Source organism: Aristolochia californica, unplaced genomic scaffold (assembly GCF_029961685.1).
Source record: "Aristolochia californica isolate CCGP_79_NKW_82.1479 unplaced genomic scaffold, dmAriCali1.0.hap1 SCAF_15, whole genome shotgun sequence".
Taxonomy (NCBI): Eukaryota; Viridiplantae; Streptophyta; class Magnoliopsida; order Piperales; family Aristolochiaceae; genus Aristolochia; species Aristolochia californica.
Genome location: NW_027181826.1, coordinates 3,998,182 through 4,070,270, shown reverse-complemented (window position 1 = coordinate 4,070,270; position 72,089 = coordinate 3,998,182). Strand labels below are relative to the sequence as shown.

The window sequence follows — 72,089 nt, the reverse complement described above, 5'->3', positions numbered from 1 at the left end:
ACAAAGGCTCCTATAGAACCCAAGTTGTAGTACCACATTACTAAACTTTTCAAATCAGGCCCGTGGACTCTGTTTCAGTCCATAAATAGCCTTCTACAACTTACACACATTTTCTGTCTCCTCCTTGAGCAACATATCCAGGAGGTTGCTCCATATACATTTCCTCATGTAGATCACCATATAAAAAGACATTCTTCACATCGAATTGAAAGAGAGACCAACCTTATTAACAACCACAAATATTAAGATACGTACCAAAGTAAGTCGGGCTACATGAGAGAATGTCTCAAAGACATCAACTTCAAAAGTCTATGTATATCCTTTAGCTACCAGCCGAGCTTTGTACCGTTCAATAGAGCCATTAGCATTATATTTGATAGTATAAACCCAACAACACCTCACAACAGTTGCTCCTACAGGTAGATCACATAGACGACGTGTTCCCCGAGACACCAAAGCACTCATCTCAACATCCATAGCTTGTTTCCATTTTGGAGAGTGCAAGGCTTCTTGCACTGAATGTGGTATATGGGAAGTAGACAATGACATAGCAAAGGACTTAAAACATGGGGACAAAAAATCAAGAGACACATATTTGGATATCAAACGAGAAGTACAAGATCGTTTACCTTTCGTAGACTAATATGCAGGTCCAAATTAGAGACAATAGGATCTGCAGGCAATGAGGAAGTTGGTGGATCATGAGAAGAGAGCTCTGTAGAGGTAACTGCTGGAGGCACTGCAATAGTAATAGAGTGACGGCTGTAAACGCAAAGAGGTAATGAAAAACTCGATGACACTAGTACATCCAAAACTGCAACAGGAACAAGACTGTCTGAAGGAGATTCATATGATACAAGAACCTCGATAGATGATGAAAAATATGGAGTATGTTCAAAGAAGGTCACATCGCTGACAAATATGTTTTCCTTCGAAAATGATCATAACATTTGTAACCTTTTTGTCGATGAAAATATCCCAAAAAAACACATTTGACTGACCGAGGTGACAATTTATCAATCGAAGTTCCAAACATATGAACAAAATAGGTACATCCAAAAATATGAGGAACCACACCAAACAATTTACAATTGGGCTTTAAAACCTGAAGAGGAACTTGACCGCTCAAAATAGATGAGGGCATACAATTAACCAAGTAGCACAAAGTTAAAACTGCATCTCCCCAAAAAGATTTAGGAACATCCATATGCAATAATAGTGTCCTTGTAACCTCAAGGAGATGTCTATTTTTACGTTCAACCACCCCATTTTGTTGTGGTGTATAAGGGCAGGATGTTTGATGGGTAATACCATGGAAATCACAAAAAGTAAAAATTTATGGTTAAGATATTCCAAATCATTTCTAGTACGAAGTATATGAACACATGCACCAAATTGATTTTTTATTTCATTGAAAAATTATATGAATATATCAAATACTTTGGACTTCTCCTGTAGGAGTTACCCCTAAGTGACTCTACTAAAATCATCAATGAACGACAAAAAATACTTAAAACCAAATGGACTAGGAGCCCAACATGGTCCTCATACATCAGAGTGGACTCATTCAAACAACTTGGTGCTTTGACTTGAACTAACTAGGAAATTGGAGTGATGATGCTTTCCCAACTGACAGGATTCACAATAAAATGAAATATCGGTTGGTAGAGAAGGAAAAGATTGACACAACTTAGATGGTGAGGGATGTCCCAAGCGCAGGTGCCACAAGTAAGAAGAATCTGTAGACGTGAGAGCTACAACTCTAGAAATGGATACATCATCGAGCATATAGAGCCGTCCCTTCTGATGTCCTGAACCAATCATCCTCTTCATTTGCAAGTCTTGGAAAAAACAAGAAGTACGATAAAAGGTTACTAAACAGTTTAAGGATTTAGTTATATGACTCACAGACAAGATTAACTGGAAACTTTGGTAAAAAAAAAAAAAAATCTAAGGATATTTGTGGAGTAGTGTGAATTATACCCCTATACCCTCCTCCTCCTCCCCCCCCTGAATGGGAGAGGTAGATCCATCAGCTAAAGTAACTCGACGATATGAATGAGATGGACTAATGGATTGAAATAGGGAGAGCATACCTGACAAGTGTGTAGAGGCTCCTGAATCAATCATCCAAGAGGGGGGAATGAGACACATTCAACACATTCACACCTATACTAGCCATCGTGGCACTCACTGAGGAAGAAGGAGAAGTCTCGTTAGTTTGAGAAGCAGTAGATGAAGCAAACAATTGACCCAGTCGTTGTAATAACTGTTGAATTTCCTCATAGGATCCAGTGTGTGAGGAGGCGTCCTTATCTGTGACAATAAAGTTGGCCTAGGTAGGTTTACCAAATTTGTCCCAACATTTCTCAAAAATATGATTAGTCCTTCCACAATAAATACATTTTTTATCCCTCTGATAATTTTGGCCACGACAACGGGTTGTGTAAGAGCAACCTCTACCTCTATTATTACCACTATGAAACTGACCATCAAGCTTACCAGTAAAAGATTGAAGGTGAAGAGCAACTGCTTCTGAGAGGGCTCCACCTTACTCATTCTTATTTACAACTGCACCTTCAGCTCGAAGAACTCTTTTAAAGGTGCCACATCCTCATTGACAAACAACTGGGCTCTAATAGCATCATACTTATGCCACAAACCATCCAAAATCGGGCTACTTGAATATGACTTTCTTTCTTATTAATATATTTAATATTCGTAGTAAAATGATGGAATGTATTAATCTCCTATATGACTCCCCTCATCTCAGTGAAATAATTTGTCACTGATCTACCTCCACTCTTCATATGAAAGAACTTCACATATAACTCATAAATCCTTGACAAATTTTTTTCTTGAGACAAAATAGAAGCCAATGTAGTCTACGTGGCCTTAGCAGTATTGCAACTTAAAATTTGATCACTAAATTTGGATTCCATATTGTTGACCAATAAGGTCATTACTATATTATCTTCTGCCACCCAATCTTTAGTAACAGGTACAGGGGATCATCATTTTTATATTTTGTCATTCTTTTGGCCTTCAAATATATCAAAATTGATCTCGACTAGTTTACATAATTTGATCCATTCAATCAGATCGTAGTTATCTTAATAGACTGAGAGAATTTCACATTTGAGCGTTCAGTAGTCATTTGGACAGCAACATGTGTACCGGAATGAGCCCTTAACTGTCAGCAAACACCACAACTCAGTATACTAGAGCGTCAATTAACCAAAGGAAAACACTTTCCCAAAATTTCAATGTTTACGTAGTCAAGTGGGCCCTAGACCAAATTCAATTAGGGCAATGCAACACCTAATCCATTCAATTTAGAACCAATAGTGAGCAATTCTAACAATTGAGACCATAAATCGATGAAAGAATGACCTAATTGCAAGAAATCAGGATGACGTAGGCATATGGAAGATGACACAAACATTAAGTTGATAACGCAGGCAGATTTGAAAAATTTCCTCAAATTGACACTTTTAAATCCCAACATTCAATCAAATAGAAGTAGTAATCATTAACCAATAGGCTAAGATAAACAGAAAAAGGGTAAAAATAGAATTTTTACCCTTCTAGTAAAAAAATCTGGGAAAAACCTTCATGGAGATTGTTGACAATGGAGAGAAGATCCACAAAATCGAAAGAAACTTGCCCAAGACTTGTGTTACTGCTCTGATACCTTGAAAAATAGGTGATTTGGGAAAAAAATAGAAAAAGAAAAAGATTTTTGGAAGAGGAGTAGCTTTGCTGCCTTGTAATCCGAACCATAAATGCCCTTCCTGCTGCTTAATAATCAGGGTTTAAGTGAAATTTTAAAAAAAGACAAAAATGCCCCTCAATACTCAAAATTATATATCTCCTAAAATACATATCTAATTGAATGAAATTTTAACTAGAGATAAAATAAGACATTCTCTATCTAATAGCCATACTATAAGATAAAATTGTAATATGAAAATATAAGAAATGACCAAAATACTCCTAAACTTGTATTTTAAAAACCATTTTAAATTTTTCGAAAAGAGAAATATGTCACTGGCTTGTTGTAATTTGAGTACAATGAGCCTCTATTTATAATAAAAGAAACCAATAGATTCCAATTACAATTAAACTACCTTTATCCTAGTTACACCCAAAGTCAAATACTAAAAGATAATTTTTAGAATAATTAAATAAATGAACATGAATAGAAGACTAAAATAGATAAAATACCTTTAAACTAAACCTTTTCAATGAGACTTCCTTCCAATTAGACTCTTCTTGGACTCCACAATATTAATTTTGGCTCTATAAGATTTGTGCATGAAGATTTGGTTATGGTATTTTTCCCAAGCTTTTCATTTACTTATTGACTATTTCTTGTACATCTCAGGTTCTGAGCTAAAATTAGTGGCAAGTGCTCAAGAGAATAACATATTGCGTTCCAAAATTGTTCAATCACCAGAAAAACTTCGGGTTCTATTCATGCTTTTTTATTTCATAATTTTCACTTGCATGCCTTACTAAGGAATATCACTATAATAGATGGGTACTTTGGCAGTTACAAGTCTCTCCACCGCATGGTTGTTTTGTGTATGTGTGATTGACTTTGATAGTGTTTTGCACCAGCCATGTGCATAACACAATTCTTTCCTTACATGGTATCTTGCATCACTACTAATTCTATTTTATTTGAATGAAGGACTATGTTTTTTCTTGATCTTTGTTCTAATTTCAGTTTGCAAGATCTAATCCATTGTTCCATGCTCTTGTAATTATTCTGTTTGCAAGTGCACTTTTTCTATATTAGTCATCAACCACAAAGATTCACATAGGTTGGTAGTTATCATTCCTGTTATGAGTGGCAAAATTGGATACGACCAAAACAACAACCCAAGTCAAATCCTAAATGGGTGAGGTTTGGTTTATGTACCTGACAAGTTTGGTTCATGTACCTGACCTGTTTAATAATTAGGCCATGTTGTGGTTTGTGGGCCCAGATAGGTGCTAGTAACGTAATTTAAAATAGCAAGAACCAAACCAACAAAACTGCCTCAATAACTGAACCTGGCTTACTTAATTAGACCAGATCAGATGTTATGCTTATATATACTGTAAAAAGGGAGAAATTGTGGAAGAAACAATGAAGAAAATAGAGAATAGAGAGATGAGGGGAGAGAGTGCAGGTGATGCACTCCTTGGAAGCTAAAAAGTTCGACCTTTTCTTTATATTTCACTTCAGTCATTACACGAATACAATTAGAGCATTGACTCTCATATCTTCTATACATATAACTTCATGTATACATACATATATATATATAAGATTTTTTAAGCAAAATGGAACCATAGGTATATAACATGATATGAAACCTACTGTTGACTCTAAATATAAATACTAGACATTGGAAATGAGTAAAATACCCTTCAATATATTTTAACTCTCATTAAGCTGGAACATATATATCGAGAAGTTCCTACTTGTTGTAAAAATGTTCAAACACTTTCTTGCAGAAAGATTTAGTGAATATGTCACCAGTTTGATCAATTGATCAACACAGTGTGTGACTATAACTCCACTCATAACTGCATCATGAATGAAGTGACAATCCACCTTTATATGTTTTGTACACTCATCACAGAATGAGAATACTAGATTACTAGCAATGAAGATTGCAACCTGCTTCACAGTGTATGGTCATGGCCTTAGTAATAGTAAAGTTCATCTCTTATAGTACTGATCTGACCCAATAAGTTCACTTACTGTATGAGCTATCGCTCTGTACTCAATTTTTGCACTTGAACGAGCCATTACAATCTGTTACTTACTCTTTCAACTAACCAAGTTTCCACCAACAAATACACAGTAGCCATATGTTGATTTCTTGTCTAGTTTTGACTCTGCAGGCAATCCAGAAGATGACACAAAAAAATTGCACAATGCTAGGCTTGCATAGTTCAAAAAAAGTGATTCTTATCACTTAGGAATCAGTCATAGACCAACCAGCAATTCAAGACCACTCAACAGACAGTAAGAACCATCAACCATAGGGTTATGGCAGGAAAGGAAGGACAAAGTTCAAAGTTTGACCAACTAGTCAGTGCAGACTCTGGAAAATCCTCTTTCTTGAAGTCCCAGGCTTTGATGAAAGGTCTAGATAGAAGTAAAGACTTAAACCAAGACCTACTGTTCTGATACCAAGTAAAAGAATGAGTTTTAGGGTTTTGGAGGAGGAGAAGGAGAGAAAAGATGTAAAAAACCCGAATCTGAAATAACTCTCCATGGGGGTCGAGCTCGATCCTTGATGCTATTTATAGGGTTCTTACTTGAACATTACAGAAATACCCCTATCACTTAAAAAACACTCAATCCCTTATATTTCCCTACATACTTGTCCAAATTACATAAAAATTGAACTAGAGATAAAACAAAGTGCATAGAGTAAAGTAGTGTAGTTGGTGGACTTTATACTGTATGAAATGATGATATTTCCCTTCAATAGATTTTCTAAAAAATTATAAATAGGGGTCATGGATAAAAAAAAAAAACCTAATCCCTCCCATTCTTTTCTTCCTACAAATTCCAACAAATATACAAGGAATTTCAAAATAGAAATATCCTAGGTCTTTTCAAGTTTTTGAGAAGGTTGATTTGCATTTAAAGAGTTTGTATGCATATTTGGCAAATCAAGACAATGAGATTAGGGTATTTTCAGTCATTTGCTTCAATTAGTCCAGTTATTTAATCACATGTGCTTTTACATCTCTCCTCATTCCAGTTGCTAAATTTTAAGTTGTTGTTTTTCCTCTCTAATCCCTAATTCTCTTTAGGTTAGATTGATCAAACCCATGAAGAATTCTTGCACTTATTCCAAGTTAGAGGCCAGTTGAAGTGTGATGTGTTAACCGTTTTTAAGAGATACGGTTTCTCATAGAGACATAATTGGTCTCAAATTTCTACCAAGCAGTTGCAACTCCCTCGGTAACACGATGCCATTAATAATCTTGATGGAAGGTTGGCAATGTCATAATCTCTACGGTTTTGGTCCCCTATCTCGTCACTCACTCACCCTTCAGTTTACACCATCTCTAAGAGTGTTCAAAGAGCAAAAATGCCATTTCTATTCTTCGGAATCTAATCGTATGGAGGGAGGTATGTTTTTGGGTTATTTTCGTTTACATTTATACTATGAATTTCATGACGTTAGAAATTTATGTTTAAGTCTTACAGTTGGTATCAGAGCAGACCTTTGATCTTCCGTTTCGATTCCAAGATTGTACTTTTTCTATGCGCTCTCTGTATGAGAATTGCGCTCACCACGTGAGATAGTTGGGGCTCTCGCATCAATGAAAAAGGTCGAAGAAAGACGCAGCGCTGACGCCGGTGACCATTCCAAAAGGTTTGCCAGTGTCGACATCGTATAAAAAAAAAGAATTGGTGCCGATTGTCTTTGTGCGCTCTCTGTGCGCTACTATCGGTGGCTCTCGCGTCGCCGTAAAGCATTAGAGACGTAGCGTCGACGCCGGCGACCATTCCGACAGGTTTGCCGACATCGACGACTTTAAGGAACGCCGACTAATCTTAGTTTCTGCGCACGACTGGAGGTTAATTAAAACCATAAGGTATTTTGGTAAATACTGGGTGAGTTGGTTCGGGCTAAGTCGTCTATGACTCGTTGTTCCAACTCAGCAACCGTGTCTAAGGCCAAGGCGAATTGGTGCAAAATAAAAAAAATAAAAAAATAACGGTAGGGGTCGACTCTGACGAGTTATTGTGAAGGGTGATAGGTTCAATTTGAATCAATGCCCGAATAATGACTTTGAAAGGGAATAAATGAAGGATATTCCATATGCTTCTGATGTCGGAAGCCTAATGTATGTTCAAGTCTGCACAAGACCTAACATTGCATTTGCTGTAGAAATGTTGGGACAATATCAGAGTAATCTAGGGTTAGACCAAGTAATGAGGTACCTTCAAGGAACCAAAGACTACATGCTGATGTATAGACGGATAGGCAATTTAGAAGTAATTGGCTACTCAGAATCTGACTTTGATGGGTGTATTGATTCATGCAAATCAACATCAAGATACATTTTCTTGTTGGCCAGTGGGCCTATATTATGGAGGAGTGTCAAACAGACTTTGACTGTCACGTCCACTATGGAAGCCGAGTTAGTTTCCTGTTTTGAGGCTACTTCACATGGTGTATGGCTTAAGAGTTTCATTTCTGGACTTAGAATTATAGATTCTATCTCTAGGCCATTGAGAATATATTGCGACAATTCAACTGCTATTTTTATGGCCAAGAACAATAATAGTAGAAGTCGAAGTAAACACATCGACATAAAGTATTTGGCCATAAGAGAACATGTTAAAAAAAAAAAAGTGGTCATTGAACATGTAAGCATTGAATTAATGATAGCTGATCTTTTGACTAAGGGCATGCCACCGTTTAAATTCAAGGATCATGTCATGAATATGGGACTTAGTTCCATTATGTAATTTTTCATTATATGGACAATGTTATTTCAGTGAAATTCTTAATTATTGTGATGTTATTCTCATATTATGTGCACCTTAATTTTTGAGAAAAGTTATTTGTGTTGGACCAAGAGTAAACATAGGGTTTATTCATAAAGTATAAGAAATAAATACGTGGAAGGTAATACTAGTCATTAGAGGACCTATCGCCATGATTCATGTATGTATTACTTAAATTCAGATTACCAATGGGTTTAAGATTATATTAGAAGTTTGGACCAAGTGGGAGAATGTTAATCGTTTTCATGGGAAACGGTTTCTCATAGAGACACGATTGGTCTCAAACATCTACGGTTGCAATTGCAACTCCTTCGGTAACACGATGCCATTAATAACCTTGATGGAAGGTTGACAATGTGATAATCTCTACAGTTTTGGTCCCCTATCTCGTCACTCACTCACCCTTCAGTTTACACCATCGTTGAGAGTGTTCAAAGAGCGGAAGTGTCATTTCTATTCTATGGAATCTGATCGTATGGAGGGAGGTATGTTTTTGGGTTATTTTCGTTTACATTTATACTATGAATTTCATGACGTTAGAAATTCGTGTTTAAGTTGCTGGGTTTTAATTCTCCCGCAAGCATGAAGTGCAAAATTGGTCTTACGTGGTCTCATTGCACCACATCTACATCATAACTAGAAAGTCTTCTTCCATCGAATAATATTGACCAACTTTTACTGCTGCCTAGGGTTTCTTATATTCTAACTTACTAATCTAATACCTTGCATACTGTACCACTTTTTCCTATTTTGAACTTATTTACCTACATATATCCATTATCTTCCTCACCCAATCACCTTGAGTTTAGTGTGTTCTTGGTGCTTCTTCCTACTTTGGTTAGGTTGATAGGAACTTCTTTTTTGGTCGGATGTGCTGGTTAGCCTAATTTAGAGAACTATGACAAATGAGCAACTGATATATCCCATCTGCATTGTGCATGATTGAAAGTCAAATATATTATGCTCTCTTTTAAGACAATCACCGGATGATTTCTCTGGTGACTTATATTTTGCTTCATTCTTATTCAAGGGAGCTTTGGAGGAGAAAAAGTCGAATCGAGCTGAAATGCAGTTCTCTGAAAGGTTGGCAATGGAATCTGTTCAAGAAAAAAGTTCTGACATTGAAGTGTACACAAAGGTTCGTTTTCTAATAACTACTTTCACTATATTTCCTTAGGAGTGTTACAGCGTTGGATTGTATTACTGAAACATAGCTTTTGAACCATATTCTTGTAGAATTACTAGTATGGTAAAACTCCATCATGTACTGATCAATTGAATAGAGAGTCTGCACGATGCCTGTAACAGGATATATAACCTCAAAATGAACTAGCGCCATGCTAATAGAGCGATTAATGTTTCCAGTTATATGAAATGTAAAGAGAACATTGGAATGGCAATGAACTAGTTGGAATGTTTTTTTACTGAATAACTCAGTAACCATTTTTCTCACTCCATTTGCTGCCAAGGATCATTTATAGGTCTCCATCATGCTGGGGAGTAAGCCTGAAAGAATATATGCTTGCAGGCATGAAAGAAGTGTCTATGAGTTGATCATAAGTTTTCCATCTTGAAACGTAAAAGTCCTACAACATTTTTAACCAAATACTTGTTATATTCTTCATTGGTCTTCTTCAGGACTTCTATTTCTCCTCTACCTGACCATCATTCATCACCAATAAAACACAACAGGAAATTTTATTGACGTTTTTTTTCACTTTTACCAGGCAATGGAGTCTCAATGCAATAGCCACCACCTATAGTAAACAAAAACACCATGTGGCTCCATTTTACTCAATGTATAACATTAAGCTAAAACTCTCCAGCATCACGATAAGGCTAGAAGATGCAAGATAGATCAATACACTATGTATGAATTCTACTTCTCAATACATAACAACCAAGTCTTTTTTTAAAAAAAAACTTATTTTAGTTTAACCTTATGAATAGCTAATTTTAAAATCCACACTAATTCATAAAATTTCACCTTAAAATTTTTATTCGATTAATAATGTAATTTCACCTTAAACATTTAAACTTGAAAATTTTCATTTGAAAATCCAATTGCTTTAAGTCTTGTTAGTGCATTTTTCAGGAAATATTGGAAATATATGTCTAGTAGAAATATGTTTCTAGAGACTATTAGTGTCTCATGTTTCCTGAAAACGTTTTCTAGTTGATTTTTTTTACTAGGAATTTTTTTTTTCTTGTAAGATCCACATTATCTATGTGGGTTAATTGAGTCAACTCACATAATTCACTTTGATACCATGTTTCATTTCTAGAAAAAAGTACTTCACTAACTTATTATAAATTGAGTACAATGAGTCTTTATTTATAATAGAAGAAACAAGTAGAGTTTGATTATAGTTAAACTATACTTGTCTCAGTTATACCCAAAGTCTAATACTTAAAGATAAGTCCTAACATAATTAAACAATTGAACATAAATAAAAAATTGAAACAACTAAAAAACCTTTTTATTGAAAACGATTCTATGAGACCTCCTTTCCATGAGACTCTTCTTAGACTCTACCATATTAATTCCTCTTTAAGGATGGGTGATGACTTTTAGGGACTGGTGAGAACTTGTTGCAACTTGACTAGGGTAGACTAGACTTGTCTAAGACTAGAAACACAAATGACTCAATAACTAAGGACTGACTCACATAGGGACTTGGGCTATAATCCAATTAGATTTTGCGTTATAGTAATGGGGATGGGAGATCAGGCTAATATGGGGGGCTAGGCTGATGATTGAATTAAAGGTATGAAATAGGAAGTGAAGACTCTTACCTTTGCCAGGGTAGTCCTCCTTGAGGGGGTGGATGACTTGGTGAGACTCATACCAATAGATACCCTATTGATTGGGGGGTTAGCCACCTCTTGAGATTTATTTTGTTGGTCTAGTGACTTAGATTAGCTGAAGCTAGATAAGAAAGTTGTATTTGGTTGATTGATTTTAGACTTAGAAGAGCTCACAACCATATCCAATCACACATCCACAATATTCATCTACACAATAAGAACTTAACAATCATGAAAACCCAAATTTTAACCATAATGACATTCATAATCTATCAATGATAAGTCTTACAATGTCATAATTAAAAAAACATCATTAAAATTCAAAACACTTGTCCCAAAGTAGATAGTGTACTTAAAACTCATTACTACATTTCTTTACTAGAACAATATTTAAGTCACTCAAGCCGCTCTTCCACTATCAGCTTCGTAAACATTTCCCTCTTAATTTTCGTATCCAACAATCGAAGAACGTGAAACTTCAAATTTTTCGACAAGTCTGGTATTTCCGTGAGGGCTTCGAACCAATTCTCTCTGACTTCACCATCTTTAGGTTTGATAGCATCACGCAATACGACAAAAAATTCCTTCATAGTATCAAGGAACATGAAAGTGTCATCAATGGACATGTTTTGTCTCTTTCTATGACGAGTTGAAGTTGATGGGTTACCACTTCAAGACTGATCAGGTGCCGACTCATTCCCGCTAAAGAATGATGATGGAGTATTTTTACCTAAATCGACATCTTCGAGCATGTCCAAGGGTGAATTTTCTTCCTCATGTTGGACATCATTACATGTCTACGTTAGTTTGACTTACTATCCCCATGGCTATTGAGTTTCCCACTATCAGAACCAATTTGTCATAAAGGGGGCAACCTTATTGTCTATACTTTTCGGCATCTTTATGTTTTTACAAGAATAAAACATCATATATACGACTTGGAATAAAGTTCTAGTAATGCGGAAAATATACAAAATATTTTAGAGTACATCATAATTTACTGACCTTGATATAGTCTTGCCATACAGAATAAGTTTTCTTCCATGATCTTGTTCGATTCTTGAGCTGCTCAACAGTTTTTTTATTAGCTGTATCTTCATTGAACCTATTGACATAGTCCAAATTCATCTTATGTTTCCAAACCTCATTGGGCATCCTGTTCCCCATATTGACTTGCTCAACCAAGAGATCGAACATTTTGCTATCATCCTCGAAGGTCCAAACGTCATATGATCGAGGAGTTTGTTGTCTTTTTTCAATCTAAATCTGAGATGGTCCTCGTGGAATTTTTTTTACCAGACAACCTTTACCTGTCATAGTATCTAGGGACACACAGAAACAAAAAAAAATATAAAAAAAAAATACCATGTGGTGGATATTTATAACACCCAATTCTCCTCACCACATGGCAAGATCATTCCATAGCATTTTAAAAATATTCAACAACATTCTAAAACATTTCAAAATTAATCAAACTAATTCCATTGCAAATGCAAAAACACACTCATCAAGTCCAAATTCAACGAACACTCTGCATAAAGTCCCATATGATTTCGCAGTCACTAATAACCATACATCGTCAGTGATGGGGGTTGGGTTTCGTTGGCTAATGGACTCCCGTGTAGGTGATTCATCCTTGTTCGAATTGGACTAAAACCCTAAACCCTAACCAAGAACCCTAAAAAACTTAAAAAGAACCAAAAACCCTAACTGCTAAACCCTAATTCCAAAACCTCAACCCTAGACCCTAGACCTTAAAACCCCTAAAAGCCCCAAACCCTAAACCCTATCACCCCAAAAATCGAGAACTCTATTTTTTTGAAAAAACCCTAAACCCTAATTCCATACCCAAAGCCTAAACCCTAGACCTTAAAAACCCTAAAAGCCCCAAACCCTAAACCCTAATCCCTATCACCCCAAAAACCGAGAACCCTAAAAAAATTTAAAAAAACCCTAAACCTTAAAAAAAACATTAAACCCTAAAAATATCATAAACCCTAATCCCTAAATCCTTAAATACCTTGAACAATACCCTAAATACATTAAACCCTAACTCTAATCCCAAAATTAAACCCTATAAAGACGAGATTGAACCCTAAATACCATAAACTCTAACCTTAAATCCCACAATTAGGCCACAATCAATATAAATTACGCACATAAATTAAAATTAAATTATATATAACACTAAATCAATTGAAAAAAAATTAGGGTTACGCTTATCTTCTGAAATTTGGGGAAAACCAAAATCAAACGGGGAAATCAAAGCCGAATTTAAGAAATCGACGCCTAAATGTCAAAAATTGAAGGAAATCGAAGCCAAAATGGGTTAAATCAAAGATGATAAGAAGGGACTGCGAAGAGAGGAGGCGAAAAAATTCGTCAGGAGAGGAGAAGGCCGAGGGAGATGGAGAACAAAGGGAAATCGGGGAAAAACATTTAGTTCGGGGGAGGGAGAAAAGCGTCCCACGTATAATTCATATAGATAATTTACAAAATAGGTATGAAACATGATTCCCCTTTTGCCCGAAAAGATTATCAAACTCAAGGTTAATCGAATGAACGAAATAATGAGTACGTAATTCATCTCTTATTCATTCTGGACTAACGCCCCCACGCATGCAACTAGCAGAGCGTTTGTATACTCGGGGTTTTATCAGGTCACTTTTACTTTTAAATTTGTTAGCTCCTAATTTTTTTTGGTTCAGTAATTATCTGATTATATACACTCTTGGTTTCACATTCCAGTTATCCACGTACAGAAAGCACAGCATACCCTGCTTTATTTGATTTCAGAGGCAGTCTAGAAGCTCAGCTTTCTGGTCCTGTTTGGGGTCATGAGGTGCAAAGTTTACTAAAAAATGGTTTTCGAAAGCCTTGAGCTGGAGTTGATGTGGGAGATCATCACCCTATGACACCAATGAGAGCCGCGACTGAGGAAATGTTAGGCAGTGATGCTTGGAGGCTGTACCAGTATAGTACTCAACATTTTCTTGGGACTATTAGCCCGGACTGCAAGTACACGAGGTTATTAAACATGACTGATTCCATTCTTCTCTGATTTGTTCTGGAAATGTTTTGGTCTTGTTTTGCTGAAGGGTAGATGTAATATCTTCGGTTGAGACCTTACTGAAATTATTGAAGGTTGATCATGAATGAGTTTGGTAAGTGAGCAGTATGAATCCTTTTATTAAAGAGATGGAATGCCTTAAAAAATGGGAGAAGTGCTGGGAGACCTGTAGAGGCACCGATATGAATCTTGGAACCGAAATCTGAACACCGATATTTACTACCTCCATAATATATATGGAGGTGCCAAGAAGTAGAGAAATTTCCACCTTCTCAGCTTATCTTGGCCATGGAACTGCCCTCACCAATCGGCAGATTGGGGAAAGAGACCCTTTAAACTGAACCATCAAAATCAAATTTCAACCAGCCATCCCCAGGATCTAGTCATGGACTTCCTCCAATTTTCTCTAATTACAGAGCTTGGCAGATGATGTAAATACGTTAATTTGCATGCCCAAAAAAGTGACACTTTTTTATTCCACTAAAATTTTGTAGGTCATGATTTACTACATGAATGAGACAATTTTTGTATTGACATGGTTTTTGTTTATTGCAGATGTTTTGAGTTGCAAAACATTTTCACAGACAGCTGATGTATATTTAATGTAACCCTTATATTAACAATCAGCAGTGATGTTAGAAAGAAAATAGAACAATCAACAGTTGTGTTCCAATATGCTGTGGATGGCCCATTCTCTTTCTCTTTTTGAGTAAGTCTAAAACACAAAGGTGTGGTTTTTTTGTTGAGTGTGATTTTGCCATTAAAAATGAAAGAAAACAGTAATGTGTCCATTAAAATAGGAAGCAAGAAAACAATGTAATGCATGGTAGAAAATTTAGAAAACTAGATTGCATATGGATAGGAATGCATTGCATTTGAGTTTTTCTTACTTGAGTTGTCTTCTTCATGTTTTTTTCACAAACTCTAATGCTACAGGTTGGTACTATTGCAATTCCAGGACCAAGGTGGAATTCTCTTCTGGAAGAGAATCTTTTTACTGCACCGGCGTGCTGGTTTTAGCTAAGGGATTTACTTATCAAGCCATGAATGGCCATGAATGAAAAAAATCTTCCTCGATTTACCAATGGGGAAGAAATAAAAATATCGAAAATCGTCCTGTATGAGGTACTGGTCTTTGCCTTATATTGTACTTGGAGCTCTATTTCTAAAATTGTTTCCTGTTGTTAGTTCATGGTTATGTGCAAAGGATGTCATTCCTAATGAGACTTTCTCATTCTGAGAGTTTTGGTCACTTGAAAACTCTATAAGTCAATTTCCAAGACCGTTACCTTAATATTGTTCCTTGTTATTTAAACTAAGGATTACACTGCATTAGGCTTTTCTAATATGCAAGTTCCTATTTGAAATTGAGAGCTTAACCTTCATATATTTGGTAGGTCTAAAATTCATAGAAGAAAGAGAAGAAAGAGAAGAGAGAGAGGAAGAAAAGAGAAGAATGTGGTAAGGGAGAGAGCAGTGAAGTGCAGCAGCCTTGTTAGGGATCTAAGCACGATCCCTAAACTCTTTTATTACTACCATTTAAGTGAGAAGTTACATAATGACCAATATCCTCTTCATGACTTAAAGTGTACAACAGCTCATTAAAAAAGGAAAAATCACTCTAATGACTCAAATATTCACTTGTGTAATAATCAAAATACCCTTGAACTCAATACTCCCTCTCAAACTGCAACATATATATCAAGTAACCCCAACTTGTTACAAAAATTGCCAAACACTTTTTTTCAAGGGGCCTTTGTGAACATGTCTCCAATCTGATTTGTGGTCTTGACATGGGGGTAACAACTTTTCCACTTGTCACAACATCACGTACAAAATAAAGATCAACTTCTATATGCTTGGTCCTCTCGTGAAAAAAGGGTTACATGCTGCTTTATTATCACACTTTAATACCATTGGATCATCAAAGGCAAAACTGAACTCTTTAAGTTGACTTCACCTGCATTATTTCATTCATTGTGTGAACCAAACACATGATAAGTTACTTCAAACAATGGACAAGTAGGCTGAAGTACTTGCATTGGTACACTGCAACCCAAAATTGAAGACGGCATTTGGTTAATCAAGTAGCAGGAAGTCAAAATAGCAGCATCCCAAAGTGATTTGGGAACATTCTTTGCAATAAGAGAGTACATGCAATCTCTAAGATATGCTTATTTTTCTTTTCTGCCACCCCCTTTGTTTAGGGGTGTAAACATATGAACATTTATGAATATGAAGAAAATTGATGATTCATGAACTCAAGGCCATTATTGAAACAAAAAATGCAAGTTGAAGCACCAAATCGATTTCTCATTATATTGAAAAGTTTGACAAATACAACCTGGAGTTACACTTGACTGTGATTATCTATGAAAGTTAAAAAATATCGTAAGCCAAACAAGTTGGAAAGCCGACAAGCTGGGATTTCTGTTAGGATTGATGCATATAGGTCATAATCCAAGATACAGTTTCCTAATGTAAACATTTGAATCATTTCAAGCTTATCTTTAGATAGTTGTTGTTAAGTGCCTACCTATATGTTGATTTACTGTGTGAGTGAGATTCTTTGATCAACCTTGGAGAGATGTCTTCCATCTGTCAGTTGGTGGACCATGGTGTGGATAACTGTTTAAGTTTCATCTTGAAATGATACTGTCCAGCAAATATTTATATTTGCAATACATGTAGTGCATTGGTCATGATTGGACTTGTCTATCTTTCTAAAAACATAAAAAAATGATTGAACTTTGTTTGATTTCAGGGGAGCACAACACCTCCAGACTACCTTCGTGAGAGTCACAACACCTCCAGACTACCTTAGTGAGAGTGAGCTAATTTCTCTTATGGAAAAGAATGGTCTTGGAACTGATGCATCAATTCCTGTGCACATCAACAACATATGCGAGCGTAACTTTGTGCGGGTCTATAAATTTATAATGAAATATGGAGTCAGGGGCATTTTGGTCATTAAACTTTTATATTCATGATCTGTTGGTTAGGAAGATAATAAGATAGCGTTACATCAATCTGGCTATGTTTGTATTTCGTTTTTGACTTTATATGGCTGTATACAACTGATATTTGTACTAAGGGCGTTTCTATCTTTTTAGTTGCATTTTCATTCAAGTGATATAATAAAGAGAGATTAGGGATCTAGTGGATCCCTGATGGCTGCTGCTTTCCACACAGTTTTCTTCTCTCTCTTCTCTTAATTTCTTTATTGCACAAATTTACAAAATTCAATAAAGATATGAATTATGTGACTTCACAAAGGACATTTTGAGACTAAATAGCAACTTTTTTTGTAATGAAGGTTCAAGCTGGGAGGAAGTTAATCCCTACAAACTTAGGAACTACTTTATATAGAGGGTATCAATCTATTGACCCGGACCTCTCTCTTCCAGAGGTCTGACGCTTCATTGAACAACAGATCACCTTGATTTCTAAGGGACAAGTGCATCATTTTCATGTTGTGCAGCATGTTTTGCAACAATTTAAACAGAAGTTCTCTTATTTTGTCAAGAAGGTGCGTCTCTTGTGTTACTCCTTTAATTACACTCTTGTTTTATTGGTGTAAAATGTAAAAAAATATGTGTCATCTTAACTGTGTATGTGTGTGCACACTTGTTTTATGTATGTACATACTGACTGCATAAATGTGAGAGCTGCGGCTATATTTCTCTTCACATGATTCTTTGTAATCTTACAGATTGAGAATATGAATGCACTGTTTGAGGCACAGTTTTCCCTATTGGCTGACTCTGGCCGGTTACTAAGCAAATGTGGTAAATGTGTTCGCTACATGAAGTATATAACAGCCAAACCATCTCGTTTGTATTGCAGTAGTTGTGAGGAGGCCTATTATCTTCCCCAAAACGGGGCAGTCAAAGTAAGATATAATCCTCATTTTTCATTCTTTGGTTTCTCTATTTTACTTATTTATTAATTTATTTATCTAACTCCATTTCTTCTGTGTGTAGCTCAAGGTAGGCCAGTGATTTTGTTACTAGGCCTTTATTTTATATGGTTTTTCAGGGATAGAGTTTTAGATTAAGATAAGAAAAACATTGAAATTATCTTATTCTAAAATTTTCCATAGATAGCTCTCGTCTCTTTTTTTTTTTTCTTGTCAATAAAATTCTATTATTTGAAGTGTTCCAAAAAATATCTACCATTCAAAAAAAAAAAAAAAAAGTTTGTTGGCAGATCTGATATCCTTTGGGAAGGCTCAGAACTTACAATCCCAACTTCAAAAATTTTGTACCATTTCATTTTGCTTTTGTTTGTCGCTGTGACAACCTTATTTAATTGCATTCCTTTGTTTTTATTTTAAAATTTGCTTTGGTGAAACGATTGCAAGTAGGGGTGGCATCGAACCGAGCCGGTTCGTGAGCAGCTTGAGCTCGGCTCAATTCGATTCGATTTACTTGAATTTTGAACTGAGTTCGAGATCCGGGATAAGACTCGTTTAAGTTAATGAGCCGAGCTCGACCGAACCATGGTTCGGTTTGAAAGCTCGTGAGCCGGCTCGTTAACTTAACGAGCGGCATGGGATTCGAGGGAGCGGGGGACTCGTGACTTGGGAGAAGAGCGTTGCGGGAGCAGGGGTCTCATCCTCTCTTCCATTTTTGTCTCTGGCACTGGTAGCACACTTTTCTCTTGGGAATCAGGGATTAGGGATCAGAAACACCATTCGTCAGGTGGCGATTCATCGGAAATGGGAGTTTTTGGTCTTCTTATCCCTCATTCTCCCTCTTCGATTCCTCACTCTCTGTCTCAGTCGTCTTCGATATCTTCATCTGCAATTTCTTCATCTCTTATTTTGTTCCTCATCAATTTCTTCATCCGTAGTTCTTCCTTGCTGATGAAAGTAACGGTCCGACTGAAAGAGGTAGGTTGTTTTATCTCAATCTTTTGAAAAAATATTTCGTCACCGACCTAACACTTGATTTATTTTTTCATTTTTCTTTTTTATTCCATTATTTATCTTCGATCGGATGAACACCTCCTGTTGATGCTGTTTTAGGAGCTCCTTCCTACTCATTTCTCAAAAGTAATGACTGATTTTTATGTTTTTAGCTACCATTCTGTTGTGTTTTCCGTTTTAATTGTTTTGTATTAATGTTTTAACTCACCACCTCTCTCTTGCTCCTTAGATTCGGCACTGTGCGTATTTCATTCGACCTTTTCCCAGCAAATTAAAAGGTTCGGAGAGCTCTTTCTCGAATTGTATTGTTTGAAGCTTAGATCCATCAAGACTTTGGTAAGAAACTATCCCTTCTGTCCGAATTTTCATTTTATTTCTATACTATGGACTCTACCTTCTCTGAAATTTTCTAAAGTCAATATCAGACCCATGAACTTTCTACATTAACCTCATGAAATCCTATTACTCTTTTTGAGAAGAGAAGAGAAAAAGTGAGATTGAGAAGAAAGAAGAGGGAAAGGAGAAGTGTGTGCGTGTGAAAGAGAGAGAGAGAGAGAGAGAGAGAGGTGGATCGAGCATAATGAGATCTCTTTCCCTAATTCACTATTAAAAGGTAGTAACTACAATGAACTAAAATACCCCAAACTTCTTAAAGGTAAAACAGTCATTGAAAAATAAATCATCTAGAAATAACAGAATAATGACTACTTGATATGATTATTTTAGAGATATAAGAATGTTAAAGGTCAGGGGTATTTGGGTAATTTTATTTTAGGATATTGTGTTTTGAAGTTATAGTTAATGTAGAAACCTCCCTAAGGAGGTACATACAAGCTCCTACTTGAACAGTTTTCATAATCTTACTTTGTCTTTTCTTGTCAATGTCATTAAAGTGTTCCCCTTAGAACTGTTAATCTTTGTAGCATTTTTCTCCTTATTGCTGATAAGTATCTTAGATTATGTGTAGGATCTTTGTTGTTTGAGTTGTTTTTTTTTTCTTTATGTTTTTAATTTATAATTTTTTTTTTTGTAGAAGTAAGAGTATTTTTTTATCTGACAATAATAAATTTTATTTTTTTGTTTTTGTCATAGGTGGAGATTTTGCTCATACGGGGACTTAGTATTTTTTTTCTAGCATGAAGAGAAAGAGTTATAGTTTATAAATTTATAATAGATTTATAATTTTTATTTGGGTGATTGTATATTGATATTGATAATTCATTTAATTTTTTTGTGTTTGATTATTGTATGGAGTTTATTCATAATATTATGCAATGTATGGAGTGTTTAGACAATTTTATGGAGTATATGGAGTGTATAGACAATTTTACGGAGTATTTATGGATTGTATAGACAATTTTACGGAGTATTTATTGAATGTATAGACAATTTTATGCAGGTATTATGTACATAGGTTCTGCCCAATTTTAAGTAGAGGTCATGCCTAATTTTATGTAGAAGTCATACTCAATTTTATGTAAGATGTATGCATAATTTTATATGCAATGTATTTGACATGTCTTTTTTGAAAAATTTAAATGTATGTTAGAACTCGAACTTGAGACATGTATTTTTTGAAAAGTTTTAAATGTATGTTGAAGTTCGAACTCGGCTCAAGCTTAAATTCGGTTAAAATTATTGGGCTCAAGTTCGATGACAATTTTAAGTTCGAGGTTCGGCTCGGCTCGGTTCGAGCTTGAGTTCAAAATATTTAAATCAAATTCGGCTCGAACATAGGCAGGTTTGTGTTCGGCTCGGCTCGGTTCGATGTCATCCCTAATTGCAAGAACTGTAGGCATATTTGGACTTTTTAAAAAATTTCAAATGGCTGCTCCTATTCAACTATTGTGGTATTCTTTTGCGCTTTAGGTATAAGTTGATGATAGAGTTTCATCCCCATCGTATCTATTTTATCTCTAATTTGACGTTGCTTGTTTACAACTGCCACATCCCTATATAGATTACTAGTTTTCGATGGTTGCGACAACATTATGGCTATCAAACTAAGACAATCCTGACACCCAGTTATTCTCTTCTGAACAAAAGAATGGATTAAAAATGGTTTTTTTATTTGTTTTTGCCTTTAAATTTTTAGTTTGCAATGCCCCATCAGCACATAGCTGAAAGTCCTGGTCATTTGTAGATATCTTCCAACGTAACACAGAAGGCTTAGAATGTTAAGTCTACTTTATAATTTAGTCCAGCATTTTTTAAAATGAAAATTCCTAAGCAAAACTGACCCTTTCTGCTCATTGCATTTGTCAATTCTTTTCATTTTGACAAATAAATTGCGCTTCTGTTTAATTGACTGTGTTGTTTTGTCCAGCTCTACAAGGAACTTGTCGCCATTCTCTGATATTCCAAGGAGTATGTGCTTGTCCGGAGTGCAGTGGGACACTTGCCCTTGACCCAGTAACTGCTCCCAAGTGGAGGCTCTATTGCAATATGTGCAACTGCCTTGTGTTCCTTCCCCAGTGATTGTGACTCAACAATCAGTGAAGTGGATTTTTTAACCAGAACACAACACCACTTTGTACTCCGGATGTATCCTCTGTGATGAATTGCTCCATTCTCTGATCGAGATGAAGTATGGAAAGTCATTCTATAAGCGTTCTGGTGGGAGAGGCCCCAGAAGAGGCAGAGGAAGAAGTGGGAGTAGGGGAAGGGGTCATCGGGGTAGGGGGAAACAGGTCGATCCTTGAATGAGTTTTAGAGATTTCTGAGGAAGGGATGCCTCTTGCATGGTGGGTATGTTGAGGTATTCACCTGTTCTTAATATTGCCTGCAATGATGTTCTGTAAAATATTGTAACAAAAGTTCCCATGTATGAATCAGCATTTTTATGTGGTTATTGGCAGCAAACTTCACTTTAAAAGTAGTCACTACCCAAAATGGAAGAAGACTCTGAACTAGGACTTCAGCCTTCTTTATTGCAAATTTACTTCCTGTTACTATTGCCATTTGTTCTTGCATTTCATTTGCAGGAATGGATTGTTATTTATGATCATGTTGTTGTTATTTTAATGAGTAAGATCCTTCATGTACCTATGTTGATAAGTTGAACCTAGTCTGGAATTTTTGTTCCTTCACCATAAAAAAATGTTAAATTTCATCCAAGGGAAATGAACTGATTTGTCAAGTAGGTGGGAAGAAATTTGAAAGGATTGAAGATCACAGCATATTGGGTTCAGTGGATAAGGAAAAAATATAACCATCCCTTGTACTTAGGCAGAGCAACAAGAATATCTTTCTTGATCTTCCTGTACATCCAACCTTGTCCCTTTGAAACCAGGTTTGAGCATCAAAGGTCTCTCTACATTGATGTCGAGACATTTCCGGGTACCTACCTTGTAAATCCGCTCCAATACTGTAAGAAAAGCCTTCTCTACATTAGTTGCATCCATGGCTGAAGTTTCCAGAAACAACAGCCCTTCTCTCTCTGCAAACTCCCGTCCTGTCTCCACTGATACAGATCTCAACCCTTCAAGATCACACTTGTTCCCAATCAACATGATGACTACACTTGGGTCTGCATGCATCCGAAGGTCCTCTAACCACTGAGGCACTCGCTCGAAGCTCGGCCACTTGGTTATATCATACACAATGAGAGCACCAAGTGCCCCCCGGTAGTAAGCACTTGTGATTGATCTGTACCTTTCTTGACCCGCAGTGTCCCATATCTGAGCCTTGATGAGCTTCTTCTCTATAAAAATCGTCTTGGTCTGGAACTCTACTCCAACTGTGGCCATCCCATCACGGCAGAACTCGTTTCTGGAGAATCTGGATAAGAGCTGGGTCTTCCCAACAGCAGAGTCGCCGATAACCACCAATTTGAACACATAATCCATTGTCGTTGAAACAGGAAAGGGAGGAATCAGATTTATGGTAAGCTGGTCACATGTGCATAGCCCTTTGTGCCTGTTGTTTATCTTTATTATATTTTTTAATCTGCTTTTTACTGTATTCTTTTCAAGGGGTCCGCAACATTTTTATTCTTTCCAGCCCCTGTTGTTTTTCTCTATGATTTTCATCCACTACCAGCCGATTGAGCCTTGTTAGTCTCTGAAAATGGCAGGTGGAGATTCATTTATTTTTCCTTTTGAAAAACTATCTTGCTTTCTGGTAGATAAATATTCTTTTCTGCGCCATTATAGGATATTGATAGCTCCCAAACGATTCTTGGAGCAGTTGCAAGTATGAAAGCTGCTTGACAACCATTTTTCTGTGAATGGGGCCTATGCAGAATTGATTGTATTGCATTCTTTTTCTCCCTCGCGTCACTGCTCGGATTGGGAACACGGGGCCCTGCAATTTACCAGTTTTTGTTTTTCCGCTATTTTTGGATTTGGCATTTTTCTTGACCTGCTTATTTAGATTCAGGAACATCTGAAAATCTGAATTGGTGAACTTGCCTCTCCCAATCCGAGTCATAGCTCAATTTGATCAGCTAAAAAAAAAAAAAAACAGGTGAAGTCACAGGGGAAATCCGAGAATTTTGATAAGTAACTAGATCTTACATGAGGATTTCGCTTAAAATGTGTTTTACTTATGTTTGTCTTCTATTTATGTTAGAACTTATCTTTTTGTGATTGTAATGGTGGCAACAGAGCCACGAGAAGAGGAATACAAATCCTAAATTAGGGTCTGAAACCACAAAATCAATAGGAAATTAAGAAGACAAGAAAAGCAAAGAGCCACTTAAAGGGAGAATTCAAACGCACAACAACAAATTTTACTCAAATTGATGCAATGTTCTAAGATTAAGAAAATTCTGGGTTTTGAGCCCATTAAGCTTATTGAAAGCCAGTTGAACCCGATAGGTTCATTGAGTTGAGGACCAATTGCTTGGTAGGTTGACAATACGTTGGGTTTGGGTTAAGTTTGGGTCGGATCAATATAAATATGTGTTAAATGGGTTGATCAAAACCAGACCCATTTATAAATGAGTGTGAAATGTAAACCCTTAATCTGAATCCTCTTGAAACTTGATCGTTTGGTTTAAGGTTAACCCACTTAGAAATTTAAAAATAAAATAAAATAATATATATATATTAATATTTAAATTAAAATGATATAAAATTTGTGAAATTTTAATGAATAAGTTATTTGAAGTAGTTAAAAAAAAATAACAAAATGTTTGATCCAATTTAACTATAGTGTACTGAACCATTTTTGTTTAGTTTTTGCTCTTTTGATCATTAAATCAAAACCTCATGGCTTGTTTGGCCTTTCCAATATTAAAGTTTTGTATTTCCCTAGAGAAAACAAAACCTACGGATTTATTTACAAATCTCTGTTGTCCATTCAAGCAATTTCTTAGTCCAAAGCTAATGGAAATTGGAGTAAGATAATAATTTTGGAATAAAATCACTCGTATTTTCATTATTTTTATCTTATTATAAAACCAAACTTGCCGGCAGTTAACACCACTCAACTACAAGATTGTCTTTACATTATTTTTATTTTTTGAAAAATTGAGAAGTGGATCCACGTCCTTCAACCGGGCTCCATTGACTCTCTAAAGTTGTCGTTAGCTAAGGATCATTCTTTATGATAAGGGATAAACATAATTCCTTCAATTATCGAATAAGATCCCATTGGATTTATCCCATATTGTATTTATCTTATCATGTAAAACTTATCTATTCTATTATAAATTGTATAAATACCAACCTTACTCAATTATAAAGTGTGATTCAATTCAACATCTAATGTGGTATCAGAGCAAATTGATTACTCTATCGTCCTCCCAATTTTTTTTTGTTTCTTCCACTACCTCTTCACCCGTAACTCACTCTCTGTCGCACTCTCCCAAGCTACACCACTTGTACGAAGCATTCTCTCCCATTCAATCCGCCCAAGCTGCTACCAGTAATACTATTTTTTCCAATAGCTACCAGAACTGCTACTCTTCCCTGTCGTTACCAGTACTGTTACTCTTCTCAGCCGCTCTCAATGTCACGACTCTTCTCAATCACTACTCTTTACAGCCACTAATAGTGTTGCTGCTTTCTGGCCGCCCTTGTGGAGATCCTCAATAGATGAAAATTCAAATCATCACAGGTGTTTCAACTACAATCCTCAGATTCCAAGTTTTGGAAGATAGGAAACAGAAGCAAGAGTTGCAATACCGTTTACAATTATCACCTCGAGATTAGACTAAAAACATATAATAGAAAGAGAAACTGTTAGGACAAAAGCGTATGAGGGGAGATATGGACAACAACAACAATTTTCATCATCAAATGACAGAGACTTGTTCCCCAAACTTCATTTATTTTATTAAGAGATTAATACAAAGAGCAACTGAGACACAAGCTTGATTGCTTCTGTTAAAAGACTACACATGGACTCTGATGAAAACCTTGTGAGTGGTCTTCTTCGAGGCATGATCATGTTCATCATCTTCGGGCTTAAGCATAATCAATTAATATAACATGGAGACTACAACTTACTATCTTATGTCAATTGACATTTGACTTGATTTCTGGTGGTGCGAATATGAAGGGTCACTCGAGCAAAAGGGAAAGTAGGATTCCTAATTTCACAAGGATTGCGTAGAAGGAAAACTCTTAGAAAACAAGAATCCAAATTAAACTAAAACAGGTAGATTCTTTACAATATAAGTTCCTATGGTGTTGCCATATCTTGATCGAAGCCTTCCATCCTTGTTGAGTTGTTCGGATTCTACTTTGTTGTTTTAATGAAGGCCAGTTTGCCTGAGGATGTACTAATTAATATTCTTTCTCGTTTGCCGAATAAATCACTGCTCAGGTGTGAAGTTGTTTCAGAATTTGATTGCAGAACTTGATTCTTTCCCTGCCAAATCAACAGACTTCGATTTCTTCTTTTTCATGTGATCCTCCTTTGGCTGCGTACTTAAAGGCTTGTTTTATCACATCGATGATAAAGGCTCTCTCACACTCGAAGACTCTCTCATCTTCTATTCTCTGCTCGGTTTTTGGAATGTGGGTTCATGCAATGACGTCATCTTCTACTGCAACAAAAACAAAAGGGATCATAAACTTGATTACCATATTTACAGCCCTGAGTTCTTCCTCGGCTTCGTCTTTTCAGATCAATGGAGTATGATCGTTACTCGACTGGTTTAGGTCTTGTGCCCAACTCAAAAGGCATTCACTACAAATTTATGGTCACTTTTCCAGTGGAGCGAACATATTAAGGATAGTCCTACATACATTAATGAATAAAAAGATCTCGCATTTATTAGTTGGAAGAAGAGGTTTTCTAAGTGGCTAGTCATTTTGGGATAAGGCCTTTTTCGACTCATCAAATTGCCAGTGGTTATGAACCTCTCGCCTGGACTGTTATGGGAATCAGAGGGCTGCCTCCACAACTGCCAAACCTGTCAAAACCATGGACTACATTTGGGTTCTGGACAAGGTTATTGGTACTGAAGGTATGTGACGAGAAATCTACCATGTCTCCAAGACAACATTAAGCTCCATGCTTATTTAGGCCGTTAATTCAGCTCAATGGTTCCTTCCATACTCCCTCTGGGTCTCGTGCTTTGAATGAGCACCTTCAAATCATCCATCTACAAATAAGTGAAAGTCTTGTTTGCTGTGACATCTCTAAGTGGACGATGCGGACGATGACCGAGGTGCCCCCTTATACCAGACATTGGAACTTCAAGTTGTCGTTCACGTACCAAAAAGTTTGAAATACCGGACGGTTGTTAGACCTTGGATTGGACAAGTGTATTTTAATTGTAATTAGATTTTACTAGTTTCCTTTATTATAAATTAGGCTTATGCACTTAGATTACATAGGAAGTGCTTTAGATTTAAGTATAAATTACATAGCAAGTGTTTTAGATTCTTCTCTTTGAATTTTCCATAAATCCCCAGGCAACTGAGTATTTATTGAGTTTACAATATTGAGAGAAAACCAAAAGGAGTTCAAAGAGAACTGAAGATTCTCTCATGGTAATTAAGAAGTCTTGATTTTTTTATTAGTATAACAAATATCACCAGTATAAATATATTTACAAGCTTTTAAATAGCCTACGTACTGCAAAGCAATAACAAAAAAGGTAGTTTATGGGATACTATTAAGTATAACCTCACAACTTGGTAAAGAAAATAATCTAAAGCTACCCTCCCTCTTGACATTCTCCTCACAGGACCTACTAAGCAAAGGTTTGGCACAAGGTTCCCCACTAGAAGAGTAAAGAGTAACATGAGTGCTTCTTTTATCCACCATTGTTTTTGGTATCAGAGATTCTCAATAAGCTATAGGAACTCTCCTACAAGAGGCACATGGTCTTGTCATCTATGTTTCTTGGCTTGCATTGCCTAGATATGCTTTATGATGGGATGACGATTAGAATGAGGGATGAATCCATTACTTGGGCATGATATAATTAGGAAGAAAAAACTTTTTAACAACCTAGACAAACCTAAAATCACCTATAGAATGTAAGATTTTATTAAAAATATTTTTATTCCCCACAAATTATGGAGTTTATACATAAAATTTATAGCTATTATCGGGTTTTTTTCTCCTCTCGGCTAACTGTCTTCTACCTCCGGTTAGATCCCATAATGTTGGTGTTGTCAAGTCAAGGGACTAAAATCCATGTCCGATTATTCTACAGAACTTGAACTTCTTCATCCATTGCAACAAGCTAAACATGATTCTTAGCAGATTTGAATCCTTTAGGCACAGCAGAGACAAGGGGATGAAGGGGGGGGGGGGGGGGGGGGGGGGGGGGGGGGGGGGGGGTTGGGGTGCCGTTGTTGTCCTAGGTCTTAGTAAAGTACTTTGCTTTATGCTACCAAACAGGTCGGTCTTTTGAGTAGTATTGACTAGGTGCTTAACATTTGGTATCAGAGCAGGCGCTACGTCGTGAGTTCGACTCCCGGCGTGGGTGATCGTGTCAACCCAGAAACGAGAAGAGAGATGGGAGTGAAAATGAAATGTCAGACCAATCTCAGTCACATGACGATGTTTGCTTTCAGCATGTCATTTTGGGCAAGAAAATTGATGAGGAATGCCCGAAAATGAGTTTGGAAGCATGAGCTAGTAAATTCACCCCCACCATCACATTGGAAAATTTTGGTCGAATATTGGTTTTCCAAAAATTCTTGAAATTGTGTAAAACATCATAAAAATTAGATTTGAATTTCAAAGGATAAAGCCAAGTGAAACGTGAAAAATCATCAATGAAGATAATATAATAAGTTAATCCTAAATAAAATTTGATAGGTGAAGGACCACATATGTAACAATGAATAAGATCTAACACATGAAACGATCTATGTTCATGACGTAGATATGGCATACGATGATTTTTTGCAAGTTGACATGGACTACATAATGATAGAGATGACAATAAAGATGTACGATAAAGATGTCCTTGTTTATGTAAAGTAGAAATAATCGAATGATTTACATATCCAAGGTGAGCATGCCATAAATCATAGTAAACAAGTAAAGATTTATTCTTAAGGACAAAACAAAAGGGCAGGGTTACCACAGTCCAACGCATCTAAGCTTCTATCTCTCTTACCAATTGCCACCACTCTGAACAGTGAAAAGATTATTTAGTAAATATAATGGATCAAGAAAAATCAAACATTAATTTATATATGGAGAGAAGATTTTTGGTGAGATATAGAACAACTAAAACATCTAACAACTGAATATGTGAAATAGCAGAGAAAATAATAATGTGTGAGATGTGTAACGAGACACCATTCCCCACAATTATAGAGTCCTTACCCATTGTACTGGGTGATGGATGAGTCATTGGACATATGAGTGAAAACACCAGTGTCCAAAAACCACTCAGAGGACGCATGTCCTTTGAGAGAGCACGATCCAGTGAAAGCCTCAACAAGATGGGCACGGGACTCATTGGACTCATTGCGGGCATAACGCTAGTTGTAGGGATCAACATAGTTACCTTCAAGAAGGCATATCTAGCAGCAATGAAGGCGGTGCCCTTGACTAGAATGAGGTTGGCCTTGGTTGACATCATGACGGCCATGGGTTTGACTAGAGTTGCGGTGGCTCGACTGTCCGAACCACGGGATTTAGCAGCGGGAAAGAAGCAACGGGAAAAACAGAGCTCTCAAGAGATTTATGGAAGAGAAGCTTTTGGTTCTGGAGATGAGGTTAATGAAATAGGGGATAAGCGTGAGGGCCATTTATGTGATGGAAAAGTGGAGAAATCGAGGCCAAGTCCACAGAGAAACTAGTGGAGTTTGTCATTGTTTTAGACAGGTCTGCCGATCGCGTAAAACTAGTCGTAGATACCCCTGAAAACGTGTAAGCTTCAACATATTGAGTGTTACGCTTCAACTGTTGGAGGTCATCTTTGAGACAGATTTCTCAAGCCCTCAACTGGTGACTGGAGACATTTTCCAATGCGAGCCACCCCTCGCGTATAGTGGAGAGGCATACGGCTTCAGCTATTACCTCCTCGTGTGTAGTGGAGAGGCATACGGCTTCAACTATTGCCTCCTCGCGTGTAGTGGAGAGGCATACGGCTGCAACTATTGCCTCCTCGCGTGTAGTAGAGAGGCATATGACTTCAACTATTGCCTCCTCAGTGAGAGAGAAAAGGAAGAGGCTAGATCCATTACTCTTCAGGCCAAATAATCGGTAGGTGGGAGATTCCACAGTTTGCAAACTGAGATAGTGGCACGAGGGTTCCGTCCACATAGTTGAGGAGATTTTGACTCTCACGAAAAATTAGTTTTTGTGAAGGAAGTAGGTTATTAAAAATAATTTAATAGTAATCATGTGGATTAGGGTATAAAAGGGAAAATGATGAAAAAATGATTTAATGGGCCATTGAAGTTTGACCCGAGAGATACTTCACATTTCGAACCTTTGAAAAGGGGAGACAAAGGAAGTTGGCCGTAAACTTTGAAAGAGGCGATTTGTTTTAAAAATCTCTGCATAGGATTGAACCATGGGTCAATGCTAACCCGGGTTCCCTTGCTTGGGTTGGACGAAGGCTCGGGAGGAATTAGCCCTCGGGCTTGAAAGAAAAAAAATCAAAAAAATAAATAACGACGAGAGAAATTGGGGAATGTCGGTGGTCTCTTAGGAGAGGAAGCGACAGAGAAAGGAGGAACACCGAGAGCCATCGCTTCGGGACGGAATCTAAGGGGTGGCGACTATGCTGGTGATGGGTCCAAGAGCCGATGCCCAGAGGGGGGGGGGGGGGGGGCGTCGTTGTTGTCCTAGGTCTTAGTAAAGTACTTTGCTTTATGCTACCAAACAGGTCGGTCTTTTGAGTAGTATTGACTAGGTGCTTAACATTTGGTATCAGAGCAGGCGCTACGTCGCGAGTTCGACTCCCGGCGTGGGTGATCGTGTCAACCCAGAAACGAGAAGAGAGATGGGAGTGAAAATGAAATGTCAGACCAATCTCAGTCACATGACGATGTTTGCTTTCAGCACGTCATTTTGGGCAAGAAAATTGATGAGGAATGCCCGAAAATGAGTTTGGAAGCATGAGCTAGTAAATTCACCCCCACCATCACATTGGAAAATTTTGGTCGAATATTGGTTTTCCAAAAATTCTTGAAATTGTGTAAAACATCATAAAAATTAGATTTGAATTTCAAAGGATAAAGCCAAGTGAAACGTGAAAAATCATCAATGAAGATAATATAATAAGTTAATCCTAAATAAAATTTGATAGGTGAAGGACCACATATGTCACAATGAATAAGATCTAACACATGAGACGATCTATGTTCATGACGTAGATATGGCATACGATGATTTTTTGCAAGTTGACATGGACTACATAATGATAGAGATGACAATAAAGATGTACGATAAAGATGTCCTTGTTTATGTAAAGTAGAAATAATCGAATGATTTGCATATCCAAGGTGAGCATGCCATAAATCATAGTAAACAAGTAAAGATTTATTCTTAAGGACAAAACAAAAGGGCAAGGTTACCACAGTCCAACGCATCTAAGCTTCTATCTCTCTTACCAATTGCCACCACTCTGAACAGTGAAAAGATTATTTAGTAAATATAATGGATCAAGAAAAATCAAACATTAATTTATATATGGAGAGAAGATTTTTGGTGAGATATAGAACAACTAAAACATCTAACAACTGAATATGTGAAATAGGAGAGAAAATAATAATGTGTGAGATGTGTAACGAGACACCATTCCCCGCAATTATAGAGTCCTTACCCATTGTACTGGGTGATGGATGAGTCATTGGACATATGAGTGAAAACACCAGTGTCCAAAAACCACTCAGAGGACGCATGTCCTTTGAGAGAGCACGATCCAGTGAAAGCCTCAACAAGATGGGCACGAGACTCATTGGACTCATTGCGGGCATAACGCTAGTTGTAGGGATCAACATAGTTACCTTCAAGAAGGCATATCTAGCAGCAATGAAGGCGGTGCCCTTGACTAGAATGAGGTTGGCCTTGGTTGACATCATGACGGCCATGGGTTTGACTAGAGTTGCGGTGGCTCGACTGTCCGAACCACGGGATTTAGCAGCGGGAAAGCAGCAACGGGAAAAACAGAGCTCTCAAGAGATTTATGGAAAAGAAGCTTTTGGTTCTGGAGATGAGGTCAATGAAATAAGGGATAAGCGTGAGGGCCATTTATGTGATGGAAAAGTGGAGAAATCGAGGCCAAGTCCACAGAGAAACTAGTGGAGTTTGTCATTGTTTTAGACAGGTCTGCCGATCGCGTAAAACTAGTCGTAGATACCCTTGAAAACGTGTAAGCTCCAACATATTGAGTGTTACACTTCAACTGTTGGAGGTCATCTTTGAGACAGATTTCTCAAGCCCTCAACTGGTGACTCAACTGGTGACTGGAGACATTTTCCAATGCGAGCCACCCCTCGCGTATAGTGGAGAGGCATACGGCTTCAGCTATTACCTCCTCGTGTGTAGTGGAGAGGCATACGGCTTCAACTATTGCCTCCTCACGTGTAGTGGAGAGGCATACGGCTGCAACTATTGCCTCCTCGCGTGTAGTAGAGAGGCATATGACTTCAACTATTGCCTCCTCAGTGAGAGAGAAAAGGAAGAGGCTAGATCCATTACTCTTCAGGCCAAATAATCGGTAGGTGGGAGATTCCACAGTTTGCAAACTGAGATAGTGGCACGAGGGTTCCGTCCACATAGCTGAGGAGATTTTGACTCTCAAGAAACATTAGTTTTTGTAAAGGAAGTAGGTTATTAAAAATAATTTAATAGTAATCATGTGGATTAGGGTATAAAAGGGAAAATGATGAAAAAATGATTTAATGGGCCATTGAAGTTTGACCCGAGAGATACTTCACATTTCGAACCTTTGAAAAGGGGAGACAAAGGAAGTTGGCCGGAAACTTTGAAAGGGGCGATTTGTTTTAAAAATCTCTGCATAGGATTGAACCATGGGTAAATGCTAACCCGGGTTCCCTTGCTTGGGTTGGACGAAGGCTCGGGAGGAATTAGCCCTCGGGCTTGAAAGAAAAAAAATCAAAAAAAATAAATAACGACGAGAGAAATTGGGGAATGTCGGTGGTCTCTTAGGAGAGGAAGCGACAGAGAAAGGAGGAACACCGAGAGCCATCGCTTCGGGACGGAATCTAAGGGGTGGCGACTATACTGGTGATGGGTCCAAGAGCCGATGCCCAGAGGTGGGCAGCAGAGCAGAGTAAATCGCACCAGCAGTGACCAAGGAATTGGGTGTTAACCGCGCAGTTCCCGTCGGTGATCAAGAAGGTGGTGTTGTACTGGTAGATCGAACAACGCTAACACAGGTTTTGGATTTCGTGCAGGGGCTCTACTTCAGATGCTTCAAAGAACGTAGCGACGAGGAGGTAATGTTTCTCGACGGACGAGACCGTGGTTCGTTCCAGCAAATCTTGCCATTCTTGCTCGGGGAATCTTATCGCCGGAAAAAAAAAATGCTATCAGATAGACAGGGGATCAACGACGATTTCTCCTATAATATTATCTTGATTATTTTGAGGAATTTACCACAAAAATAGAAATCTATTTACTAGTTTCTTAATAGATTGAATTGGGAAATAATTGCTATGATAAGTAAGATATTTTTTGAGACTAGAAATATTATTTTCAACTGTAGCAAATAGAATGCAAAAAGAATTGCTTATTATGCAATTTCTATATCACAACTGATTGATTTATTGACTGATCACAACTGCACCGTCTCTTGTTCTTGGAAAACAAACTACAAAGATCTTTTCGACAAATCAAGGTACCCCTTGTTCTTTGATCGCATCTGCAGCTCTTACCTGTCGCTCCGAGAGGCCACTGCCGGAGAGGGTGGGAGCATCAGTACCGCCCCCGCCGCGCTTATCTACCGGCTCCTTGTGCTCCGCTGTACCATATCCTTTACGATTATAGTCTTCCACGGTGCCGGAATCCACGTAGGGGCTGGTTTTTATTGGCAGATCTTCGTCATGAACGGCCTTCTCGCCCTCGCCGCCGGCTGCTTTCGCTTTCTCGTCCTGCTTTGCCTGAGACATCGCAAATTTGCCTCTCCTCTTTCTGCTTTTTTTTGTTGTTGTGGGAATCAGTCCACCTGCAAGCGTTTTGTAATGGCAATCCTCTTCCATGGGAGGGCGCCACGTTTCTTCGGTGGCTTTCCTCTTCCATGGGAGACCGCCACGTTTCTTCGGTGGCTTCAGCTTCTACAACGTTCTTTTGTTTTAAATATCAGCCAAAAGATCAGCTCAGGTGCATTATATGCATATAATTTAGTAAATAGTATCATAAAGTTTTGGTTCTTAATTAAATAAAAAAGACTTATATTTTTAGTTATTTGCCCCTTTGTTAATCTCACTGTTGTGATCCTGGGTTAAATACTTATACCTTCCGCTCGTAACAGGTCGGTCTTTTGGATAGTATTAGTTAGGTGTTCAACAGTCACACTCTGATTTGAGTTGTTGTACGGAATTTAACTGTGAACTCTCTTATTTTCCTCCTATCCATGCTTTGAATTCTCCCCTAGGTGCAAGAGTAGATAGTCCAACTTTGATTTGTCCAAAAGTTCTTTTAAGTACATGAGAAACAAATCCTATTTTTTAGGAAACTTTCTTGTTGTCTCTTATTTTTTCTCCAAGCATTAACATGAGTTGAGTTTCCTCTTAGTGTACTAATTAGTTGAAACTGTATAAATTTTTATTCCATGATTTTCCTTGTTAATTGAACTTGAATTTTGTCCAATGTCCGACTTACTAATGTCTCTTGAGGTAGTCAATAATTTTTAGTGAAAATAGAATTCTACCAAGCTAAGTACATGAGGTTTTATCTATTCCAACCTGACCAACTTATGTCCTTGGTGTTTCTTTGAGTTGTTGATTCATTTTATTTTTTTGGGTAGTATGCAATGTCATGACAATTAATTTTCAAGGTAAACAATGAGAATCTCTCTTTGGGCACAATCATGGTAGGGTGAATGGGCAACATCCAATTTTTGTTGAAGTATACGTTGTGAAACCTCTAATAGTACTTCCTTGATTGGTGATATGTGTTTTATCACTTTGGAGCAATGTTGACATGTCTTTTACTCTTGTAGTTCTTTAAGACATACCTTCTCTGAAGAATTGAAGAGGGTATGCATGTTTTTGTTCCTTGGCTTTAGTTTTTATCACGACAAGAGGTTGTATCAAGTTAAGAAATCAGAATGGGATTGATTCTTGTGTTAGTGCTTGGTAGATGTATCAAGTTGTTTGTTGGTGTATGGGATTTGTTTCTACCTAAGAGTGATGTTACTTCACTTACAAATGTTATTGGAAGATGAAGAACTTGTTTGAAAGATTGATTGCATAATAAGTAGAGGTAGAACAAACTGAAGTTGAAGAGTTGCGAGCTGTTGGAAGATTCAAGTGAAAACTTTTTATCATATATATATATATATATATATATATTGTAACAAGCTAAAATTGTAAACTCCAACTTGAGGAGGAGGGTTAGAAGATACAACTTGTGTTTACAAAGGTTTCTACGAAAATATTTTCTTATAGAATCTTATTTCTAAGGGTGTAAAGGGACCAAAGGCATTAGTATCTTTTATCAATGTTTTATGTTATAAATAGGTGAGAAGAGGGAACCTTATGTACCTTCTCTTCCACAATTCAACGTTGAGTAAAGTTTCTTATCCAACCGTCTCTCCGACATTACCTCTCTCTTTTCTTGTAAGTTCAAGAAATTTTACAAAAATAAAATAAAAAATAGATATTTTTATTTTATATTAATTTATGATATTATACTTTCATGTTGATGTGCATTTGAGTTTTTTTTAATCGATTTTTAAATGATATAATGGAAGTAATGGGCCGGTTGTATATATAAAAAAATAAAATAACATTCTTGTAAATAAAGTAACTTTACTAAGGAAGAGAAAGTTGGATGTAGCCAAAGTGGCTTTCTTTCTTTCCGTCTTTTATGCATTCTCTTCACGATGAGGATTTTTTACTATCAATTTGTGCTTTTTCACTACGCGGAACAATTGGCTTAGCCATGCTTCATTTCTAGTTTTAATGAGTTGGATGGTAGTACCTAATTGTAGTACGAGTAACAAAACTAAGCTAATGCCTTTTTTCTACTTTTTTTAAGGAATAAAAACCCACTCGAAATCATGTTTATGGATGTTTAGGAGCCTTCTTTAATGTCTTATAGTGATTACAAATATTTGTCATTTTTATTGATTCATTTACTTACTATTGTTGGCTTTATATACCCTTTAGCATCCAAATCAAATGTATTATCATGTTTTATTAAATTTAAAAACATGGTGGAGATTCAATTTGGGTTAAAGCTAAAAGTCCTCCTAATCATGATAGAGGTGATGAGTATGTTTGTACTTATTTTTCTAAATTCTCTCAAAAGTGATAGTATTGTCTCTTTTTATACAACCCACCCACCAAGAAGGCCGGCTGAGTGAATGAATTTATTCAAATCAAGCTTAACTAACTTGAAGCTTTTGCTAGAGTCACTTTTCTTTTCAATCAATTATTCATACACTCACTTAACACAACTCCTTTCTCGAAATGATTTGAACGCATCTTAATTACGATTCTTTGAGAACTTTAGATGCACATATTCTTCATATCTATGACCATATTACAAAACTAAGTTTGACTTTCACCCCTATATTGTGTGTGTGTGTTTATGATAGGGTCTAGTGATCTGCATATGGATTCAAGTGTTGTTTTATAACTATTAAAGGGTTTTTTTTTGTTAGTGGGAAAAGTCCCACACAGAAAAATATTAGTTTTTAAGGTTGAGAAATAAGCCTCCTAAGTGACTATTAATTTTGGATAGACACATGTTAATTTGATCATTGTGTGAGAGCAAGATGTCGTTGTAGAATATTAATTGCCTATTGAGTTTGTACCTCTTATATGTTGTCCTTGTCTCAGACTTGTTATTCGTATGTAAGAGCATACACCTGTGAGAGTGTTAGTGGGAATATCTCTATATAGGTAAATGTTTAGAAAAAGAATTTAGTTCATAAGGTTGAATAATACGCCTAATAATAGGCTAATCATTTTGGGTTGGAACCTGACTCAATCTTAACATTTTCATCTCTAAATGTGCTATATTTGATGGGAAAATTTTCCTTATATCTTGTCTTCTCTCTTCACCAATACCAGTTTCCTAGACCTATATTCCCTCCCCATCCACTTCCTTCTACTTAGATGGGGATCACTTTTTCTTTATTAAGATGCCTAACTTTCAAAAAAATAATTGTGAGAGAAGGAAAAGCAATCCTAGCCCAACGACAAAACTTCAATGACCAGTTTGAAAAGGCCGGTCAAATTTAAAGGCAGACCAACCCAAATTTTAGGGAAATAAAAATAGTACTCACTTTGTAAGGGTAGTTATAAAATAGCACTTAGGGAAAAAATAAAAGAATTGATTTAAGTTGGATATTAGATGCACTACTATTCTTTATATGTAGTGGGTATGTAGGCATTGCACTGAAGTGACAAAAATAAAAGATGATAAAAAAAAAAAAATACTAAAGGAATACGAAAAATATTAGAACTCTTACTTCAAATGGAAGGAGGCGATAATGCAACACTAATACTTCCAAAAAAGGACACACTCATCAAATCAACAAATTAATGAGAGTGACTAGTCTTGACACTAAAAACGATAAAAAAATTAGAAGACCAGATTTCAGTGATGTCTTTTAAAACTTTCTTAAATGAATGAAGTAAGATTAATTGTGAGCAAAACGTTTACCATAAATGACCAAAAAAATTAGAAACTTTAGGGAAAAACTCAGTGATGCATAAGGACAGTAAAGAGACTTGAATAAGAGAACTTGCTTAGTCTAAAAGTCAATGGCAACAAGTTAGTAAAATAAAATAGAAAACTCTAATAGAAAAACATGAAAATAGGCCCTTCTTCTCCCTTGTTTCTCTTTTGAGACAACCTCAAACCCTAATTTAGGTTTTCATGTGGCAGATAAATTAATTTTGTTCAATAAAAAGGTTGTAGAAGATGAAATTTTAAAGGAATTTTTATCTATGTAGGAATGAATTTAGTACATACAAACTTAAGGAAATGGCTGGAGAGAAAAGAGAAACTTTGGCATGCATGGTTGCTATATGTTATATGCAAAACAAAATTTTGATAGAGAAGAAAGGATTATGACACGTATGCTTGTAAATTGACAAAGCATGCAATTAAACATACAAACTTTGGAGCCTAGAATTCATATACTCATAGGAAGAATAACCTGAATTAAAATACATAGACTTATCTTTGAGGAAGGAGCTTAAAATTCTGATTTTCGTAAGCAACAAACTTCCACCATGACCTTTGAGCCTTTGGATATTGATATCTCTTTTTGGAGCTATCTAATTGAGAAATGAATTTTTGGGATAAAAAATTAGACTCATAGACTTTTATTTTGATAGATGATAATTCATATAAAGTCTCTTTCTTGATAGCATAAACATCTTGGTAAATGAAGGCTTATGTTGTTGATAGAACCTGACCATTGTTGTTTCAATGTCAATTTCTATTTTAAGAAAATTTTGATTGCCAAAATTCATTTTGAGTTAGAAAATAAACTGAAAGACCTTTTAGTCAATATAAATTTGCAATATGGAAAGTGTAGTATGAAGATGTGAACTCCAAGGAAAACATAGGTACCAGTAGGGGTGGCATCGAACCTAGCCAAGCCCGAACCTGCCTATGTTCGAGCCGAGCTTGATTTAAATATTTTGAACACGAGCTCGAGCCGAGCCTAGGGTCGAGCCTAAAATTTTTATCGAGCTCGAGCCTAGTAATTTTAACTGAGTTCGAGCCGAGCTCGAGCTTCAACATTCATTTAAAACTTTTTAAAAAATAAATGTCAAATAAATTGTATATAAAATTATGCATACATTTTACATAAAATTAGGAATGACCTCTACTTAAAATTGGCCATAAGGGTGGCATCGAATCCAGTTGAGTCTGAACCTTGTGCAAGCCTAGCTTTATTTAAATATTTTGAACTCGAGCTCAGCCGACCCTAGCCTCGAACCTAAAATTGTAATCAAACTCGAGCCTAATAATTTTAACTGAGTTCGAGCTCGAGCTCTAGCTGAGTTCGAGCTTAACCTACATTTAATAATCTATATAAAATATATGTCAAATAAATTATATATAAAATTACGCATACATTTTAAAAAAGAATGATAGGGGAGGTTCAGGATTGAATTTCAATAATGGATTAGAACGCACCAATATTAATCTTTTTTACTCCAAATGTTGTCTAACTTATTTTGTAATTTTTGAATCTGGCCATAAATTTACTATGGCCTCATTAGTGCCCCTAGTTGAAAATTTATATTCTAGGAAAAACTAGAAATTTTTTTCCTATGTTACATATTTCCAAAAAAAAATTTTAAATAAAATCCTATTACTATTAGTGACTTATTAGAAAATTACAAGAAATATTTTAAAATTTTCTTAGGAAAGTTAAATGGACCTCTTATTGCCTCTTTTAGGGAAATAAATAAAAATTAATAATCAATCTAATATATTACTATACTTATCGATAAAATTTTAATCAAATAAAATGTCAAACACAAAGTTGCTATGAAAATTGCCTCATGCTAAAAGAATTCCAGCATCAACTGTCAAATACTTATTCAAAAAATTTTTACACAGTTTTCTAGCCTATCTTGGTAGGAAAATCTTACTTAGAAAATTATATGATTTTTTAATAAGAATTTTCAATGTTTAAAAAGACATAAGACACTAATAGTCCCTATAAAATTATTTTTACTAAAATGTATTTTCAATTTCTTTGAGAGCCATCGGGAAGGAGAGTTTAAGAAAAAAAATTTTCCTTCACTTTATGATCTCACACATGCGAAATCACAGGAGCAAAAGTCACACATGTGAAATCATCTTCGCAGGGGGGGGGGGGGGATGGGGGTTTCTCCCCCTTCTAGTTCTGGTTTTCCGCCAAGACGAGGAACGATGCCAAGGGAAAAGCTTCTAGCGGCTCCAGCGATAATGGATGCCACGGAAACAAAGGTGAAGGCAGACAAGGGGAAATTGAGCGGTGGGGATAGAAGGTAGCTGTCGACAGCGACAGAGTTGGCAACAATGGTGGCCGGAGGGGCTCGACGGTGACAAGAGGAGGAAGATCCCCCCTCCCCCTTCCCCCTTGCCTGCTTGGTTCGAAGCCACCCCTAGGTACTAGGACAAGATAACATCAATGAGGAAGAAAAAGGTAAAAAACAAACCTAAACTAATAAAGAAGACAAATATAAAAGAATCACATTGTCACTACAGATTGGCCAAGTCGACTCATAGAAATTGCTCTCACACTATGTTAATTTTTTTAAAAAGGAATAATTTATTGACTTTTAATAATTTGAATACACTAGGCCTTTATTTATAATAAAGAAAATCCATAGAATCGTAATAAAATTAAACTACCGAAGTCCCAGTTTGTAATAAAGTTATTTTTATTTTTAAAATTTTAAATTCTAAAATTTCACTTGTTACAAATTTGTATGTATTTTTTTGTGTTAAAAAATTATTTTATCTTTTAAATTATTAAAAATTCTGATTGATCATATTGCTAATCTAATATATTGATTTGTTAACCTTAAAATGAAACACTTCGTAATCATAAAGAACTGCTAACTTTTTCCTAGAAACATTTGATATTAGTAAGTAGTAGTTTTATAGAAGTTGTGTTATAAGTATGTTTAAGAAAATTACCTAGCATATTAAAATAAATTCAGCCCTTAAAAAATCTAAGAGAAAGTGGTAATTTAGTGAAATATCAAGTTTATCATAGAGAGCTATTTGTTTTTATCAATCTTTTATTTCATGAATTTCTCCCCTTTGTAAACTTTCCAGTTCTACCTTTGACAAAGTTTTTTAAGTGTGTACTCTTAAACACAAAATAATCCACATAGAGGCTTGTATCGTATATGTTATGATCTTTCAACATGTTGTAATCCACATAGAGGCTGGTATTCACATTAAAAACTTTAGCTTGACATCTAAATACAATCTTGTTAGAAACTGGTACTACTATTGTGTTGGAGTAGTTTGACTGGTATTCTATGTAATTATGAGAGTGAGTGGCATAAGTTGTAATTAGTAGTAGGTTTAAGTGTTCTTTTTTTATTCTTATGTATTAGGGCATCCATGCCCCACCTATATAAATAAGAAAGAGAGGGGGAGGAGGTCATTCACGTGTTCTCTCTTAACCCCTGACGGTTTTCCCCTCAACTCGTGCCCTTGCCTTCTCCTTCCCATCTTCTCTTCTCTTCTTCCTTCTTTCTTCTTCTTTTTTTTTCTTCTCAAACCAAGTTATCCATGAATTAAACCCTAGAATTTAACATGGTGTCAGAGCTGGAATTCTAGGGTTTAAAGTAAAGTCAATCAAGTTATGAAAGTTTAGTGGAAAGGAAACTCAATTCAACCTTCAAGCAATAAAGGGTTCGACTAGTTTTGAAGAGGAGCAAAAGGTTGAAGTCAATTTAGCAAGTTCTCTCCTTAATCCAATAAGTTTCACCTTATGTTTCACATTATGAGGGATTCAATTAGAGTTTTTGATAGTCACAAAGTTTTTTTACTCAAGCTTAATTATCCCCCTCAAAATTTATTTTTTCTTCATATTGAATGGTTGAAATCATTTTTTTTGTCATGTGCATGAGTTTCCTTCAATCCTTGTTTTTTTTTTAATGTTTATGATGAAAATTTCACCTTAGGAATTCAAAAAGTCCTCTTGAAGCTCTCCTCAAGTTTTAGTTTGTTGAAGGAGTGGTTGCTCAATTAAGTTGTTAAAACCCTAAGTTAGGGTTTGAAGAATATTTTTGGAAAGTAATCACTGGTTCTAATTTATTTTTTATTGTTTTCTTAGCAACACCTAGTTCATTTTTTTTCCTTTTTTAATCAACATTGACTATTGAGTGATTAAAATTTTTGAAAGTAATCACTAGTTCTAGTTTTTTTATGATTGCTTTCTTACCATTACCGTGTTCATTTTTTTTCCTTTTTTAATCACCCTTGGTTATTGAGTGATTAGAATTCCTGTTTAGAATATAAAAAAAAAAAAATGGGTCATGCTCATGTGAGCTATTATTTGGTTTCCTTGCTTGTTACTTGTTGAGTTTGATCATTTAATATTACATAATTTTGCATTCCATAGCTTCAAATATTTGTTAGTTTTGATAAAGTCTTGTCCTTTTTCCTCCTAAGTTAACCTAACGATGTTGGTTTTATGGAAAAAAATTCTTTTGTAATTCATATTGTCTGAATTGTCAAATACTTCCTCTTCCTCTACTTATGATGATTTTAGCAAAGGTGATCCCTTGAGGATTACTACAATTCCACTTAAAGGCTCTAACTTGTCTTGGTCCCAATGTGTGAAATGTTTTCCGATTACTAGAGTCCTTGTTGAGTATATAACTCAGTCACCTATGCATGTGGTTCAGCCCTCTTACCATAAGTGTTTAAGGGATGACACACTAGTTATTGACTGGTTGATTAATAGTACAGAGGAACATGTGGTTAACAATGTAGTGTACCTAGGACAGCCAAAGCAATTTGGGACACATGTTTTGAAATATATTCTACTTGTGACAATCTATAAAAGATTTATGACATTTTTCAGGAGATGTGCAAATCAAAATGTACGATCTTTATGAGTACTTTGCCAGATTCAGAGGGGTGCTGCAAGAGTAGAAGATTAACCATATACACTTGATGTTGCCACACGAGAAAGGCAGAGGGAAGACCTACTCTCAGCTATTTGTCTTGCTAATCTACCACCCTACTTGGATGTTGCCAAGTCACATGTACTCAATTCTGCTGCAAAACCTTCTTTTAATGATATATGTGCAACCATGCTATAATTTCCAGTTAAGGAGTCCAATAGTCAACCAGAACAAGTGGAAAACTCAGCTATGTGCTCCCAAGATAGAGAGTACAACGGTTCTGGTAGAGGTAAAGGAAGAGGTGGAAAGACACTTGGCAGAAAAAGAGGTAGAGGTGGGAATGCTCCCACCTCTAACACTGGTAGACAACAAAGGAAGTATACCTTTTGTGGGCTCAACAACCATCTAGTTAAAAATTGTTGGAACCTACATGGCAAACCACCTTACTTCAAGGTTAAAGAAGCATCAACCTCTACTACATCTACCAACAGTGAAGCACCCTCAGAGTCCTCCAGAGAACAATTGACTCTATTAGAAGAGGATCATGAATTATTTCAAAAGTTTTAAAAGTATGATGTTTGCTCCCCGAAAGCAATACAACCACCACCGTTGATATTATTGGTACATATTCTTTCTCTCATGCTCTAGCAGTTCACCTTGGATAATTGATTTTGGAGCCTTTGAACACCTCACAGGTAAAATTGAAATTTTTTCCTCTATGACACCATGCACTTTAGATCGCTTTGTCTCTATTGCGGATGGATCACAAACTATGATTCAAGGTACTGGTACATCCACCATTTCTCCATCTTTTTCACTTTCTAATGTCTTTTTTGACCCTCAATTTCTATTGAGTCTTATGTTGGTGAGTTACCTTTCTTCCATCTAATTGTGTGTTTGAGGACATCACAACAAAACAGGTGAGTGGTGGCAGCGATGAGAGAAGGGGCCTCTACTCTATGGACCCTACTACATTGACAATAGTTGTAGGAACCACAACAGAAGAGGCTTCCAAATGGCATAAAAGGCTTGGCCATCCCTCATTAGAAAATTTAAAAAGTTTAGTTCCTTTTCTTCATTGGGTTTCACAGTTGTATATCTGAAAGAAACATCAACATCTAGTAAAAGTTGGTTGAACTATTATGTTGCCTATGAATGTTCCCTAATTTTATTGGCCTTATGTTGTCCTCACTGCTTGTTTTTTATTAACCGTTTTCCCTCCAATGTGCTCAAAGGTGCCATTCCTTCTCCAAACTGTTTCTTGATTCAGTTGTCTTCCCATTGGCACCTCTCCCCAGGGTAAATTCTTTCCTCGGGCTATTAAGTGCATTTTCTTGGGGTATTCCAAAGATAAAAAAATAGTATATGTATTACTTTTCGTCCTTGAAGAAAACATTTATCTCAAACGATGTTTCCTTTTTTGACCATCAACTCTATTTTTCTACTAGCTCTCCTCCTGGTTTCTCATCATCTACAGAGATGCCCAAGCCACTTATTCTGGTGGATTATGACTTTCAGACCGTGGATAAGCCTTTTGAAGACCATTTTTCTACACCTATTTATCAATCACCTGTGGAGTCTTCAGATGATCCTGAGGTATGTTCTCCTCCTTCACCTCCAACAATTTATGGGCTACCTTATGATACTAGTGTTAAGTTGTGGAGCCTAACTAATGCCTTACGCTAGTCGACCTTCGTAGTAAGGTTACCGTCAGGGTTGGAATGGGGCGGGGAGCTCCCGCCAGGTCCACGATATATTAACTGTTGTTTCATTAAGGGCAGTTTGGGAATTTTACTCTTGTATCGTCATTGCCCTAGTTTCCTCTTTATTTTTGGCGCGTCGCTATTATGGTTTCATTATTCAAGAAGATCATGAGTTGCGGCCGAGAGAGGTTTAAGAAAAACCACCTGTAAGTGTGTGCGATTTCTCTTGTAAACTATTTTATCTTCATAGTAGATTACTATAACGGCGAAAGACAGGACATGGTCTCACCTTGAGGCGAACCTGTATAAATCTTGTGTGTTTTTCCATGTTTATTTTTCCTTCTTTCGTGATTATTATTATTGCTCTCGTTAGTTTAGAATTAGGGCGCCTAATTCCTAACAACTAGGCCCATTTCTCTTCACAAAGAGCCTCGTTCTAGTACTGTTAGACCTTCATCCACTTCACACCAATCTCTCATTATGTCTCCACTCACCATTTATCTCTGAGTTGTCTCTTTTTTTTCCACAATGTCTTTTTCCACCATTCCTACCTTGCTCTAAGGAGGCTTTCTCTGATCCGAGGTGGAAATCTGCCATGGATTAAGAGATTCAAGCTATATATCACAATTCCACTTGGTATTTGGACACTATTTCTCCAGGAAGAAAGGCAGTCAGGTGCAAATGGGTCTTCTCCCTAAAGTGTAATCTAGATGGTTCTATTGTTAGATACAAGGCTAGATTGGTTGTTGAAGGTTATACTCAGTCCTACGGTGTTGATTATGATGAAACCTTTTCTCTTGTTGCCAAGATAAACTTGATCAAAATTCTTATTTCTCTAGCAGCCAATTTTAAATAGGAGTTACATCAGTTAGATGTGAATAATGTTTTCTTGAATGGTATACTCTCTGAGAAAGTCTACATGTGCCAATCACCTGTTTATGTTGTTGAGGAGGAGAAAGTATGTCAGTTGAATAAAACAATATATGGGTTGAAATAGTCTCCACTGGCTTAGTTTGATAAATTTACCATTGTGGTTACGAAACTTGGGTTCAAGAGGTATGAAAATGATCACTCAGTGTTTACTAGAAATTCCACTAAGGGTGACATTCTTATAGCAGCATATATGGATGACATTGTTTTTACGGGCAGTGACCTTAGTGGCATTTAGTAGGTAAAAAAGAATCTTAATAAGGAGTTTCAAACCAAGAACCTCGGGATTCTCAAGTACTTCCTTGGGATTGAAGTTCTTCAGTCAAGACATGGTATAATCCTACCACAAAAAAAGTACATAGTTGATTTGCTAAAGGAGATTGGGATGCTTGGATGCAAGGCTATAGAGACACCTATGGGACCTAATGTTAAGTTGTGTGCAGGAATTGTTAGTGATGTTGATGTTGGTTGGTTTCAACGGTTAGTCGAAAAGCTGATCTATCTCATAGTCACAAGACCATATATTTCCTATTCGGTTAGTATTATCAGTATATACATCAATCACAACAATCACATTGGGAAGTGTTGGAAAGAATCCTTTGGTATCTCAAGTAAAGTTCAGATCAAGGGCTGCTATATAAATATCATGGTCATACATAATTGAAGGTTTTATTGATTTTGATTGGGTTGGGTTCCCTAATGATAGAAAATCTACCTCTAGTTACGGCACAACTATTGGAAGAAATCTAGTCACCTGGAGAAGCAAAAGCAAAATTTAGTAGTAAGATTTAGTGTGGAAGCGGAATATTGAGTTATGACACTTGCAATAAGTGAATTGTTATAGTTAAAATCATTCATGATTGACCTTGGATTCCGAATAACCAAGCCTATACAACTTCATTGTGACAATCAGATAGCTATCCATATTGCGATCAATCCAATCTTTCATGAGAGGAGAACCAAACACATTGAGATAAACTCTCATTTCATACAGAAAAAAAAAGAAAAAACTTCAAGCCAGAATAATATATATGCAATGCATCTCTTCAAAGAATCAATTAGATGACAGATTCCTGAAAGATTTTGTGCAAAGTCACTCACAGATATTTGCTCCAAACTAGGAATATTTAATGTTTACTCCCTAGCTTGAGGGGGAATGTTAAAGTAATTTGAATAATATTTCTATGTAATTATGAGAGTGAGTGGCAAAAACTATAATTAGTAGTTAGTTTAAGCGTTATATTTTTATTCTTATATATTAGGGCATCCATGCCCCACCTATATAAATAAGAAAGAGAGGGAGGAGGTCATTTACGTGTGCTCTCTCAAACCAATTTATCCATAGATTAAACCTTAGAATTTAACAGGTTGACATAAAATGGTGACTACTTCTGGTTGAACCATAGGACGTTATATACATAACATAAAAATATATTTTCATATTATGTAACACATGTGTATATAACAGATATTTTATAATACGTAATATAATAATATATATATATATATATATATTATTATAAAGTGAAAAATGTAATAAGAATGGATGGTTCTGATTCCGAATTGTGTGAGTTATCTGGACTAGACATGAGTCCGGTGATTATGCCTCTGAAGTCGGCATCCAACTTGGGCACTACGCGACATCAGGCTCCGACTCCGAGTCCACAAAAGTGGGGCCAGTAACCGGACTAAACTCGTCAAGACAAGCATGGCCTGCTTGACTGACTCCCTTGTTGACCGTTTACTTCCCCCACCTGTTTAAAATGTCCCACTGAAACTCTCTCCTTCTCCCTCCCCCTCTCTCCCTCTCTCTTTGTTTCCCCATATCCGCCGCTGCTTCCATGGCTGCTCTGCAACTTTCTTTTCTCCTTCTCTTGTTCCTTGTCACTCCTAAGCCAACGGTTTCTACAAATTCGGAAGGTATGCTTCTGATTACCCTGCACTCGTTTTGCAAGGCACGCACAACTCTTTAGCTCTTCTCTTCATTCCTTTTGGTGTCTGCTTTGTTTTCTTTTCAGGCGCGGCTCTTTATGCGCTGAGAACGGCATTAAAGGATCCTGCAAATGTTCTTCAGAGCTGGGACCCCACACTGGTCAACCCATGCACATGGTTTCACGTCACCTGCGATGGCAAAAACCGTGTTATTCGTCTGTGGGGAAACCTGCTGAACTCTTCCTTGATATTTGCAATTAGTTTCTGCTCGAAAACTGATTTTTTTTCTTTTTCCTCTTTTTGAATTTGTAACTTGTTCTGAAACAGGGATTTGGGGAATTCCAATGTCACGGGTAGCTTGAGTCCCGAGATCGGAAAGCTCCAACATCTTAAGTATTTGTGAGTGGTTTTTATCTCTGAACAAGGGTCTCTTTTCCAAAGTTTTCTTTTGTTGTCATTTCTGTACTGCGCGAGAAATGTAGGGAATTGTACGGAAACAACCTCGATGGGAGAATTCCAGAGGAGTTGGGGAATTTGAAAAATCTCGTGAGCATGGATTTGTACGCCAATCGATTTGAAGGGAACATCCCAAAGACTTTCGGGAAACTGAAATCGCTCAAATTTTTGTAAGTTGTTTTTTCTCTCGAAATTGAAATTTAAAAGTGGACTTTCAAGGTCTTAAAAGTTAAAACTTGGGCTAACTTTCCCAAATTAATTGACTTATCGCACTGTAGGCGCTTGAACAATAATCGGCTGACCGGATCCATTCCTAGAGAACTTGCTTCTCTTTCAAACCTTAAAGTATTGTAAGGACAGAAGTGCACATCATCTTTGTTTTTTCTTTTGCTTGGTGTTTGGTTTTGTTTTTGATTCGTTTGCGAATAGCATTTGATTTCTGAGAGATACCGCAGTGATGTTTCCAACAATGATCTTTGTGGAACGATTCCAACGGAAGGGCCCTTCTCAGAATTCCCAATGCAGAGGTGATAGTTCTTATCTCAATTTTCTTATTCGGGTATCTGTTTCTTTTTGTAATTTCCTTACATTGTTGATGTATCATCTCATGATCACTGTTTTGAGGAGGCTGCTGAAGTAGGGTTATGAGCAAATAAGGTTCTAAATGACCCGACTCATAATTCTACTTGAAGCAATGATGATATTGTTAAAATTTTTACAATACCATAAAAATTGCACATGTGATGGTGAGGAAGTTGTTCGTTCTACATATCAAAGAATCAGCTTTACTTCCTAGAAATATTTTTTTTAGTATGTTTAGATGTGATCCAGCTGTGACTCATCTGTTTCTGTTTCTCCTTTAATTTGGTTTGGAGCCTGCACTATTTTTTTGGTCTACAAGGACAATTTACTCTAATTTCTGTAATCGGATTTGTAAATCAAGACATCAAACATATTTTTATTTTTATTTTTATTTTTTTTTTGTTGAGGGGGAGGGGGGAGGGGATTGGTGGATTGGGTACTGTAATGTGTAGAACTAAATCAGAGCTAGAAAAGATATGTCTGTGAAAGCAGCCAAAGCTAAAGAAAATGATCTTTTTCGTTCATTTGATGGCTGCTGTTATAAGTTTTTTTTCCTTTTCCTTAGCTGGTTGTTTTGCAAGCATTCTCTTTTTTCTTTTAAAAAAAATGGTAGCTCTGTATGCTTTTGCCTTTTTTTTATTTAAAAGAACATGCAATAGTAGAGAGAGAAATACTTCTATAACTAATAAAAAGATAATATGAAACATTTTTTTTATGACTGGGAGCTACCCTAACAATTGACTGATGAGAAAAGCTGTAAAGTATGAAAACTGACCTAGTTTTATTTTTAGTTCATTCCATCAATGTCTAAAGTGGTTCTTCAAGAAATATAGAAATCTTTGGTCACACATCATAGCGAGTTTACTGTACAACTACTTTTCATGCATATGAAAATAGAAAACCTTAATGTTGCAAGAAAATCAAAGAGCTTGGGCATATTTCTCACCCCTACATGCTATCTGCACCGGAAGGCCATGGCCAAGGTCTCTTGTGTAAATGATTCGTGATTGTCCAGGTATTAGGTATGGAACAATTACTTCGCAGTCTACATAGGAAGTAGAAACAAAAGGGGTAATATAAGATCCAGTATAGTGATTCTTGTAAGATCTGTAAAGAATGATTTGCTATTTATATTATCTATATTCTCAAATGGGGTCGAGGCTTGAGATTGTTCACTCATGGCAGAATCTGAATTCTACAATTGTTTTGTATACTTTGTAAATGCGTGAAACGCTTAACTGCCTTTTTTTAAATATGGTAGCATATATTTCAGCAATTTTTTATGTATTCCAGTAGGGGCACTTGACAGGAAAGCTTATCTAACATCTCGGTTTATTTCTATATCTATATCTCCTTCAGTCTTGAATTCACTGTTATGCCAAACCTTTGTAGACTCTGTGGCTTTCTTTCCCAATTTTAGTTAAATTCTTGGAAGTTGATGTGCTAAATCTTTAAATTGAAGCCAAGACCAGTGAGTATGTTGTTGAGATAAAGATGGACCTTTGGTTTCAACACAAAACAGCAGGAAAAATAAAAAGAAAGAAAAAGTAACTTTGATTTTTTAAAGTATTCTTTGAGCATTAGTTGCACTCACAATTACTCTTTCATCTATTCAGTTTCAACAATAATAAACGACTCAATGGACCCGAGCTACATGGACTGGTACCATATGATTTCGGCTGCTGAAAAAATCTCAACAAAGTGAGAGATGACTACTATATACCCACGCTTCGTCAATATGTCTTCTCATCTCTGGACTTACTGTTTGATTTGTATTACTAAGGTTGTCAAGTTACATACAAAATAGATACTGTTGAAAAATACTCTTACAAATGATCTTTGAGAATAAAAGGCTACCGAAGTCCACTCTGAGGCTAGCCAATTGTGACTTAAATCTTCTCAACTTGTCATCATTGATGATCCACAGATTGCTTGTGTGCCAGAGCTTAGCTGCAAAAAGCAGTGCTTTTACCGGTATACAAGCTTTGAATATACTGTTCGCCCACAACTATTTCCAGTGACCAGTTATCATGTTAGTACTTCAAATTACACTTTCAGTTCTGGGTAAGCGATCCTCTTTCACTTGCTCTGAGCTAACTAATTTACTGCCTCTTGATCATTTTGTGAATTGTGAAAAATGAATTGATGCTTTCACTTCTTTGTATAGTAGGCATACCTATTTCTTGTGTGTTGCCTCAATGCTAATTGCATCCCCAAAATACTAAAATACTATTCTAGACTTTGCATAAGTGCAAAATAATTTATTATTTTTCTTCCTCATCCACTTCAATCGTATAAATAATACCTAGACTTTTTTTTTTTTTGCAGTATTCCTTTACAAAAATGAATAGCAGCTCTTGCTTCTCTCCCTTCAAGTGATATCTGTATTTTAGAACACAAGAAATAGTATAAATCTTGGATGTAAATGCAATAGGTTTAACACTAGAAGCCTTTCAAGGTGGTACACTTAGGGGGTAAGTCCACAATGAACTTGAATTGAAGTGAAGAATTGAATTGAAGTGAAATGAATTGATTCAACTTCAACTCATATTTGGGTGTTAGTGTTGACGAGTTCAAGTGTAATGGAAAACAAATTCCAGTGTTAGTGCCCCCAAATGAAAAATATAATATAAAGAAGAGAATGAGTAACCTTTTATAATATACTTAAATAGAATATATACTTAAACATATAATTAACCAAAATAAATGTGGTTATTACACTTTATAAGTGATTTAACTTGTAGTATTAGAATATATTAATATCCTAATTAATGAAAAATTATATTAATACAAAATAAAAAAATACATAATAAATAAGTAAATATATTAATTTATCAATAACATAATATATATTTTATATATTATTAATTAATAATATATTAACAAAAACTAATGGTTTAATTAATTGGATGATTAAACCAATTATGACGATGGTTTGATTTTTCCAAACTTAGGAAAAATTAAACATCGTCTTCCCGCGCGTCGTCTTCCTCAATGGCGGGCTAGCGGGCAACGGTGACGGTACGCCAAGAGGGAGAAAAGAGGGTGACCGAGAGAGAAGAGATGTCGGGAGGCCGAGAGGTTCTGCGATAGAGGTCGGCCTCCCGTGCTCTGCGATGGAAGTCGAGAGGGAGAGAGAGGAAGGCCGACGGGGGTGGGGGGAAGAAGATGGGGCGGAAAAAATCGTCGGGAGACGAAGGCCGAGGAAGAGGGAGAGGAGAATAGCAAATGAGGAGAAATTTTTCCTTTCGGGGGAGAGAAGCAACGCGCGTCGCGTGAGGAAAGTTGATGATTCGCAAAATAAGTAGGAATCAACTTTCCCCCGTTTTTGCCTGAGCGAATGAAATGGTGTAATCTCACTTCAATTTAAATTCTTTCTACACTAACGCCAAATTTTTATGAACTAGGTAATGCGGGGGGAATTCATTCCACTTCATTGTGGACTAACCCCCCTTTACATCTTGAGTGGCTATGGGAATGATAGTATGGAGTTTTACATGGAGAAAAAGCACATGATTATCCTTATTTTGAACTTATGTAATCTCCTAAAATTCAATTCCTTGGTTTATCCTTAATTATTTTCACTAAAAATGTCTTGCAATATCGAATCTACTGAGTGCTTGGTTTGGTTTGGTTTTGTTTGGTTATCTCTTTAGAATACACTTTATGTCAAAAACCTTTTTTTTAAAATAACATGACTTTTGAAATCGTTATTCTATCTATCCTTTATAATACTTGTTGGAAGACACCTCAATGTGGCATTAATGTAATTACCTTCCCCACGTCAAGGAAGTGGCAAAGGAGGTAACTTAAAGATCATCTCATAAGGATGGCACAAGGGTATACTTAACTAAAAATATGTATGTCTATTTATGTTTTTTCCTTTTCAAAACTTGTGACCCTAAGGGCATTGTAGTCATTATAGAATTTCTTTCACAACTATAAATAGATGCTCAAGGCATGATGTAGATCATTAAGTCTCCTCTCTCCTCTCTCAAATTCATCCTTAGAATTGTCTCTTCTCCCAAGTTCTCTCTCTCCATCTCTCTAGCCAATATCTTTCTTCTCATTTTTCTCTTCCTTTTCTTCCTCTCCCCTTTTAATACCTTGGTCGAGGACTTTGTCATGGGATCTTAAATTCAACATGGTATCAGAGCAATGGATTTAGGATCCCCACATCAATATGAAATTTTGAAAGGTTGTTGATCCAGCTTCACGTAGAGTTCTTCTTGTTGATGAAGCGATTTTCTCTTGAAGTTGCGCCAAGATAAGTCTTTTTCTTATGAAACTATTGTTGATAGCTCTTTATCTCTATAAGATGGTTTATGGATGAATTTCTCATCTAATCTAAATGAGATGATGGTGGTTATATTCTTGGTTTTGAAAGTGGCTCATCCATGGCGATTATGCTCAATTTTTATTCCCCATGCAAGACCGTTTGTGTTATTGCTCTCTTACATATTATGCTAATGTTTGTGGATGAAATTATTGTATGAATCTATATTTGTTATCCGAATCCAAGTTTATTATGAGTTAAACTTGTTGTTCTACCATTTTTTGAGTTATTATATCGGTTATAGATTATATCACTCACTCTCATAATTACATAGATTACCGCTCAAACTTCTTTAACATTCTCTTTGAAAGGTAATGTCAATATAAGCTCAATGAATGTTCCCCTATAATTTTGAATTCTTATTTGTAGGTTTCCTAGGGAAACTAGCCATTTTTTACCATTTATAAAAAGTTATAAAAATGTTTCATCGATCATCTAACAAGTATCATCAATCAATCGTGCATAACGGCTATACTTTTGGAGTTCCCTAGGCTTAATGCTCAATCATGGCATCAATTAGCCATTTTGCAACATTTGGAAAAATAGGTTGATCGATCATGCCATTTCGATTGATCGATCATACTTTATAAAATGATTCGGCAATGTTTTGTATGATTCATCAATTCATTTGGGAGGATCAATCATGTCTTTGCTAGTATTCGAAAATTAAGTTCTAAACATGATATAAGCCCCATAGCTAAGGGTCTAGAAGTTTCTAAAATATTTATATGCAATCAAATACATATTTTTGAAAACACTTCATGCCCTAATATTTTTTATTGAATTCAAAGATCGATATAATTCAAAAACAAAAGATTTGAGTTTAGAGCGAAGTTTATATTGTGAAAACTTATGTTATAATTTCAAAACTTTTGTATAATATTTATATGATGATTTTTAGAAATGGTTTTGTAAATATGAATGCCCTAATGCTTCATTACATACTTTTGCTTAATAATTAGAAGTTAGTTAACTATCTACTAACATAGCTAGAGTTCTTGAGATTTTCTATTTAACTTTTGACTCTATTCTTTATTTTTTTTCTTTGTAAGTTATTCTTAACAATAATATTCAATTGGTATTGACTTAGTAACTTGATTGATCATTCTTTTATCTCGGGTTTTTATTATAAACCTTATAACATTTGTGCTAGAAAGCTTGTGTTTAAAATACACTGATATCATTGTTTGTAGCACATTTTCAAACTATTCATTTTGTTATCATCAAAATAGTAGAAAACAGTATAATTTTACAATTAGTCCAACAAAATGAGCCTCAAAGAATATGAAAAAGGAAGATAACAAGCAGAAGAAAATAGCAAATACCTTGTTAGTAAATGACATTGATGACTATGATTTTGAATTTGAAGAGTAATAGCCTTGTTTGTTGGAAAATTCTTGATGGCCTTAAAATTAATTCTAAGTTGCAATTTGTCTTGCCTAGTAAGAAAGTTCCCTAAATTCATTGGATACCGTTTCCCATCAATCATTTTGTGAGGATCAAAGGATGAATTCTTTGTGACATGCACTACAATTTCAACCCTACACCCTAAGAGATCTGAATCCGGACATATCAATTGAAAATAAATCTGCTTAAATCTTACCCTGGTTTCATTTCAATCCTGCTCAAACCCATTGTTGGCAGACTTGGTCACATTCTAAATTGCCAGAAAGAAATTTGAATCTGAATCTAAATCTAACTCATGAAAAATAAATCTTGACAAAATCTGCCTATGGGTTTGACCTAAATCCAACTTAATCTAGGCCACTTGAAATAAATAAAGCCTGGAACAGTTCACTGCTCTACACTGGAATTTTTTTTTTATTTATATTTTTTTTTTCAGAAAACTGCACTGAGTACTTGCTTTAAGCCTATAGTAACGAGATGTATAAGATTTCGCAACTGTCCTGTGAAGACCTGTAACTTGTAAGAACAGTCGCCCCAGTTATAATCTGACAAAATCATTCAGAAGCTACACTCCACATAAGTACTATGCTCCTCTTAAGACTATAAATGGCGGCCAAAAATCGTCTTGATAAGACTTTTAGATACTGGGAGAACTAAAATCGTCAAATCATTACATCTAACTTTACTGAAATTGAACACATTTTTAAGATTACAAGAAATGCAAACAAGGAGCATTGGAGAAAGCAGCATTACACAGTAGCCATTTAATCAAACCTGCTTATCTTTAACCTATGTATAATAATTGAAACATGGTCCTGTCCAGTTAAAATGAAAGACGATGCAAACCAAGTTGATGAAAAAGGCTTGGAACTCTTCGTTTCTCACTCTTCTTACTGGGTGCGCATTCTGCTATTTTCTGCAGCCCTCACTTGAAAAAAATACGGGTGTGCCTGCCGGATGGAAGAAGGTGCATTAGTGCCTCATGGGTATAAAATTTCAAAACTTCAACCACAACCTAGCATATGTGAAAGAATGGACATGAACTGTAAAATAAAATACCAAAACACTACCAACTATAGAACAAACACATCGCACTTGTTGAAGAAATTGTTAATTAAATGGAGGCATGAAAATCACATAAAAGCATGTTCTCTCAAGGGAAAGAGAAACTACAGACAGGAACCCATTTTGACCTGCCATTGGTGGAGACAACCAAACGTGTTTATATTAAATGACCTACCATTGCTTCTCTGGCTGTAAGTCTTTCTTGATGATCATAGCGGAGAAGCCTGTCTAGGAAATCAAAAGCCTGCAGGATAGTTAAATCATAAATTAAGACCATGATAGAATTGCAATGACAGATATTATTGCTAAAATGAAATCAAAATAGAGATGAATGCAGTCAAGTATTGAAGCTTACTTCAGGAGAAACTAAATGCTGATTATCATCATTAATAAATTTAGACCAGGGTTTCCTGCTGTGCCTGCAATCAAGTCTACTTGTCAACGATGTCATGAACAAAAATTGACAATACAAAGCTTGGAACCACAGATAATATTCATCTGTCATTTAAGGGAAGCTAGAATCCAGATTGAAGGAAAAAATACCACCCAACAAGATCATCAAGCTGTGGATCAATTTCAAGACGATACTTGTTCAAATATGCATTTAACTCATCTGTTCCAAGCACCTGCAAAAGAGTTAAAGAAAAAATTAGAAACCAATTTTACCAAATCATATCGAGTCTAGATACCTAAGTGTTCAATACCGAGAGAAAATTCATCATAGTTAATTTTTTTAACTTAAAAAAAAAAGATAAATTACTCAACTATGATATGAATGCGACAAGTAAATAGCTACAGAAAATTATTAAAATTGCTACTCACAAAAGAGTCAGCAGCACTTGTATTGCTAGAGGAGTCCAAGGTGTAAAGCAATAAGGATGAAGATTAAGATAAGAGAGGTCAGAAGATTTGTGGCAGTATATAAATTAACTTCACATACAAATCTTAAGTATATCCTACAAAACCTACTAAAAATTCATTATAGGTATGGTATTATAAAAATGATAAAAATTCCTCAAGATCATTTATGTTTCCAAAGAAGCACATGCCACAGTGCAACAAAGGAGAAGTTTACCAAGACAATTGAGCTACATGAGAAAAATTCATAGCAGTATGCAAAATTTAATTGTATGCATAACCCCAAAGCCTACAGTCCTAACTCTATATATGCAATTGGGCACATGGTTTGGATAGGATTATATGTCTAACCAATTACAGCATGGACCATCAATCGTTCTGTCAATAAATCCCCATGTAACGTATTAAAACTTCTCAAAGTCCATCACTGATCAATCAACTAACGTGAAACTAGAGTCCAGAAGAGAAACTGATTAAGGACAAGGATAATCTTGTCATACACCTTCAGAAGATGAACATTCCTTTTTTCAATGACAAGAATTTATGAAGGAAAGTGACAACACAAGTAGCGTGATAAAGGTTGCACATGAAAAAAGCGACCAAGTAAAAGTATCAATACAAACAAAAATAAAATGAGCGGGTGAGGGCGAGGGTGAGTCCAGAACGCACACAACAAGAATCTGTTGCCCACCACCACTTTTAGCAAAAGAATCAACTCACTGTTGGCAGACTTACGAAGAAAATATGGACATCGATATTTTGTAATCAAAATGGCAACAACATGATGACAGGAAATTTTATCTTTCCAAAGAGGTTGCTCTTGTTACTAGGAGAACTGGCTTTCGAGATATCTAGCACAAGTCATTTCTCAAGGATATCATGGAAAATGATCAAATGAAAATTTTCATTGTGTGGATACCATGGATACTGTGGCACAATAATAGAACTGCATCAATACACCAATGAGTACCTTTTCCTTTGCATTTATAAAATGGCAAGACATTATTCAAAAGAAGAGAAAAATATACAATAGAAGAAAAGGATCGAAGAAGAATGCACAACTACCTAAAAAAACAAAATATCCCCAACTATAAGGAGAAGGTTAAATCTGCACCTCACAAGACATCTGCAAATAGAATTTGGAGCAAAAGGACGTCGTGAGGGCCTCCCGGGGGTGTGAGGGCAGAGCCCCCACCCGATCCACGATATATTAACTTTTGTTTCATTAAGGGCAGTTTGGAAATTTCACTCTTGTATCGCGGTTGCCCTCATTTTCTCTTTATAATTGGGGGGCATCGCTATTAGGGTTTTCTCATCACCGAGGAGCTGGAGTTGTAGCCCGAGAGGTTAGAGAAAGACACCTGTAAGTGTACGATTTCTCTTATAAACTATTTCATCTTCATAGTGGATAACTGCAGAAGATGGGATGTAGTCTCACTTTGAGGCAAGCCTGTATAAATCTTGTTGTTTGTTTTCGTACTTGCTTTTTCCTTCTTCCGCGATTATTATTATTGTTCACGTTAGTTTAGAATTAGGGCATCTAATTCCTAAAAACGGATTCCAAAAATATTGTAAATAACAATAAAAACACATTTAATCACTAATCATACAATGTCCCTGTAATCCTTTAGCAAAAGAAATGCTAACGGTAATAAATATCCAATAAATTTCCTGGCAGAAAGAGAGACTAACTAATTTTCCATAACTAAGGGACCACATACTTTATCGAGATCAATAAAATCACAAAAAAGGGTCAGAACAGGTTACCTTAGCAATTTTCACAAGCTGATCATGGTTGTCAAGGCCATAAAAAAAAGGTTCCTTCCGAAATATCTGACAATAAAAAAATTGAACAAAATATGAATAGCCATACAGATGTAGCAAGGGCAATTGAAAAATACAAATTTAAAATGAGAAAAACAATGCAGCGAAAAGGGAATTGAAAACAGTCACCATGCCAGCAAACATGCAACCAAGGCTCCACAAGTCCAAGGAATAGTCATAATCTTGTAGATCAACAAGTAGTTCAGGCCCTTTAAAGTATCTGCATAATTAAGACATTTTAACTTTCAGTGGACAAGAAGACTATGAGCATTGCTCATTCTAGTTGTACCTGCAAGTAAAATATTATACCTACATGGTATGTCAACATCTTATTGAATGGATACCATATCATAGGGACAGAAACAAGGAACGAAGCTTTTTAAATAAGACAAAAAATTGAACAGAAACATTGAATCAGTGGCTGTATGACCATCCATTTAACTTAAGTATATCATCAAGGTACACATGAATCAAACTTTTATCATCAGTGGTTATTCATCTCTTTTATCATCAGTCCTCATCAAGGTAAATAATGGAATATTCCTTCTTATAATGATTCTAATTTCAAGAAACAAAAAGTACCAGATGCTTTAGTTTTATACACAGTAAAACTTATGAAGTTCAATAGCTGCTATCTAGTATCAAGAACATGACATAAAACAAGTTACCTTGAAGCTACACGAACATTGTACTCCTTCCCCGGATGATAGAACTCAGCCAGTCCCCAATCTATCAAGCGAAGTTTTCTCAGCTCATGATCTATCATCACATTGTGGGGTTTGACATCTCGGTGCATTATTCCTTGTGAATGACAATAATCTAATGCCTGCAATTATAAAAGCAAATTTGACATGTACAAGAAATATCTTTTAATGAAGCCAAGGAACTGTTTACTACGATAAACTTTTCCAGGTCTAGAGACCCAGAAAAGTGAAGTATTAAGACAAACTTCACAGGCGTAAGCACATACTTTGTTTATCAAACTTTAAAATGATGAATATTATTTTGCAAACGATGACGAATATTACAAAAATAATTTACTGGTGAATTTAGAAATGAAACATCACTGAAATATCCACAAGACCTCAAATTTGGATATGAAATTGTTTTGCCAGATTTTAATGTACCAGTTTGATCAGTGAGTTGGCTGACTGTCCATGGATAAAGCTTCTTTCCTCTTCCTCAATTCCCTCTCTCCACTTTGCTTAATTCCTAGTGGTAGAAGGTGAACTACAAGAGATGATTTGTTTACACAAAAACCAGAACCCTCACCTTGAAGATTATGGCACTCACAACAGATTTGACAACTTTGAGTACCGAAGTGTATTTCACATCCAATGATGGAGAAGAAAACGATTTTTTCCTCCAAAATTTTGTAACTCAATTACTCATTAAGGCACAAAATTTGTATAATACAGAACCTTCAGAATACTCTTGTTTTAGTCTGAAGAAAGACCCATATAGGACCAAAACAGTTCTAGAGTAAAATACCTTGAGAAGCTCATATATGTAGTATTGTATGTCGTAATCCGTCAGAGTAGGATATAATACTTTAAAGTCAGTACTGTTGACATATTCAAAAATCAAGCTAGGAGTTTTTGAGTGCTGGTCTCTGACAATGTCTAACAGCTTCACAATGTTTGGCCCTCCACAAATGTTTTGAAGAATCTTTATCTCCCTCTTTATCTGCACCAGACAATGTAGATATCATGTTCCCTCTGGATAGGCTGAAAAGAAAGACAATGATTTGAAAATGCACATGATAACTGGAAAAGCAAAAGTTCAAAATAACAACCAAGAAAATATTCCAGCAATTAAGGAGAAGATCAGATAACAACCAGATATACTGAACAACGTTTGGAATCCCTTGTCATAAATGCAAACTTTCAAACAATGAAGTATGAATTCTATTTTTTTTTTCTTTCTTGATACTTTATAGAGAGTTTGTCTTATACAATTATCAACAGATAACTGAATCAATTAATAATTTGGGCAATTAATAGCAGATACACATGACACTATTATTCAGTTCACGCCAGATAAATTCAGTTGCAAAAAAATGCATAACCAGTGCATAATACTAGGTAAAAAATGTTTTTTACTAGTCACCAATCCAACATCAGTGAAGGGGCTGAAAGCTGGCTAGTGGATGGGGATAAAAAATTTAAGATTAATTCAAGGAAGAAAAAGACCTTGGCTTTTTTCTTCAAAAATAAAAGAAGATTACCATAGAATCTCTACCTCTGAGGCAATACATCTTGAAAGGCCTTTCTACCTTGAAGAAATCAAAGCTGCAGTTCTTCGCATGCCAAAGGATAGGGGCCCCAGCCCAGATGGTTACAATGGAGACTTCTTCCAGCAATCTTGGGACATGATCAGAGAGGATGTACATAATTTTGTAAACAACTTTCATCAAGTTGGTCTCACATATAAATTCGTTGGTGCCTCCTTCATTGCCCTTATCCCCAAAAAATCCTCCTCTGTCTCAACCAAAGATTATAGACCCATAATCCTCATCTCAAACTCTTACAAAATCATTGCCCGTCTCTTAGCCAAGCGCTTCAAATCAGTCCTTCCTCAAATCATCAGTCCTTGCCAAAGCAATTTTATTGCTGGTAGAAACATCCTGGACTCATCAATGGCCGCCCATGAAATCCTCAATTCTTTTAAAAAATCGAAAAGGCCCAGAGTAGTTATTAAGATTGATTTTGAAAAAGCCTTTGATAGAGTCAACTGGAAATTAGTAGACCACATCCTTGATAAAATGGGTTTCTCCACTCGTTGGAAATTTTGGATGAGAAGTTGTATATCAAATGCATCCTACTCTGTTCTAGTTAATGGTAAGCCTTGTGGTTACTTTAAGGGCTCCAGGGGAATCAGACAGGGTGACTCTCTTTCTCCCTTTCTGTTCACCCTCATTGGAGAACATTTGGCTACCATGGTCCGTCTAGCAAAAATATCTGGCTGGCTTAAACCCATCTCTGCTGATTCTGCCTTAGATGTCAAACTCCTCCAATATGCAGATGATACTATCCTCTTCTGTGATGGTTCCCTTCCCCAAATTCATAACCTGAGTGCCCTTCTGAGTTTGTTCGAACTCTCTTCAGGGCAAAAAATTAGCTGGGAAAAATCTTCTATCTTTGGATACAACATTGACCCTGGGTTACTTAGTTCGATGGCAAACTATTTGGGCTGCAACATAGAACAGTCTATTGGATCGTATTTGGGACTACCTCTGACCCCCCCGCCTACCCTCTAAAGCTTCCTGGCACCCTATCATTGAACGCCTAGAGGGGAGACTTGCCACTTGGCATGGGAGATTTTTATCTAAGGCAGGTAAGTTAGTTTTAATCAAATCATGCCCACAGGGAATCCCACTTATTTTCTATCTATGTTCCCCTATCCTGCATCCATTAGAAATAGAATTGACACTCTTAAAAGGCGCTTCCTTTGGTGAGGCCCGAATGGCGAAAAGAAGTATCATTTAGTCAAATGGGAGGAAGTATGTAAACCAAAATTGTTGGGTGGTTTGGGAATCCAGAACATCAAAGACACTAACTCGACTCTACTACTTAAATGGATATGAAAATTTAATATGCACCCGAATTTGATTTGGAGAGGCTTTGTAGTAGAAAAGGTTAATATTCAATTTGGTTGGTGGACTGAAGGGGGGAGGCTCTACTCCCTCTCGCCTGTTTGGAAGAAAATTGTTCGGCTTCTCCCAAAATTCAAAGAAGCTACTAAATGTTATATTGGTAATGGAAGATCAACCAAATTCTGGATCGACTGGTGGACTAGACAATCTCCTCTTCACGCCAGTTTTCCAGAAATCTACAGCCTTGCCGGCAAATCGGAAGCTCTCATTTTTGAACTTCAGTCAGATAATGGGGATTAGAATTTAGGCCTCAGAAGACATCTCTTTGATTCAGAAGCTCTCCATGCGTCGGATTTCCTCAATCTCCTCCCAACCAGGAAACCGAATAACTCAGGTGACACTCTCATCTAGTCCCCATGTCCGAAAGGTTCCTTCTCCACATCCTCCGCTTATAAATTTCTCAGCCATCCATCCCCAAATCTTCCAAAGCACCTTGTTGCATATGTTTGGGACCTCATTGCCCCTCCTCGAGCCAAATTCTTCATATGGTCTGCTTGTAAACACAAAATCCTTATATCAAACTCCTTAATTCGTAGGGGTACCTCTATCATAGATCCTCTGTCCTTTCTGCAAAATCACCCCAGAAACTGTAACCCATGTTCTCCTCACTTGCCAATTCACCTACCAAGTCTAGTCGTCCCTCCTAAACAAAATTGGTCTCCAATGCTGCTCGCCTGGGAACCTCACAGACACCATCCTGTCACTCATTAGCTCAAACCTCCCAAAGCTAGGAAAAATGCTTATCTCTTGCTGCGTGGGACACACTATTTGGGCTCTCTGGAAAGAGAGAAATAAGAGGAAATTCAATCTCAAAACCTCCTCTGTTGAAGCTATGACTGAGCAAATCTCTAATCAAGTTTCGGTTTGGTTATTAAATAAAAAAGAATTCAGCAATGGTGGATCAAACTTCAAAAGTAACTGGAAATCTATTGTTGGCCTATCTCTTCCCCCTCGCCCTCCAACTATGGCACTTTGGACCCCTCCTCCCCCTAGATTTTTGAAGTTCAATTTTGATGGAAGTGCCCTTGGCTACCCAGGCCCAGCTGGGTTTGGTGGTGTCATCCAAGATGAAAAAGGCAATCTCCTCTTCTCCTATGCCGGCCCCTTGGCATCTCAGATTCTACTTCAACAGAGCTTTCGGGTCTTCTCTAGCAACCTCTCTGGTCCCCTTTGTATTGAAGGAGACCCTACAGTGGTCATCAACTGGTGTGCCAACCACGGCCACCCCCCATGGCGTCACTGGGATATATTCAATGATATATGTAATTTATTTTCCCCTTTAAATTGTAAATGGAGCCATATTCCCCGATCTGCCAACCACTTGGCAGATACCCAAGCTAAAGCGGGTATTTCTCTCCAACATTTTGTTGTGGAGTCATACCCCCAGCATTAGGTTTGTATTCTTCTCTCGGTTTTTTAATATATTCACCTATTCATAAAAAAAAAAGAACCTGACCTTTTTTAGAAAAAAAAATGAAGATTTATTTAGACAAGCAAAGATACAACAAAACGAAGAGAGGAAAGCCCTCAAGCCCCAGCAAAAACAATCTCCTATTGAAAACAAGATCTTGTTACACCTAATTTTGCCAAAGTATTAGCAACACTGTCTGCTGATCTTAAATCATGACTCCAGTAAATAGTAATATGTGAGCACAAACCCACCATCTCATCATAGAAGACGCCAAGCAGGAATAGAAGAACCAGAACACCAAGAGATGACTGCAGAAGAGTCACCTTCAACCAACAGTGGCTGGAAATTTTTTGCCATAAAACTGTATTCCCTTCAGAGGAGCTCTGTTCTGGTTTCAGCTTCAATTGCATCATACCTGCCAATTGGACCTCAGAAAGCAATTTTAATCATGCCAGTATGGTCCCTAATTGCCCCACCTATACCAGCAGATCCCACACTTCCTCAAGAACTTTGTCAAAGCTTAACTTAAGATACAGGCATTTGATGTAACCCGATAACCGTAATAAAAAATTTTCAAACTAAAGAGAAAGAGACGACAAACCTTTACTGCCGAAATCGATAGAAATACCCAACCTCGAGCAGACGACGTCTTCCAATAGCGCTGATATACCTCCGATAACAGTAATCAAATGTGTGCGAATACAATAGAAGTACAAACGGAAAATCCAATGTCGAAATCAAGATCGAACTCAAAGAAAATAAGCGAGCATAACCACTGGTATTCGAGAGACCAGCACTCTTTTTGAGCAAGGCTCAAACGACAAAAATGATGAATCCCCTTCTCTCCCTCTGCTGTCCCTCTATATCCCCCCCCCCCCCCGTAACCTCTTAAAATTGTAAAATTCCAAAAATACCCGTCCACATTAATCAACTGTTAATTCCTCTAATTATCCTTCAGTTGTTGTACTCCTTCTAGAGTAAATAAAACTAATTTGGGGTCTATCATTACCCCCCGCCAAAACTTTCACCTTGTCCTCAAGGTGAAAAGCAGGAAATTGGATCCTCATTGCCTCAAAATCCTCCCAAGTGGCTTCAAACTCTGGTAGGTCCTTCCATTGCACCAAAACCTCCAACTGCTGCTGCCCATTTTTGTCCACTCTTCGTATATTCAAAATGGCAGCAGGTTCAACCAACATCTCTAATTCAGCAAATCAATTGTGGAGGAAGAATTGAAGGTGAATGTGATATTCCTTTCGCTCGACGAAGTTGGGAGACATGAAACACCGGATGCACAGAGGACTCTTGTGGGAGTTGCAGTTTGTAAGCAACTCTTCCAACTCGTGACACCACCTCAAAAGGTCCATAAAAACGTGCTGCCAACTTCTCATTGCGCCGAGTGGCCAAGGAGCGTTGCCGATAGGGCCTGAGTTTTACAAACACACGATCCCCCACCAGAAACTCTTCATCCCTCCTTTTAAGATCAGTCATGGCCTTCATTCTCTGTTGAACCCGCAGTAATTGCATCTTCAAATCGTCAAGATACGCATTCCATTCCTCTAAAATCTGTTCGACTTCAGAAACGGTAGCTGTCCTAGACTTATAGTGCAATAAGGACGGAGGATCAAGTCCGTATAAGACTCGGAATGGAGTGGTACCCGTAGAGGAATGGAAGCTAGTGTTATACCAATATTCTGCCCATGACAACCATTTCGCCCAAATTTTTTGCCTGTCAGAAGCAAAACATCGAAGATAGGTCTCCAAACACCTGTTAACTACTTCAGATTGACTGTTTGAGGGTGGTAAGCGGTGTTGTGCCTCAAATTAGTCCCTTGGAGATGAAAGAGTTCCTGCCAGAAATTACTCATAAATAACTTGTCCCGATCCGAAATAATAGACTTGGGCACCCCATGCAATCTCATCACCTGTCACACAAATAAATCAGCCACGGTTTTGGCTGTAAATTGGTGCCGCATAACCAAAATGTGAGCATACTTAACCTATCCACCACCACCATAATAATATCTACGCCCTCTGACCTTGGCAACCCTTCAATAAAGTCCATGGTCAAATCCTCCCAAACCATCGCTGGTAAGTCAGTAGGCTGTAGAAGACCAGCTGGGGACCTTGCCAAGTGTTTGTTCTTTTGGCAAACCTCACAATTTTGAACGAATTCAGTCACTTTTTCCTTCATACCCAACCAATATAAGTCAACAGCCGTTCTTCTATATGTTTTAACCTCTCCCAAATGGCCCCCAATAGGTGTGTAGTGGTATTCACGCAATAAGGTTGGAATTAAGGAAGAAGTCGCAGATAAAACCAACCTACCATTGTAAAAGAGATGCCCATGGTCAACTTGAAACCCTACTACCTTGTCACCAGCTGCCAATCGTGTGAGAATTTGTTGTAAGAATGAGTCCGCTGCCACTTCTTGTTGTAAAACATCCATATCCAGCAATTGCACCCCAGAAACTGCAGCTATATTCATCACGTCAGGTTTGCGAGAGAGTGCATCCGCCACTCTATTACTTGCCCCCAGTCGATATTGAATGTCAAAGTCATAGCCCATCAATTTTACCAACCAGCGTTGATATTCTACACTTATGAGACGCTGTTCCAATAAGAATTTTAAACTTTACTGGTCAGTTCGCACCAAAAACCTCCTTCCTAGCAGGTAAGGACGCCATTTTTGAATAGCCAACACAATGGCCATGAGCTCTTTTTCATAAATAGACTTCAATTGGGCTCGTTCACTCAATACTTGACTAAAAATGCAACAGGTCGTTGATCTTGCAGTAGAACAGCCCCTAGCCCATATCCAGAAGCGTCAATCTCCACAATAAACAGATTCGAAAAATCAGGTAGAGCCAAAACTGGTACCGTAGTCATGACTTCCTTCAAACGCTCAAACGCCCCGATGGCTTCATCCAACCAGCCAAACCTATCTTTTTTTAATTGATCAATCACGGGTCTCGCAATATCTCCGTAACCCGAAACAAACTTCCAGTAGTATCCTGTAAGACCAAGGAAACCCCTTAGTTCCTTAAGTGTAGTTGGTGCTGGCCCATAAACCATAGCCTGTATCTAACTAGGATCAACTGACTCCCCCTCTCTAGAGATGATATGTCCCAAGTATTCTATCTGTTCTCTCCCAAAAGAACACTTTGTAGAATTAGCATATAACCTGTGTTCTTTTAATTTCTCCAAAACGACCACTAAATGATCACAGTAAGCACTCCAACTTGGACTACATATCAAAATATCATCGAAGAATACCAATACAAATCGTTGGAGAAAAGGTTTGAATACCTCATTCATAAGGGATTGAAATGTAGTCGGTGCATTGGTAAGCCCAAAAGGCATGACCAAGAATTCGTAGTGTCCTTCATGAGTCCGAAAAGTTGTTTTGTACACATCAGCTGCTTTCATTCTGATTTAGTGGTATCCCAACTTCAAGTCCAACTTCGAAAAGATGCTCCATGAAGCTCATCTAACAACTCATCGATCACTGGAATGGGAAACTTATCCAGAATAGTCTCCTTGTTAAGGGCTCTATAGTCCACACAAAATCTCCAGCTTCCGTCTTTCTTCTTGACTAATAGCACGGGGCTTGAAAAAGGGCTAGTGCTAGGCTGTATGATTCCAGCAGCCAACATTTCTCCCACCAACCTCTATTTCATCTTTTTGTATTTGGGGGTACCGATATGGACGAACACTCACCGGTGAAGCTCCATCCTTCAAAATTATGGCATGCTCCTTTTCCCGTTTTGGTGGTAACTCAAACATCCCCAAACTTCATCAAAACTCTCTTCACCATCGTTGTTGTGTCCTCCTTCAGTTGTGACGCTACCACTGTGGTACTGCCCAACTCCACAAGAACCCCATGTTCCTCATGCTTAATAGTTCGCATCATCGCCTTGAGTGAAACCAAAGTTTTGTGCAAGGAGGGATCTCCCTGTAACACCACCGTCTCATTACCCAATCTAAACTTCATAACATGGGTTTTCAAATTCGTATATGTTCCTCCTAAGGTCTCCAACCATTGTACACCCAAAATAACATCGATGCTTCCCACTTCCAAAGGCAGAAAATCCTCCACGACCTCTATTCCTTGAAGAGTTACTTACTCTAGAAGGAGTAAACACCAGCCGAAGGATAATTAGAGGAATTAATAGTTGATTAATGTGGACAGGGGCATTTTTGGAATTTTACAATTTTAAGGGATTACGAAGGGGGAATATAGAGGGACGACAAAGGGAGAGAGGGGGATTCATCATTTTTGTCATTTGAGCCTTGCTCAGGGAGAGTGTCAGTCTCTCGAATATCAATGGTTATGGTCACTTATTTTCCTTGAGTTCGATCGTGATTTCGATATTGGATTTTCCATTTGTACTTCTATTGTATTTGCACACATTTGATTACTGTTATCGGAGGTATATCAGCACTATCGGAAGACATCGTCTGCTCGAGGTTGGGTATTTTTATTGATTTCGGTAGTAAAGGTTCGTCGTCTATTTCTCTTTGGTTTGATATTTTTTTATTACAGTTATCGGGTTACATCATCTGATATCAGAGCATCTTGACGATCCTCATGGCGACTACCAGAATGGAGTCAAGGGTGGATTCGGTGGAGGGAATCGTGAGTTCAGTGAGGGAGGAGGTGAGATCGATGAAGGAAGAGATTCGGAAGATTCCGGCCATGAAACAAGGGTTGACGACGCTAATAGGGCGAGTTGAACAACTCCTGCGTACCCAAGAGGAACTCAACCGGAATCTGGCTGCGCAGAGTAAGTCAACGACGGCGAGACAGGGGTTGAACTCGGCAGTGGGCAATAACTCGATCCAGAGAGGTATCAGACACAGAAGAGACGGTGGCAAGGTTGACCGGAATATGCCGGGTCAATATGAAGTGTGACCCCAGAAGGTTAGAGTTGCCAGTGTTTGAGGGAGAAGACCCCGATGACTGGATTTACAGAGCTGAACGCTATTTCTCGCTAAACCGGGTATCTCATGGTGAAAAACTGGAAGATGTCGTAGTATGTCTAGAAGGGGAGGCATTAAAATGGTTCAAGTATGAAAATAACAAGAGGGAGATCATGAACTAGGAAGAATTTCAGTCCTTATTATTAAAACGGTTCCGAAGTTACGAAGACGGCTCTCCTTATGAGAAATTTCTGGCATTGAAGCAGAAGACCACCGTGAGAGATTACAGAAGACGATTTGAGGATTTGGCTTCCACGTTGGAAGATATTTCAGAGAAGGTGTTGGAGTCCAACTTTGTTAATGGGCTTAAGCCAGAAATTCGGGCCGAGGTGAGGGTGTTGGAGCCCAATGGGTTGGGAAGGACCATGCAGAAACGACGAAACATGGGATGAAGAAGAGGGCGACATTCAAGAAACTCACGGAAGCCGAAATCCAATACCGAAGAGAGTGGGGTTTGTGCTACCGTTGTGACGAAAAATTCTCAGTTGGGCATAGATGTAAAAAAAGGATCTACAAGTGCTGATTTTACAAGAGCTGGAAGAAGAAGATATGGAGGATGGCAACGACGGCAAGTGTAAACAACAACAAGAAGAGGTTAGAGCGGCTGCTCAAATAGTGGAGGTGTCATTGAATTCGGTAGTTGGATTAACACTTCCAAAGATTATCAAGATTGTGGGAAGCATCAGAGAACAACAAGTCGTCGTACTCATTAATGGAGGAGCAACCCATAATTTTATTTCCACTACAGTGGCCAAAAAACTGCACATGCCTTTATCTCCAACAGCAAAGTATGGCATTCAATTGGGCACAGGTGCAGCACTTCCTAGGGAAGGAATTTGTAAGGGGGTTCAATTAACTCTTCAAGGAATATAGGTCGTGGAGGATTTACTGCCTTTGGAATTGGTAAGCACCGATGTTATTTTGGGTGTACAATGGTTGGAGACCTTAGGAGGAACATATACGAATTGAAAAACCAATGTTATGAAGTTTAGATTGGGTAATGAGACAGTGGTGTTACAGGGAGATCCCTCCTTGCACAAAACTTTGGTTTCACTCAAGGCGATAATGCAAACTATCAAGCATGAGGGACATGGGGTTCTTGTGGAGTTGGGAAATACCACAGTGGCAGTGTCACAACCGAAGGAGGACACGACAACGATGGTGAAGAGAGTATTGATGAAGTTTGGGGATGTTTTTGCAATGCCCCAAGAGTTACCACCAAAACGGGAAAAAGAGCATGCCATAACTTTGAAGGATGGAGCTTCACCGATGAGTGTTCGTCCATATCGGTACCCCCAAATACAAAAAGATGAAATAGAGAGATTGGTGGGAGAAATGTTGGCTGTTGGAATCATACAGCCTAGCACTAGCCCTTTTTCAAGCCCCGTGCTATTAGTCAAGAAGAAAGACAGAAGCTAGAGATGTGTGGACTATAGAGCCCTTAACAAGGAGACTATTCTGGATAATTTTCCCATTCCAGTGATCGATGAGTTGTTAGATGAGCTTCATGGAGCACAAGTCTTTTCGAAGCTAGACTTGAAGTCGAGATACCACCAAATCATAATGAAAGCAGCTGATGTGCACAAGACAGCTTTCCGAACTCATGAAGGACAATACGAATTCTTGGTCATGCCTTTTGGGCTTACCAATGCACTGGCTACATTTCAATCCCTTGTGAATGAGGTATTCAAACCTTTTCTCCGGCAATTTGTATTGGTATTCTTCGATGATATTTTGATATATAGTCCAAGTTGGAATGCTCACTATGATCATTTAGTGGTCGTTTTGGAGAAATTAAAAGAACACAGGTTGTATGTTAATTCTACAAAGTGTTCTTTTGGGAGAGAACAGATAGAATACTTGGGACATATCATATCTAGAGAGGGGGTGTCAGTTGATCCTAGTAAGATACAGGCTATGGTTGATTGGCCAGCACCAACCACACTTAAGGAACTAAGGGGTTTCCTTGGTCTTACAGGATACTACCGGAAATTTGTTTCGGGTTATGGAGATATTGCGATACCCTTGACTGATCAATTAAAAAAAGATAGGTTTGGTTGGTCGGATGAAGCCACCGGGGCATTTGAGCGTTAATAGGAAGCCATGACAACGGTACCAGTTTTAGCTCTACCTGATTTTTTGAAGTTGTTTATTGTGGAGATTGACGCTTCTGGATATGGGCTAGGGGCTGTTCTACTGCAAGATCAACGGCCGGTTGCATTTTTTTGTCAAGTATTGAGTGAACGAGCCCAATTGAAGTCTATTTATGAAAAAGAGTTCATGGCCATTGTGTTGGCTATTCAAAAATGGCGTCCTTACCTGCCGGGAAGGAGGTTTTTGGTGAAAACTGACCAATAAAGTTTAAAATTCTTGCTGGAACAGCGTCTCGTAAGTGTGGAATATCAACGCTGGTTGGTAAAATTGATGGGCTATGACTTTGACATTCAATATCGACTAGGGGCAAGTAATAGAGTGGCGGATGCACTCTCTCACAAACCTGATGTGATGAATATAGTTGCAGTTTCTGGGGTGCAATGGCTGGATATGGATGTTTTACAACAAGAAGTGGCAGTGGACTCATTCCTACAACAAATTCTCACACGATTGGCAACTGGTGACAAGGTAGTAGGGTTTCAAGTTGACCATGGGCAGCTCTTTTACAATGGTAGGTTGGTTTTATCTGCGACTTCTTCCTTAATTCCAACCTTATTGCGTGAATACCACTGCACACCTATTGGGGGCCATTCGGGAGAGGTTAAAACATATAAAAGAATGGTTGCTGACTTATATTGGCCGGGTATGAAGAAAAAAATGACTGAATTCGTTCAAAATTGTGAGGTTAGCCAAAAGAACAAACACTTGGCAAGGTCCCCGGCTGGTCTTCTACAGCCTATTGACTTACCAGAGATGGTTTGGGAGGATTTGACCATGGACTTTATTGAAGGGTTGCCAAGGTCAGAGGGCGTTGATACTATTATGGTGGTGGTGGATAGGTTGAGCAAATATGCTCACTTTTTGGTGTTGCGGCACCCATTTACAGCCAAAACCGTGGCTGATTTATTTGTGAGACAGGTGATTAGATTGCGTGGGGTGCCCAAGTCTATTATTTCGGATCGGGACAAGGTGTTTATGAGTCATTTCTGGCAGGAACTCTTTTATCTCCAAGGGACTGATTTGAGGCACAACACCGCCTACCACCCTCAAACAGATGGTCAATCTGAAGTGGTTACCAGGTGTTTGGAGACCTATCTTCGATGTAACGCTTCTGACACCAAAAACTTGGGCGAAATGGTTATCATGGGCAGAATATTGGTATAACACTAGCTTCCATTCCTCTACGGTACCACTCCATTCCGAGTCTTATATGGACGTGACCCTCCGTCCTTATTGCACTATAAGTCCGGGATAGCTACAGTTTCTGAAGTCGAACAGATTTTAGAGCTCAACTTAAGATACAGGTATCCCAACTTGACCATCTACTTCACCCAGGATTTACACAGAGGTCCTTCACCCACATGGCTATCAGAGACCGGGCTATCAAACAGATTGCAGTGATTGGATAAAACTGAAACCCTATTCTAGCCATCTTTCCTAATTGTGACACCATGGTAGCTGTGATCTAATCTTTATTGCTCTTTGATGGCATAGATCTACCTTTATTCGCTAAATGTGAAAATGTGAGATATCTCTCCTGTGTCTGTACAGTCAAACAAATTTATATTCACAAAGAAAGACATTCGTATCAGGCCAGGGACCATATTCAGATAAAGTTTCACAACTCCAGCCCAATATTACACGGAAAGTCCACATTCAAACAAACCAGCAACAACAGACAAGGTAGATAATCAACTGTTAGGTTTCCCTGACAGTCCTCTAGTCAAAAAGATAGATGAAAATCAAAATCAGGACAAAATTCCTGCTTGACATGTCTCAAGAAAAAAAAACATAAGTAGAATAAGACAAATAACCTTCTTTTTCTTCACAGGCTTTAGGATCTTAATAATGCACCGTTCATTGCTCGTGGTGTTAATGCCTTCAAAGACTTCACTGTACTTTCCTCGTCCAACTTTGCGTACAACCTCATAATCCTCCTGATCACTTCATGAACAAAAAACCAAGAAGAAGCAGATAAATGAACTTCACCCGAATTTTACACCAATGACTCAAATATCTGAAATCTAACAAATGACATCAATCAAAACCTTGACACCATGCTGTTTTATATATCAATAACCATTTCGCTCAAAACAGTAATGGGATTTCCAAACTTTTTATGCATATCAATATAACCTTAGCAGTAACAGAAATGAATAAATACTAAATTTTGTACCAATAAGAAGTCATTTAGTCATCAAGGAACCTCAATGCATTGTAAAAAATCATTTATGAACTGAGCACTAGATCTTGTACCATGAGCATGTGAAAATGAAGT

The 72,089-nt window shown here is 37.1% G+C and overlaps 3 protein-coding genes across 3 annotated transcripts in view; 1 reads left to right on the top strand and 2 right to left on the bottom strand.

Annotated features, from left to right (window-relative positions):
- Positions 1-22,499: 22,499 nt before the first annotated feature.
- Positions 22,500-23,223, bottom strand: LOC137951373 (ras-related protein RABA4d-like). Its single transcript, XM_068797987.1, has one exon. It carries the CDS (start codon positions 23,190-23,192, stop codon positions 22,569-22,571), a length of 624 nt encoding a protein of 207 aa, XP_068654088.1. The 5' UTR covers positions 23,193-23,223; the 3' UTR covers positions 22,500-22,568.
- Positions 23,224-46,892: 23,669 nt separating this feature from the next.
- On the top strand, positions 46,893-50,015 carry LOC137951804 (leucine-rich repeat protein 1-like). Its single transcript, XM_068798728.1, has 7 exons — positions 46,893-47,071; positions 47,170-47,302; positions 47,411-47,482; positions 47,566-47,709; positions 47,818-47,889; positions 47,995-48,066; positions 49,738-50,015. Exons 1-7 carry the CDS (start codon positions 46,993-46,995, stop codon positions 49,805-49,807), a joined length of 642 nt encoding a protein of 213 aa, XP_068654829.1. The 5' UTR covers positions 46,893-46,992; the 3' UTR covers positions 49,808-50,015.
- A 4,508-nt stretch (positions 50,016-54,523) lies between these two features.
- Positions 54,524-72,089, bottom strand: part of LOC137951101 (casein kinase II subunit alpha-2-like) — a 19,761-nt gene continuing 2,195 nt past the window's right edge. The window contains exons 2-10 of the mRNA XM_068797690.1: positions 71,626-71,755; positions 59,103-59,297; positions 58,280-58,437; positions 57,741-57,831; positions 57,555-57,620; positions 55,473-55,555; positions 55,285-55,348; positions 55,105-55,173; positions 54,524-54,814 (exon numbers count right to left, since the gene is read on the bottom strand). Of these exons, the coding sequence (XP_068653791.1) occupies positions 54,755-54,814; positions 55,105-55,173; positions 55,285-55,348; positions 55,473-55,555; positions 57,555-57,620; positions 57,741-57,831; positions 58,280-58,437; positions 59,103-59,297; positions 71,626-71,755 (916 nt within the window). The 3' untranslated portion in view covers positions 54,524-54,754. The remainder of the gene's footprint in view (positions 54,815-55,104; positions 55,174-55,284; positions 55,349-55,472; positions 55,556-57,554; positions 57,621-57,740; positions 57,832-58,279; positions 58,438-59,102; positions 59,298-71,625; positions 71,756-72,089) is intronic.

Coding starts and splice junctions, on each gene's coding strand:
- LOC137951804 (XM_068798728.1), top strand. CDS start 46,993: ATGGCTGCTCTGCAACTTTCTTTTCTCCTTCTCTTGTTCCTTGTCACT. Junction 47,303..47,410: donor AAAAACCGTGTTATTCGTCT/GTGGGGAAACCT, acceptor GTTCTGAAACAG/GGATTTGGGGAATTCCAATG. Junction 47,483..47,565: donor CTCCAACATCTTAAGTATTT/GTGAGTGGTTTT, acceptor CGAGAAATGTAG/GGAATTGTACGGAAACAACC.
- LOC137951373 (XM_068797987.1), bottom strand. CDS start 23,192: ATGGATTATGTGTTCAAATTGGTGGTTATCGGCGACTCTGCTGTTGGG.